This window comes from Arachis hypogaea, chromosome 16, assembly GCF_003086295.3.
Source record: "Arachis hypogaea cultivar Tifrunner chromosome 16, arahy.Tifrunner.gnm2.J5K5, whole genome shotgun sequence".
NCBI classification, from domain to species: Eukaryota; Viridiplantae; Streptophyta; class Magnoliopsida; order Fabales; family Fabaceae; genus Arachis; species Arachis hypogaea.
The window spans coordinates 114,393,014-114,465,102 of NC_092051.1; the positions used below are offsets into that span (position 1 = coordinate 114,393,014).

The 72,089-nt window shown below is 36.9% G+C and overlaps 1 protein-coding gene, 2 long non-coding RNA genes and 2 other non-coding genes across 5 annotated transcripts; 1 reads left to right on the forward strand and 4 right to left on the reverse strand.

Annotated features, from left to right (window-relative positions):
• Positions 1-6,464: 6,464 nt before the first annotated feature.
• Positions 6,465-9,289, reverse strand: LOC112754689 (UBP1-associated protein 2A). The gene is made up of 2 exons (XM_025802406.3): positions 7,531-9,289; positions 6,465-6,805 (listed from the first exon to the last, which is right to left on the reverse strand). Exon 1 carries the CDS (start codon positions 8,957-8,959, stop codon positions 7,544-7,546), a length of 1,416 nt encoding a protein of 471 aa, XP_025658191.1. The 5' UTR covers positions 8,960-9,289; the 3' UTR covers positions 6,465-6,805; positions 7,531-7,543.
• Positions 9,290-12,787: 3,498 nt separating this feature from the next.
• On the forward strand, positions 12,788-13,989 carry LOC112754690 (uncharacterized). The gene is made up of 3 exons (XR_003178665.3): positions 12,788-13,213; positions 13,330-13,543; positions 13,653-13,989. It is a non-coding gene; the product is annotated as an uncharacterized lncRNA (long non-coding RNA).
• A 1,028-nt stretch (positions 13,990-15,017) lies between these two features.
• Positions 15,018-16,380, reverse strand: LOC112758882 (uncharacterized). The gene is made up of 4 exons (XR_003179844.3): positions 16,254-16,380; positions 16,050-16,152; positions 15,838-15,966; positions 15,018-15,737 (listed from the first exon to the last, which is right to left on the reverse strand). It is a non-coding gene; the product is annotated as an uncharacterized lncRNA (long non-coding RNA).
• Positions 16,381-41,212: 24,832 nt separating this feature from the next.
• Positions 41,213-41,320, reverse strand: LOC112760383 (small nucleolar RNA R71). The gene has a single exon (XR_003180826.1). It is a non-coding gene; the product is annotated as a small nucleolar RNA R71 (small nucleolar RNA).
• Positions 41,321-64,704: 23,384 nt separating this feature from the next.
• LOC112760765 (small nucleolar RNA R71) lies at positions 64,705-64,812 on the reverse strand. Its single transcript, XR_003181189.1, has one exon. It is a non-coding gene; the product is annotated as a small nucleolar RNA R71 (small nucleolar RNA).
• Between the last annotated feature and the right edge of the window lie 7,277 nt (positions 64,813-72,089).

Below are 72,089 nucleotides of genomic sequence, written 5' to 3' on the forward strand. Positions count from 1 at the left end.
TCATCCCTCCGGACGTTCTGTTCCAACCAACCGCTCCTTTAAAGGTCCACGAAGATCCATACTTCACAATACCAGGGAGCCTCCACACCTTGACTCTCTAGATTTCAAACTCAAGTATGGTAAATCATCCCACTCCCATTATGATCCTCATCGTTTCTCTTGTTGTTCTGACTATGAATTCCATAAGCAAGTCATTTCAAACTGCACACTATGTTCTTTCTTTGTTGTTGATATTGATGCATTATCTGACAAAGGAATTGATTTCAAAAGAAATTTTCATGATCTGAAATGAGATAACATTTTCAAAATTAGAAAGCCAGTGTATCCGAACTTTGTGCGGGAGTTTTATGCAAGCCTGCTCTTTCATGAAGGAGAACTTCATTCTTTTGTCAAAAATACTCAGTTTGTTTTGAATCCGAGCACCATTGGTGAAGCCCTTGACTATCAAGACACAGGGTGCGTGTCTATATGTTTGGTAAATGGGATGACCATGTTGGTATCTCTCACCAAGAAGATCTGGTCAGAATATGTACAAATTTCTCATCTATGGATGCCACAACTCTCACTCACATGACCCTAGGTCCTGTTAGGACTCAGTTGCATCGCATTATAACTCACATAATTATGCCTCAAAGCGGGTCATATCAAAGGGTAATAGTTTGTGACACTCTTGTGCTTTATGCTATTCTGAACTCTATTTCTATATCTTTTGCAGACCTCATGATTTGCCATATGTGGGATTGTGTCAAAAGTGAGAAAAAGAGTTCTCTTCCCTATGGAATATTTTTTACCTGTCTGTTTGAATATTTTTCTATTGATTTGAGTAATGAGCCAGTTGAAAATAAAGTATCTACTCTCAAAGGCGATGGTATAACTAAACAAGCTAAAAGCAAAGGCACCAAAGGTACCAAGGTTTTGGTAATGTCTGAAAGTGAGGATGAAAGCTTACCCTCTCCCTTAGTTGTTGGTACCTCCGATTCACACAAATACTTGATCACTGGGATTGTTAAAGACGTTCTTCAAGAATTCGTCTATATGACCAAACAGATGGTCAGATCAAGTAAAAGAACAGCAAAAAATTGCACTACAAAATGAAAAATCCTTGATGAATTCTCATGATAGGATCGAGGTGTTTCTGAAACATCTTGATTCGCTTGATGAGGACCAAGTTATGTCAGACAAAGATGAAGATGCCTTGGACACTGAGGAAGATGATTCTGATGCCTAGTCTTGCTCTCTGCTGCCTATGAACTTATATTTTGCTGCTTCTAATTTTGGAACTTTGATACACTTCTAATTTCATTTGAACTCTGTTCTACTTGCATGATTGTAATAACTTTAACTGCGTTACACTCTATTTGGTATGCATGATTTGCTATTTTGGCTTTGTTTATTGTTGTTTTGTGCTTGCAGGTTTCCTCCTTGATAACAAAAGGGGGAGAAAGGATGAAAATGAATTGAATTAAAAACAGAATATTATGCTCTGTTTTGTACTCTATTTTGTGGCTCTGATTTGGTTTTAAGTTCTGTTTCAGTTTTGTTTTTAGTTTGTTGGAATATTCTGCTCTGATTTGTTTTATTATGTCTCTTGTTTAAGCCTTGGATCTGAGTGAGAACATGGGGTACATGTTCCCCTATCATGATTGGCTTTATGAGCTTTTAATTGTTAAAATCTTGCTCTGTTTAAGGATCTACAATTCTTGGAAACCTTGCCTTGATCCTTTTAAATCGGGTTACTTATTGCCTGATCAAAGGAGCACTTTATTGCTTGAATATAGGCATTATTTCTATGAATAAATATTCAAATCAGGTTTATCAAAGTACACAATAAGGGGGAGCACGGTGATAAAAAAAGAGGGGAGATTAATGACAAAGCAAGTATTTAAAAACTCCTCTCATTTCCTTTCAATTCATTTTATAATGTTTGTCATCAAGGGAGAGATTGTTGAGTTTGGAAACTAATTTCTGTAATGAACAAACATTATAAGCTATTTATCAATTATTTGTGTAATTTATTTGGTTAAGTATGCAGAAAAATAAACTAAACATCTTGGCCCAAGGAACAAATGATTGAGCCCATACTAACAGATACATTGGTCCACCATAACTAAGCCAAGCCCTATCACAAATCAATGAACCAAAAGAAAGATAGATGGCCCAAATCCTTCAAGCCCACTCGGTGACCTGTGCTTCCCACTTTCAGATACTTGAACCCCAAATTCATTTCAATTAATTTTCTTGAAGCTTTCACCGAAAGCCAAATCCTTTCTTCTCTCTCCTCTCTCCTTTCACTTCGATCACGTCATTCTAAGGAAGAAAGAAAGAAAAGGAAAGAGTAGAAGCTATGGTGGGTTGAAGAACAAAAAGCTTGTTTCCAAAATCAAGCAAGAAGAAAGGGCTACAACTAAGTATCCAGTTTCATACGGTCAGAGCACATCAAAAGTATATTTCCTCATTTGTGCTATACCGAAAAACCAAGAAGAAATCAACAAAATCTCAAGCATGAATCAAGCAACCATGGAGAAATCAAAGTCAAATCTGGATAGCAAAAGATCTACGGTCCAAATCAAAACTTGGAGCCAAAGCAAAGCTCTACGGTCAAGATTGAGGAAGCTTGAAGAAAAGGGATGAGAGAGAGTGCGAAAGTTGCATGCAACTGATTCGGCCTTCTCTCTCATCACTGATGAAGCCGCAGCGAATTCAGAGGAAGGAGAAGAAGACAGAATGGACCGTAAACTAACTTCAACCTTGGAAGCTTCACTATTCTATTATAACGGTGAACGGCCAAGGGTTGAAGGCAAGAGAGTAAGAACTAAGCATAGAGTTTGGTTCTCATAGCTTCCTAAGCTTGTTGAGTTCTTCTCCTTCATGATTCTCATTTAGTAGTTTCTTTTTCTCAGTTTAGTCTGTCTGAGTCTCATTGAAAAAGAAAAACATGGTGAGGTTTGTAAGAAAAAGCCAATGGGAGGTAAAAGGCAGTGAGGTAAACTTGGAGAAAAAGCCTTAAGATGTCTCAATTTTCTTTGTACATCTTTCTATTTTGTTTCATGATCCTGTAGGGATTTCCTTGCAAGTTGGGTTAGCACTTGGCTGTTGAAAGCTAGATTGAGGTCTAGTCAAATTCAGATTGGGTTAGAATCTGGATTTGTCCTAGATAGGATTGGGTAGATCCTAGGGAAAGATTGGTGTATGTACCTTGTGAAAAAGATAGTGAAATTCCATCATAATTGTGATGGAGATTGGATGTAGGCTACATTGCACTGAGTAGCTGAACCAAGATACTTCTGGGTGTCACTCTCTCTTCTCTGCTCTTTTATTATTTCTGTAATTCATGAGACAAAAAGGAAAGTATCTTCTAACTCGATAGGAGACAAAAACAAAATATCTCCTAAGTTCTCTTAATTAAAAGCGAAAGTTTAACTCAGCAGAAAAGAAGGCCAACATTCAACCCCCCTTCTCTTAGCCACTAATAACCATCAGTCTTTTATGGTGTGACTGAGTTGTTCTCTAGCACTTATCTAACCACAAATTTACATTTTTTCAAGGTGTGTGAAATGAGATTGACATGGAATGAATGGATGCTTAGTCCTAATGTCATGATTCATGAAATGGCAATAAATATAACTAGCAAGTTTGAAAAGTATTGGGATCAAATTAATGTAACCATGGCTATGGGAGCTATTTTAGATCCTATATATAAGATGAAGTTGTTGAACTTTTTTTCCCTAAAATATATAGATTTCAAAGCGAGAATCAATTGAGTAAGGTCAAGAAAATGATGGAAGAATGAGTGTAAATATCAACTTAAGACTAGGGTTAGAAGAAGAGCTCCAAATGATGATGGTTTAGCTTCTGAACTTTGAATGTTGGATATGAAGTGTCTTTAAAGAGAAATTTTAGTTCTATCTACTTGAAAGAGAGTGTTTGGTAGATAAAACAAATTTAAAAATTTTGATATTTTTGACTACTGAAAAAATATTGGAGTAAAATATCCAACCTTTCAATAAAATTTTTAGTCATTTTCATTTCTACTATTGTCTCAAAATCTGCTTTTAATACCAGTGGTGGAATTGAATACACTCAAGTAAAAGTACTAATAACTCAAGTTTTTATTTGGTATCAAAATTTAATTTCATGTCAAATTTAACTCGTGAATTATTAATTGATATAACATATAAATCAGGATGAAAAATTCCAAATCTTTGAGATTATGAGATGGATATGAAAAATTTAAAAATTTTGGTAATTATTTTTTAATTATGTCAAATTTTTATTTAATATATGATATTCTTGTTTATGATGTATGTTAACATATTTATATATTATGTTGTTTTAACAAAAAACATAAAGTTGCTTGTTGGAAATTATACTCTAGTAAAAAATATTAAGTGTTAAAAACTTTGTTTTACAGCCTTTTTCAGATTGAAGGTTGTATTTTAAAATTGTTTTATGAACTATGAGTATAATATGTTATTTTATATTTTTGAATTTGTAATCTTAAGACTATATACATTTTTATGTTGTAATAATGGTGTTTTCTTTTTATTTTTCATTAGAATTTCCATATAAATTATTAATATAGAGATGAAGAATGGTGCCCGGAAAATGGGGATGGGACAATTATTCTCCCATGGCAAAAAAATTCGAATAACAAAGAATAAAAGAAAATCACAGTTACACTTCATAAACTCTTTCCTTCTCCTTTACATGGACATTGTCCCATTTGGGATTTCAAACATGCCCACGAGCCAAAGAATGATAAATTTTTGCATAAACACAGCTAACAACTCGCAGTTAGATAAACTCAAACAAGAGTTTCAGCAGAGTACATATTGTAATCTTGTATCCACAAACTTCAACTGTGAGTGTGCCTGATGTTTGTGCTTATCCAAAGGATTTTTCATGTAGGTAACCAATATACCTAACACAACTCTCAGTCTCCATGTTGACAAAGCTTCCGGAGCATACATGTTTTCTCAGTTCTCACTATTTTCTTAGGTCTCTGTTGGAACCCGTACTCCTCCAGAAACTTAACATCAACATGCACAACGTGAATTGCAAAATCTAACAATTATGAAACCAACCAACTTTAAGCTGCAAAACTCGGGGCAGTTAACAGGCCACGTATTAATCCAGCTTATGAGATCTAGACATCAACCTCGCATTTTCCTTGAAGTATCAATTGCACTTTGTACCACACAGCATACCAATATCACGTGTTATATTAGAACCTTATGGACATGAGAGCCAATCTCAGTCATCTCAAGCTATGAATGTATCAGAATTTTGGTCATCCCTAAAAGAAATGAAGAGAGAAACAACATAGAAACCAGTTTTAAAATCCCAAGGAATCCAGACTTCAGTAACCTTACTCCTTTCTAAGGGCAACTGTTTCCCGTTGGTAATTGATCACATTATTTAGACTGCAAATTTCTCCATTCGAAGACTATACTGACCACTTATCACTTTAAAACTAACCCTAAAAGCAAAGATAATAAACTAGAAATATAAACTATGGCTTACCTTCCACAGCACATGAAAGCCACCAACTTATGAGGACAACCAGCAAGCATCAACTCCATTATCACAATGGCTTACCTCATACTTTGGAAAACTATTTGTATTGAAAATTAAACCCCCCACAAAACACATCTTAGATTTTGGGACAAAACTTGGATTTGTTTAAAGTGAACATCACCATTCGCCAAGAATCAATCAATAAGTTGTGAATTTTAAAAGAACGAAACATAATTTATTTATCAAAAGAAGATAAGTAATTTCACATTCCTTTCAGCATATTTTTTTTTTGTTTATTAACTGCAAAAATTCCACCATTAGAAATGGGTACCAAGAGATATCTTTATAATTCTTTTAAAAGCTATATTTCCAAGAAAGTATCTTTTATTAACATGAAATAATAATAATAATAATAATAATAATAATAATAATAATAATAATAATTTTTAATACTGAATCTAACATTAGACAATAGATTTCTAAAACCCTGGTCTTTTTTGGGGAAAAAATAAAAACATCACTAGAATCTTTTTCAAACAAGCCCTACAAAAGATTTCACCAAATGTAGAAAAATATCAGGCAGGTCCAAATCAAGATAGTGTTATATATATAAAATTTCCCCCTTCAAAACAATATATAGACTGGTTTCATTATTGGCAGATATTTACGTTAGTATGGCTGTCAAACCTGCAAGATAACTGCACAAAATTAGGCACACACTTCCAGCAGAAGTAAACCACTACATGTTTGTAGCCAATGTTTTCAAGGAGGTGATATTAATGACAAAGGCACTTAAAATATCATGTAGGGATCACTTCAATCATTCTGAATAAGAAAAAGGCGTGTCAAATATGTAAGAGATAAAAATAATAACAATAACAACACTAAAAGAGGAAGGGTACCAGAAAACCAGACAAAACACTATCAAACAACTATTAACTGGAAAATTGAAGCATGATAATCCACACAATTATATATTTCAAAGTATGTTTGGCTCAGAATCTGAAAATCCAAATACTACAAATAAAACTAAAATTCATTGCACTAAAATAGTTCCATCGTTTTTTTTTTTTTAAAGATTAAATAAAAGGCAAAATACTACACTATTTTGAAATGGAAGCAAATACGAAAAAGCAGGTAGCGAAAACAGAACTCCATTTGAAAATTTAAACATTCTGATCATTGTAGAAAGTAACATTTCTTTATAAATACGCCAATTGCATCAGCTCCTTACACTTCAGAACAATCACCAGGCCAGTAATAAAATACTGATTCACTTAGGTGTAATCTGCAAAACGAATAAAGAAGCATGAAAAACAATTTCAAAGCAAACGGAAAAGAAAGGAAGGGTCCCAAATCAAAGTTTTAGCAAAATTGGTTTAGAGCATTTTATAGTCAAGCACAAAGCAAAAAACAATTTTGATTAGGCATTACAGCAGAAGGGAAAATCATATAGCTGTCTTGCAAACTAGAAGTTTATTATACTAAAAAGATTTTGTTGTAAATCTGAGAAGACCACTGATAAACTAAATATAAGGCAATAAATAGTGAGCTGCAGTTTGAAAAACAATAATTCCAGGAAAGAATTAAAGAGACCATGGACACGACTTGTTCATCGATGGACAGCCATATTAGAACATATGATTATTAATGTTAGTCCAAATCTGGGCAGAAATAATGCAAAAGAAGCTTCGAACAATAGTTCACAAATCATTCCTAAAAGGCAACTAACCTTTATCTATCACGGTTCACACACCAATTCAAAAGATTTAGCAAAAGCCTCCAATGCAGAGATCAACATTCCACATGGTTCAACTTTTACTGTGTTTGCAGCTACCTCAACTCCTAATTACATCCTAAAGAAGCTAGCTAGATAATTCTCACTTATTGTGAAACCTTCCCTATTTCTCTTCAACAACCAAGCAACACAGCACCCAATAAACAGCCAAAACAACAAGCTCAATCAAAAAGAAACTACCAGCGAATCAAAGAATATCAGCACAAACACCATACCTGCAACACAAACCTAGTGCCCCATGTAAGGAGCAACACCACCATACTGCCCAACGCCAGGTTGCGCTCTTCCAGAGCTGCCACCCTGCCCGACCTGCTGGTTCGGATAAGCCGCCTGCAGCCCTACCTGACTCCCGTACGCGCTCATAACACCAGGGCTTATATTCTGCTGAGTACTGTAACCACCCTGCATCGTGTGTGCTGCTGCTGCTGCCGCTGGAACGCCTGAATTAACAGCCCCTGCAGTTGATCCCAAACCTCCCAACAAATTGGTGAGCCCCAACGAAGCACCCTGCTGAGTAAGCAGGGCCGTCAATGCCTGCCCAAGTGCCGGATTCAGCGGCGGCACAGCTGCTTGGTTCACCCCTAAAGGGGTGGCTGCGGCAGCCGCGGGCGCCATCAAATGCCCCTGCACATTGTTACCAATGCCACCACCAACACCAGCACCAAACCCTGCGTTGTCGTTTCTCTGAAACTGCGTCCTTGGAACGTTGTGCTGCAGCTGCATCCTCCCTTGCTTGGGTCCATCAATGGCCTTCTGGCAATGCAACACGTGTCCCTCAAATTCCTTGTGAGGCTCCTCCAACGCCCTCTTCGCACTCTCAACGCTCTTGTAAACGAACAAACAGAACCCCTTTGGCTTCCCAGTGACCTTGTCGAGCCCCAATGGCCCTTCCTCGATCTCACCGAACCTCGAGAAGAACGCCATCAGCTTCTGCGGGTCCAATTCGGACCCAACGTTGCTCACATAGATCTTTCTCTGCGTGTATTCGGAGACTGCCGACCCTGACGAGGCGGCCGCGGCAGCAGGCTGCTGTGCCGGCTGCTGGACGGGGCCTATGGATGCCAGCTGGCACGCTGTCATGCGGTTACCGATCTTCTTCTGCGGCTGCTTGAGGGCATTGCGGGCGCCGCGGCGGGTCTTGAAGAGGATAAATCCGTAGCCCTTGGACTTGCCGGAGATCTTATCGGTGACGGCCTTGCAGTCCTCGATCTCGCCGTACTGGCGGAACGCACTGATGAGGGTCTCGGCGGTGGTGTCCCAACCAAGGCCGTGGACGAAGATCTTCCGGTGGACAGCGTCCTCGTCGGCCACCCGACGGATTCGATCGGCCACGTCACGGTGCTTGGCGGCCGCTTCGCAGAGAAGACTCAAGATCTGGTCCTTACCAAAAGGTTCTAGAAGCTTCGGTATGGGCTCGTCGTCTTCGTCCTCTTGTTGTTGCTTTTGTTCGTTACCTCCTTCTTGTTCTTCTTCTTCCTCCTCCTCCTCTTCCTCTTCTTCCTCTACCTCCTCCTCTTCTTCGACCTCTTCTTCTACCTCTTCCTCAACCTCTTCGTATTCCTGTTGAGGTTCAGGTTGGTGCTGCTTGGGCGGGGGCTCAACGGTTTGAGATGATTTGGGTGCAACCTTCCGCTTCTTGCCCATGATGGTGGTGCTGGTGGTGGATCGACTTTGAAAGAGAGGTGAAGACAGAAGACTGAAGAGTGCGAAGAAAGGTGCAAATTGGGGACTAGGGTTTTAAGATTTGGAATCACACCAAACTTGTGTTGTCAGATATTTTTATTCTTTTATCCATAGTTGTCAGAACCGAACCGGTCAAGTTATTGGGTCACTGGATTATTGGTTCAATCAGTGGGTCATTGGTTAAACCGATAGAACCGGTCGTACGTAAATAAAAAATATAAAATAGAAAAAAATTGAATAAAGTGACAATTAGGTCTATCCTTAAAATTTTTTACTTCAAATTCATTAGCCCTTGAAAAAAATAAAATATTAATTTAGTCCTTCAAGATAGTAAACGATGAACACATTACGTCCCTCCATTAATTTTTCATGTGAAATTTAGTGGTGATGCTTAGATGTCCCTACTAATTAGTCTTAAGTAGAAATCTTCGAAGATCTACTAACTTAATACTCTAAAAAATTTAAAATAAATATCTTTACTAACATTTTATATTGTAAATGTAAATATTAAAATATTTGATACTTATTTTAATAATTCTATAAATTCTAAAGAATTAAAAAAATGAGTATAAAACAAAAATTAAATTAAATAAATATAAAATAATTTAGCTGTGTATGTATATAATATATAGAATAATTAGCACATAAATTTTCAAATGAACACACTAGCTTGGTAGCATTCCTTACAATTATGCCTTTTTGGTCGAACCGGACCGTCCGGTTCTTACAACTATGCCTTTATCCCATCATTTCTTTCATATTCCTCCTTATTTTATTTATGTAAATTACACCAAAAAAAAATTAATTTGTTTGAATGGATGGATTATTTTGAGAGATTTCCATTTTTCCCATTGCAAACGGCAAGTGCGAAAGTACCCCTATGAAACAAGGATTTAATAAATTTTAAATAATTTATTTTTTATTTTTTATTTTAAAAAATAAGTTTGGCAATTTAATTTAGACATCACAACAAAGACATCATAGAATTTACCAATTAAATAATTCAATTGCTCTAAACTAAAGTTTGTTATAGGTTTGTCTTTTCAAATTATTTAATTGAAAAGAAGAATGTATTCATTAGTTAGTGAGGACTTATGAAATACGGTCACTATTTTTATTTGTCGTGTCTTATAAATTTTAGACATAATATTTATTGAGATGTATGTCTTTTGTGTTTAGTTGTGTTTTAATAAAAAATAAATTTTTTTTTTCAAACATGCTTGAACACACTTAAATACCATCACGTCAGCATATCTAACCTTATTCTTAACATATATTCTTGAAATAAATTTAGAAATAGTATATATTATTAATTATTAAAACAAAAAATATTTTAAATACTTTATATAATTAAAAAATATTAAACATAATTGAAAAATTAATTTATATTTTAATATTAATAAAATTTTAAAATATTATTATAATTTATTTAAAAATACTTTATATTTTATATATATTTCGTGTCATGTTATCTTATAAGAATTTTAAATTCATGTATCCTTGTGTCCCATGAATGTGTCAATCTCCGAGTATCATAGGTGAAGACAAGTGTCTAGAGTAAAATTTTAAAAATTACTGAGTAGCTTTTAATTTGAAAGGTTAATTGCTCTTGTTACATCATTAATTTTGACCGCACTCTTCATATCCTTAACCCTTCTTCATCTTTTCAATTTTTTTCTCTACTCTCCAGACTCGAGTTACTGTTGCCGCCCACCTATCTCGCGTCATTGAATCCAAGCAATGCAGCCTTTCTCCTTGCGTCGCTGCTCGGCTGCTCCATTATCCGCGTCTGACCATTTGTTATGCATTCCTCTTTGCCGATTTCTGTCTCCATTTCATCATTGTCTCTCACCAGTTTGCCACTCCATCATCGTTTCTGTGTTTCTGACTCTCTCACCACTTGACCACTTTGTCATCGTCTCTCGCCACTCTGTCATTGTCTCTTGAGTCTCGAGTCTCGCCTCTCCAATTTTCAACCGTTTCGTGCACCGACCACACCTCAACTTCTCAAGTCTTTTCGTCCCTACTATATGTTGGGCGTTGTACCGCTGTTGGCTGTTGCTTTCTAAGAAACTGGAGTCATGGACTTTGGTAGTTGGTACATTCACTAATCCACTTGCTTTATTGCTTGGATTTGGTATTTTGTTTAGTAAAATTTGATTTTATCTTATTTAATAATAAGAATTTGATTTCGACAAAGATTGTGTGAATTGTGATATTATTTTTTGTTGCTGATGTTTGAATAATTGAATGATTTATATTTGTGTATATTGATGCATAATTGAATTAGGATATTGCTCTTTGTTACTGTTGAAAAAAAATTTAAATAATTTTTACTATGGGTCTTCTTATTGAAGATGCTATAAGATGAGTAATAATAATAATGTGGGTAAGTCATTCTTGAGATTCACTTGCAATTAATTGGTGGCTTGCGCCTTGGTGTCTCACGGTCACTGCAGTTATATTATGCAGCATCTAGATTCTTAAATTTTGTTTTTACTATCTATATTTTTAATTTGATACTATATTATTGTGTATTTTTTTCTACTTGTTTGGTTTATGTTTTGCACGCCGAATGCCACCTCTTTTGTGGGATGAGTTTGTTGAGATCTTTTTGAAAAGATTCCTTCCTACTAGTATAAAGAAAAAAAATGCTGTTGATTTTGAGAAGTTAAGGCAAATTCTTTGTATGTCTATGATGCAGTATGGTAATCGTTTCACTGAGCATTTTAGATATGCTGAGCACTTAGTGACTCTGGATATCATGAGAGTCAAGAGATTTGTTCGAGGACTAGTGATATGGAATTTTTCGCAAAACTACCGGCAAGTACACTGGATCGCATCAAATAATACTACGATGAGTGGGTTATCATACCCACAAAGATTAAGGAGTTAGGAAAGCAATGATTGATTGAGTATTCTAGTTAGACAATTCACAATTTGATGGAGAAAATTGACAATAGAAACATGTAATTTAAATGACTTAAGAAAGAAGTAAATAAAAGTTATAAAATGACAAGAATGTAATGATAGAAATATAAATAACTTGGAATTTAAATTACTGGAATATAAAGTTGTAAGAATGTAAATTGCTAGAAAGTAAAGTGTAAGAATAGTAAAGTGCAAGGAAGTAAATTAAGCAGAAGAGATGAACATTAATTGAAAGAAATTAATAAAGCAAGAGGATAAGAGAAGAATGGGAGGATCATTGGGGTACAGAGATATTGAATTCTCTGGATCAAATAGTTTTCATCTTAACTTCAATCATGCAATCATTGATCTCTTGGCAAATCATAAGTGATTGAATTTGAATTTCTTGGTAGTTCAATCTCTCTTGACTTGATCAATTGCCAATTTCTTAATCCAATTACTCATGAGAAGAGATGAAACATGTTCTCTAATTTAGAGCCACACAATCTAGATGTTGGTTGATTAAATGTCACGTTATCAAATCCAACTCTAGAATCACAAGAATCGGGAGAAAGAGTTTTCAAGCTTGATTTCGTGAATTCATTTTTTCAAGTGATCATAAAACCCTGGTTAGATTCAAATTCTTTTCCAAGAGACTTAAATCCTTGAAATGAAGTACGAAGACTCTTTCTAAAGAAGCAAATGAAAGAAGACTCTTCTCTAAACTTCTAATCACTAATTATGGGTCTATCTTTAGTAAGCTCAAGTCTTTTGAGCTTTTCAAATATGCACAATAAATTATTTATGAATATGACCCATATAGGGGTTTAATAATAATTATTATTTTTTTATATTTTACCACACATATTTTTAAAATTCAATAAAACCCTAATTTCTTTTCCTGTAAACTCACTACACTCCCCTCTCTATCCACAGGACCACCACCACCTACTCCACTCTTCTCTGATCTTCGCCGTCGCTGTCACCGTCCAGCCCAGCACTCGCTACCAATCTCCGCCCATCTCCCGACATCGTTCTTAGCCTCTCTCTCCTCGTCGTTCATTCGTAGTATCCCTCTTCTCTCTTCGAGTCGTTCGTTATTAGCCTTAGTACACCATCGTTCTCTCTACCGTCGTCGTGGCACCCGCGGGCGTCGTCGTTCTCACTCCTCAGCGGCGTCATCCTTAGCAGGCATCGAGCTGTGGCGTGGATCTCAGCGAGTTGAGCGTCGACGTCAGCGCCGTGGTGCTCAGTCTTCCCCCTTTATCCTCCACTTCCAAAGTTCCAATGGAGTCTCAGCCTCAAGTATAAATTTTCTTCATTGATTTCTTTTTTTTTTTTCCTTTTATGTTCTTCTTGTATGAATCTGCTTCATTGATTTCATTTTTTTGTTCCTTTTATGTTATTTGGAACCTTCCCAGTGGCACCAAAATGGTGTTGCCACTTAATGATTGGAAACAACCAGTTGGTGAGGCAGCTGGCCTCTTAGGACAAGCTCTTGGACAATTGGGTGCCAATTTCGCTCCTGATCTCCATTTCAAACCTTGTGAATTTGAAGCATTGATTAGAGTGGTTCCAGATGCTGCAAGGGAATCTCATGATCAGTTATACATTGCCATGGATATTTTTCTAAAGGTACTTTAGTTTTTGCTTGAATTGTGTTCATTAAGATGTTGTTCCTGGTTGAATTCACTTTGATGCTTAATTAAAGACTTTTGCTGATACAATCCATAAGTTCATGTAGGAATAAGTGATCATGAAAACATGAGAATATGTTCCACATTGAAGCATGAAAAGTTGTCAGCTGAAGCTGTGAGACATCTTAGTAGGAAAACTTAACTTATTGCTTGAGATTAGTTTACTTGTCAAGCAGATCAAGTTCTGTCAGTTAAGCATTGGAGAAATTTCATAATTGCAGTGTTGATAATATGATCTGGAAGATGAAAATCTAACAATGCGGTTAGAAACATCATCAATTCAGACCAATTATTAATAGCAGTTACTAGTTTTTTTTTACTATTAACGTCTAGAATTTGATGTACCCATCATATCTTTTCTAATATATATGAATTTCATTTGTATTTTGATGCTGTTTATTATTACTTCTCAAAAAATGAAATGTACACACTCCATTGATTGTCTATTCAAGAAGTTTATGCATTGTTCACAATAATCATAAATGACTTGCTTACAAGCCCATATGGTATTAGCATATTGCCGGAATTTTTGTTTAGTTAATTTTATAGAAAGATGAAACTACAGAAAATTGAAAACTCTCAATTGGACATGCATGCATTTTTAATAATATAATTACGAAAATTGAAATTATGCACATTGTAATGTGCATAAGAATTAAGACTAAGATGAGGTACTCATACATCTTGTGATATAATAAGTTCTTAGTCTCTGAAATTTAGGAAGTGTACAACACATACTTTATATTTATCTATTTGGTCATGACTACTGCATGTGTGGAAGCTTCTCTTTTTTTTCCCATGGTCATGGTCAAAATAAGCAAAGCACTGGAAAACAGGGAACTAATGAAGGAATAATACTTTAATGGAGTGAATGGAAGCCAGAGGGAATTATAACGAAGAACATCATTTTCAAAATTTTTAACTGTTATTTTCAATATCTTATGACAGATTTGGTTGTAGACAATAATGAAGAATCAAATTTTGTGTAAAAGAGTGTTGTTTCTTTTTAGTGATTACTGAGGTAGAAGATGTCCTAAGGAAACTGGGAATTGATAATCCATTGAAGTGTTAAACCAATAAGGGGCTAAATAGGCATCTTGATTTTGAAAACCAACAATTTCAATATCTTGGTTATCTTTGCATCGGTGATATAACTAATATTATTTGCGAAGTGTAGAACTACTATGACCATGAATAAAAAGGCTTTTCTTTTTTAATGAAGTGCATAGGAATAAAATAATACACTTGGGTGGAGTGATACTGATAAGTTGAAAACATATAATAGTGGCTCTTTTCAAAAATGCTTCCCCAAGACAAGCATTCTTGTTTAAAAATTAGTTTCAATAGATTAAGTATACATCAGAAATTTATCTATGGTAAATCTAATCATTCTGCAGAATATATTCTCAATATTCGATCCAAAAAACCACATATATAATGAAAAGAGTACTAAAAATGAAAGATCAATGATTTGATTGTTGTCCTACAAATTAAATATATACACACAATTATTTTGATATTAGAAACACAACACATAACAGCAATAAATAAATAAATTAACTACATGTCTTGCCTATTGGCGACTGCACCTATACAACAATAAAACCAAAACCTTCCACTAAGTAGATACGGCCATCACATGACACCATATTATCCTATTGTGAATCATGTCTATAGAATATTCATGACCTCTACATATACCTCAATTAACTTTGTATAAATTATCTCTTAATTAATTGGATCAGTTAAAACTTTAAATAATACTAAGTTAAGAGCATCATCTAAATGCATAGAAAGTTTTCTCATTGGGTGTGAATCCTGATAATGAAGCACATACTCTAAAGCTACCAAAACACTAATGAGAACATTCAGCAATAAATTCTGAAGAAAACTTTGTTCTTTCGCATTATGGTAAAACATCCTATCCTTAGTTGCCAGAGGGGGAACTTTTATTTCATAATCACTTGAAAGAACAAGCGCTCTAGTCTCTTACTGGTGTTTGAAACTTTGAAGAACTGACATCTTCTGTTGTTTCCTATAACAAGTGCCTCACATTAGTTCTTCATTTGGTCATAAGGTACTGGAGCTGAAGAAATGGAGAGACTTGCCACTTGCCGTACAGTTTCCAAAACCTGCCCATACGATAATTCTCTTAGCATATCTTTAACAGTAGAAAAAACAATCAAATAGCCAATCATCTAGCCCTAAATATAAAAGTGTATAAACTTTTACCAATTCTAAAAGTTTATTAACACTTAGGATGTCAGGGTTCTGCATAGATAATGATGACATGCGATCCGACTGACTTCCACCTCGTTCAAGGCTAATCTCTTCATCAGCCAGAGTTACTGGAGCCACAATCTAGAAAACAAAATCATTATAAAACTAATAACAGAAAATATTAAACAACCACATAAATGTAGATACTATTTGAACAATTTTACCTCATTAAAATCTGGAAATTCGATCTGAGCTAGTGGAGAGTAGACGTGCAGGGAGAATCATGGCGCAGAGGAGGATCTCGGAAGAACTGAAGAGGCACTGCGTCTGAAATGAATTCAAAGGAATTCGATGGAATCAGAAGAAAAAAGCAGAGAATCAGGAGAATTTAGATGAAAACGAGAAATTGGGTTTAAACAGGAAGGCACCTGGTGCAGAAGAGCGTAGAGCAAGAAACACCAGGGTCACGAAGGTCTTCCGGCAGCAAGCAGCAGAATTGCAGAAACGAGAGTTTGGGTCTCAAATTTTATATGGGACAATTTTAAAATATCAAAAAACTTGTTATCTTTTAGTGTAATTCTTAATAAGTTATTTATAAATTAAATTCTAACCATCAGATTGCTTATCAATCTAATCTAATGGTTCAGATTTCATGGTGCATCAAATAAGCTCAAAACGCTTTGGCTGATTTTAGACAGACCCACTAATTATTCTAACATTTATACTTATAAATCTTAACAAAATCTCTAATCACTGCTCTAATTAAAATTTATAATCACTACTCTAAATTTCGTTTGTAATTTCAAAATTTTAACAAACTACTAAATCACTCCTCTAACTAATATTTGTAGTTTAAAAATTCTAACTAACGTTTATAATCAAATACTCTAAGTGTTTTAATATTGCTAACATTTCTAAACTATCTTAAAGAAAAGAAATTTTATCACTAACCTCTTCATTGATGCGAATCGATCTAGGTCATCTTCTATGTCTACAGTTTTAAATCTTGTCGTATTGTGGCCTCACTTTTCTCTCTTGCGTGGGTTTTGGAGGGAGAAGAAATTATTACAATTTGAAGCAAGTGAATTCGATTTGTATATATAAGTATACGAATAGTAAATTAAATCTACCTCATTTGATTTACCTTTGTCTCTTTTTTCTATAAATCGAATTCAATTAATTCGATTTACTATGAACTGATAAATCGAATTTAATCGTTTTAATTTATTATGGGTCTTAAATCGAATCTCTTTGTTTCGATTTACTATAAACAAATCAAATTCAATGCATTTTTTTACTAAATTAAAATTAGTTAATTCGATTTATCACTATCCATATTATAATAAAATTAGGTAGCTTATACGCTAAACCAAAGGACTGTATATAGTTTAAGTTTTTAATACAGTAAATAGATAATTGTTAATATTAATTTGCATTTATTTATTTTGATTTGTTAATGTTTATTTTGACAGAGTAATTTATGTGTATTCTTATGTTTATGTCAAATGATTTTTCCAAATTTCAATTATGAAAATTTTTTTATTTTGATTAGAGTAATAAAAGTCGCAAAAGTTTGGATTATTTTGTTAGTTTGTGATCCAAATTTTTTTTAAACTATTATGCAATAGTACATGCAGAGTGATATTCTTATTGTTGGGAAAGAAAATTAATTAAAAATCTTTTTTCCATTAGATTTTATTTTTAATTACAAGAGGATAATGATAGTTTTTTTTGTTGGTTGCACACGGTATCTCTTAGCCCGACAGGCCAATAACTAATCCGTCGTGGACTGGAGCTCTATTTAAAGGTTTGTCGCTGGCCAATGAGTTGCTGCATGCACAAGCCGAGATTCGAACCCTGACATTTGTTTAAGCGGACGAGCGAGTTGACCACTCGACCAACCCAAGTTGGTTAGGATAATGATAGATAGGTGCTAAATCAACCAGCATACTTTTAACATGGTTCATGTCTGATGGTTTTGAATTTCTTTGTTTTATATATTCTTTTAAGGTAAATAGATAATAAACGGATACATATGAATGATATGATGACTTTAATTTAGAGACATTAAAATTTGATTACTGTGTGAAAATAAATTTTTTATTAGTATCCAACTAATTAAAAGTATCATATGTGAACCTTTTTTTTTTCAAGATAGTGGAGGTGAGAATAAAAAAACATTTCATCTTCACATGATTCATTCTAAATTAGATCTTTATGTAATTAATAAGTGTCAGGAAAAAAAATTATCATATGTGAAATTGTATTTGTTTAGATTAATTTTTATATATAATTAATTATATGCGATACTTTTAAGAGTTAAGAATTAGAATAATTTAAAAATTTTACTCATAAATTACGTATAAATATCTATAAATTCAACTATCAACAGTGACGGATTCAAAAAAGTTTAGTAGTAGGGACAAAATTTATATAACATGATAATAATTTTTATAATAAAAATAATATATGTGTATAAAAAATTAAATATTAAACTATCTATTAACCACTATATATCTGTGTATAAATACATATATTGTTTAATTTATTTTTAATATATATTTTATATTTTAATATATATTTTATATAGATAATTATTTTTTATGTACATATAACATGATTATTGTTATGATTATATTTTGTTATTGTAAAATATTATTAGCCTTCAAAATATCTAATATATAAATTAAAACACTAAAATAGTAATTTAAATAATAATATATAATTTAAAATTCTATTCTTTTAGGTTTTATAATTTTAAAAAATTAAGTAATTTTTCTCTTAACACTACTATCAAAATTTCTCTCTTTCCATATATATTACTAAATAATTATTTAAAAATTCACTTCCCAATACAATTAGAAGCAGATTCTTATTGATATTCATAGTTAAAAAAGTTCTTTCAATTAATATAGTTGTTAGGCAAAAGTTAAAGCTAATTTAAAAAGAAGATAAATAATATTTTTTTGAGTTGATTTTTAAAAAAGAACACTAATTTCGTTTAAATCTGAGAATTGATCATTCTAACGAATACCTAATATAAAAATTTTAAATTGACAATTAAGTACCAAAAGTTAAGTAAAAAATTATTGTGGGGTCAAATTTAATAATCTAATAGGGGCAAATAAATATTATTATCATATACTACTAAAAAAAATTCCAAATTGTAGTGGGGGTACTTGCCCCCACATCAATGCACTTGAAATCGTCCCTGACTATCAATATTATTTATAGAAAAATTTTTGAAAAGATAGAATTTTAATGTAAATATTTTAATTTAATTTTAAATTGTATATTGAAATTAATAAATAATTATTTCAGTTCAAAAAAGTGTAAAATAGTGACTACTCACTAATCTCAAGTTAAACTTTGATTTTAATAGTGATCTGTAAAATTTTTAGCAAATAGTAATTATTTTGTGTGTTTTTTAATATTAAAAAATATAAATACTTTATGTTTTTTTTACAATTTTTTGTGCAGAACATAGATACATACACTAATTATTTAAAAAAAAAGTCAAATAAGTCATTGAATTTTCTTTGCAGAAATAAATTAGTCTCTCACAATTGAAAAATATAAATTCATTTCTCACGTATTCAAACGCTTGACAAAAAGGTCCTTTTGTCTAATTGCTAGTAGAAAACATAACAAAAGAGTTAACATGGAAATCAGACTATCCACGTATCTGTTACAACACTAAGTTGGACAGTTGAAAAAAAATTCGAGAATAAATAGGTCCCCAAAAAATAATAAGACATGTAGGTTCCTATGATAAAATAAAAAAAAAAAAAAAAGAAACGAGGAAGAGAAGACACAGTAAAAACAAAAAGATAATGATAAAAGATAAAGTTGGATAATTTTTTTGCTAAACTTCTATGAAATCTATTCTTAGCAATTTAGATTACCAAAAGGTTTTTCATACTAGATTTTTAAAGAATTTGTACTTGACAACTTATATCAAAAGAACGAAAATAAAAGAATTAAAACTAAGAGTTATCTTTGACTAAATTCTTCAATTTTGTTATACATTAAGTAAAGTAAATCACTCATTTTACTTAAATACACATAGAAATTCGTGCATCATAAGTCCTAAAAAGTTTATTCATAAAAAGTTATATAACAGATGTCTTATAAACGTGTTTAAATAGACCTCTAATTGAGCATTTTAAAAGTGGGTCAAATCATATTAGAATAAAACTATAAAATCTGAAATTAAATAAAAGATACGACTCCAAAATTAAATCTAATTAATTTAAATCATATTTGATCTTTATGGATTAGATCATATATATTTGATTTAAATATTAAATACCTAATTAAAGATATAATAATCAATTTAAATTAGATTTGATTTTAATAGATTGGATTAGATTAAATTTAGATTTTAAACACCAAAAGATACTAATAAATAAATAATCAAAATAAAATCAAATCTTTTGACAAATCCTTACAACAAATTAAATTTAATTCTAATGAAATAAATTCGAATTTTGTACCTCTTAATAAACTTAAAAAGAATGGTTAAGTATGATTTTGCTCTCCAACGTAGAGGCCGAAAATCAATTTCGTCCCTGGCCTTTTTTTTGCTACAAAATGGTCCCCAAAGTTTCAGTTTATTTTAAAATCGTCTTTCGAACGAAAATACCCCTCCCTCCCCTCTTCTTCTTCAACACCCCTCTTCTTCCTCAACATTAACCAGAAGCAGAAGCAGAAGCAGATGCACAAATGCATAAACAAAAACAGGCAACAATGGATAACAATCAGCAGAACAACAACAACAGTAACAATGGATAATGGAATTAGAGCGACAACAAAAACAAAATCAGAAATAGAAACAAAAATAAAAGCAGCAGAAACAGAAGCAACCAAAGCATCAACAACAACAATGGAATAAAAAGAATAAACAGAAGCTATCATAAGCATCAACAACAACAACAATAGAATCCTTTAAATCTGAAAAATTAAAGAAAAAAGAATAAAAAATTGAAATAGAGAGAAAGGGTTGCAGCGGCGGTGGTGGAGGAGGGGCTGCAGCAGTGAATGACGATGTGGAGGAGGAGGGGTTGCAGCGGTGGTGGAGGAGGAGGGGTTGCGGCGCTGTGGAGGGCTTCGTTCCTCTCTTCTTTTTCTCTCTCCCTCTGCTCTCTCCTCTCTTGCCATTAGTATAGGGAGCAGTGACGGATCACAGGTGGCAGGACGGCGGTGCGGTGGTGCGGTGGTATGGCGATGCGGCGGTGTGGCTTCCCTTCCCTTCCCTCCCCCTTCCCCCCTCCCTTTCTCGCGCCCCAACCCCCTTCTCTGTATCCCTTTCTTTCTTTCTTTTTATTTATTTTATATTTATTTTATTTTATAATTATTTTAATGAGGGATGATTTGGTAATAAAAAAATAAAATTGGTAAAAAAGATAATTTTAAAACAAACTGAAACTTTGAGGACCATTTTGTAGCAAAAAAAAAAAAAAGATTGAAAACAAAATCGATTTTCGGCTTCTAAGTTGGGGACCGAAATCATACTTAACCCTAAAAAGAATTATTGGGCTTTTCGATGTCTTCACTTAGGTCAATGAACCTTATCTTCTCTTCCTTGACTAACAATTGGTGCATTACTTTATATATGAGTGCTGCCAAGTCAACACCATTGTTTTTGAGATGAAATTTTGTTCTCCTTGATATTCAATGCTAATATAGTGTAATTCTTTAAATATTTAGATAATTGAACATTACAAGATTACCATTCTGTACCTTATCTCTAAAATGACGAAAATATTCTCGTGATCACGTATCATCATACCTCTTTCGTCTACCTCTTCTCATTCACAACCATTTCCATTTCTTTTAGAAATTTTAGAACCTCCTCCTCCTTTTTATTTCTGGCCAACAAAAAATGTGCATATTTTTTTGTAAATATTGTTGTAATCAACCACCGAAGAATCTAACTTCAAAGGATGCCTTTAAAAATGGTATGGGCATCGCACAGAACATAATTCGTATATTGATAGCGTTCAAATTTGATTTTCCGTTGTGTTAATGTCCCCTCTCTTTGGGTATATTAAACTCTAATTAGGCTCAACAGAAAAGAAAGTCATATTTTATGTGTACAACTTTAATCTTTATGTCGTGTAAACATTGCTAATTAATCTTCAAGCACCAAATATGTTTGTAAACAGCTTATATACTTAAATGAAAATTTGATTTTCTACAATATATGCATCATAAGAAGGTATAACTTGCTTAACCTAAATGTTTACAAACCTTGTATGCAACTGAAAAAACCAAAAGTCGTCCTACACTTTCAGCTTACTTATTCAACTTAGTCCAGCTCAACAGCAACCTCAAAGCCAGAAGCAATTCATGGACAAATCCAACGTTTGGAGATTGGACAAGTTTCAAATCTCATCAAGAAGAGTACCATTGAATAGACAATCTTGCATTTCCAACACTGAAAGGAATGTCACCAGTGAAATTGGAATAACTAAGGTTAAGGTACTTTAAATTGGATAAAGTATCAATATCATGAGGTATTTCACCAATATAATAGTTCATAGAAAGATTAAGATACCAAGCTTAGAACAATTATATAGAGATAATTTGAGAACACCCCAGAAATTGAATTGTTGATGAAATCAACAAGTGTGAGATTGTTGACATCACAATGAAAGGTGACACTATTTGATTGATGTTAAGATTAACCAAAGTTAGTCCTTTGACAGAACCATTGGTGCAAGAAATCTCAGGCCAAGATCAATGAGAGGAGTTTGATAGAGTCCAATGATTGAGAAAAGAAGGGTCTTCAAAGTAATGCTTGATCCTCATTAGGACTTGATGTTCCTCATCATGAAGAAGTTGAGACTCAAGAGTTTGCATGATTCAAGAATATGATGAACAAACCATAAGAATGAAACACGAAAAACTCTTAAAAAATTGAAAGGGCAACCAATATAACCGCCCCATGACAAACAACATTGCAATCTTTATGGATCAGTAGTTATCCTCGATCATATGTCACTACTAAACTCTCTTACATAGTTGAACAAATCCAAAATTATTAAACAAATTCATAAGGAGGGGAAGGTTTTGAAATTTCCAAAAGAAATAAAAATGGTGGTAGGTGAGAAGAAGCAGAAAGCAAAGAGGACTTAATACTCAATTTGATCCCTAATCTTACAAGCAAATTTTAATTTAGTTCTTGAGGTTTTAATTGACTTTTTTTAGTCTCCAAATTTTATAAACATGACTTGCATTAGTCTTTAAAATAATTTTTGACACAAAAATATTAATAAAGTATTGATATGGACAACTAAATATTATGTTAAAATTTGTTTGTTTTTAAATTTTTTGCTAATGGTCTAATTTAACATGGTAACAGACACATAAAGAGTTTGACTTCTACATCAGTTTTTCTGTAATGTTTTTTTATATAAACGGGTTTTTCTGTAGGGAGCCACTCAGATAAAGATGTCTAAAACGTCTTTTTTTAAAGATATCTTCTAATAATTAAAATTTAACATATATAATCAATTAAATCATGTTATTTTTGTTAAAATTAGACCAGACAAATTATTTTGATCGAAAAAATGGTAAATCAAATCTTGAACCAGTCTAAATTAATATTATTTTTTATAAAAAATGACTACAATACTCTTATTATAGAAAATGACTAAAATACTCCTATTATATATATATATATATATATATTGAAAACTCTAAATTCTAATCCTATGATGGCAAAGAAATAAAGGGTTAGATTTTAGAATTTTCAAAATTAATATATATAATAGAAGTATTTTAATCATTTTTATAATAAAGATATTATAGTAATTTTTTATAAAAAAATAATATTAATTTAGATCATTTCAAAATTTGATTCATTATTTTTTTGGTCAAATTAATTTGTCTGACCTAAGTTTGATAAAAATAATGCGATTTAATCAATTGTATATATTAAATTTTAATTATTAAAAAATATCTTTAAAAAAAACGTTTTAACCGTTTTTATCTAAGTGACTCAAAAAAAAAAAAAAAAACATGTCTGGCTCCGCTCCGCAAGCTTTTCACCACTCTGCTGCTCCTATAGGGGATGTGAATGTATTATGTGTATAATTTTGACAAACTTCAGGGAACGTGAGTGTAATTTATCCATAGTTTATTTTAACTCTTATGGACCAATACACTTGAAATTATGTGACTGCCCCATCTTATTTTGTACTATACTACTATTTTATCATAACCTCAATTTGACTTTGTATTTTGAGTTTTATAGGTGGGAGCATTGCAGATATTCCATTAACACCATCAAAAGGTGTTGCCATACTTTGTTACTTGTTTTTTATTGCTCGTTGATCAAGTACAATAGCGATCAATATAGAGGGGTGTGAACACAAGTATAATTCTATTTTAAACTCCGGCTGGTATTGTAAACTCCGAGTTGGATTAAGCTGATTGTTTTTATAAAACAGTCACTTGTTAAACCCTCTACCCTCACCCAATGTAAAAGGTCATTTGTTAATTTTTAGAATCAAAATTATGAAACAGCATAACGTTGATGGGAGTAAATATCAATTAAACTAAATGAACAAGGCAAAGGAAATATGCAGTTGAACATCACTTGTTCACATAACAATATTTGTAGGGGATGAGAATTGCCTCTTTAAAAGTTTCCTCTGAAGCGTCTCATAGTTCCATAATATTTTGGCACACATGTGAAATATGCTTATATTAATGTCTGATTTTCTTGGCTGGCCCAGGAAAATAGAGAGGTGACCGATTAACCGCCAGGAAAATAGAGAGGTGACCAATTAACCGCCAGTGTCTGAAATTTGCCCAGCCCAGGATCATGATCAAACCCAATCATTTTTTAATGTGATAGATATTGTACTCACTTTGGGATTTTGGCTCCGTTACATATAAAAAGAATTTACTCATTTTGTAAAAAGGACTCTTGATACTTGAACCGAAAAAATCTTGAGAAGAGAAAATAAAGGCAGCAAGACCTAAATACCAAAAAAATAAAAAGCAGCATGACCTTAGTCTAATAGTGATGATATCTATCTTACAACAAGTACATTCGAGTTTAAAACTTAGTGAGGCTCTGACCAAAAAAGAAAAAAAAAGAAAAAAAACTTAGTGAGGCCACTAATGGATGAAAAGTTGAAACCAATTTGGATTGGTTGAGTAATCAGTTTACTCGTTCGCTGAAATAAATATCGGGAGTTTGAATCCCATCTTGTGCATGTAGCAACCCATCTTATTTCTAATAAAAGGACATAAATGATCAAATGTCAATTGATTAATTACAATAAAAAAAATTGTGAATACCACAAAGGGCAAAGAGACGCATCTAGCTAGCCCAAATTTGGAAATAGAAAAAGAAAAAAAAATATAATCCTTCAAATTAGATATGTACCCACAAATTGATTTATATTTTTCACACTAGAGTCAGTATAAATTAATTTTATTAAAGTTAGTATTTGTTAATTGTATGATTACAATATAAATTATTTTTAATAAAATTTTAATTTTTAAGAATTGTGTAATAGTAATAAAGTGTAACAACATTCATTTAAATACACAAATATAACAGATTTTATATTTAAGTAAATCCATTTATATAGGTTAGAAAAATGATAAGATTATTTGGCATCTCAAATACAGATAATAGAACAGTAATAATTATTAGTATTAATAGATAAATAATTAAATACCAACAAATTTTTACAATGAATCAACATGCACGGGTTTTACACTAGTTAAATATATAAATTACAACTATTCATACAATTAAAGCAAAAAATTATCAGTAAAACTAATACTTTAAAAATCTAATTTCCTTCTTTTTTTATATAACGATAGTAAAAATGATACTAAAAATATTATAAAACTCATCATTAGAGCTATCCCAATACCTACTAAGGTTGTAAACCATAATAATAGTATTGCATATGAATATAATTTTACAGCCGGTGACGGACCTAGAAAAATTTTGCAATGGGGGCAAAAAAATAATAAAATTTAGGTGTATATATATATTTTTTTGGCTTTCCACAATACTCAACAAGTTAAGGACTAATCCGTTATGAATTTGATATTTAAGAGTATGTAATTGGCTAATGAGTTGCTACACATACAAGATGGAATTCGAATTCCTAACACTTGTTTAAGAGGACGACGATCACTCGACCAATCCAAATTGGTTTAGATATATTTAAAATTTTAAATTATAACTATCAAAACATATAGATAAAAACTAAAAATATACACACAATAGTAATTGGCTTTTTTTTTTTATTTTTAACATGACAATATTATTTTTCTATCTATATTCTTAAAAACTTAGTTTATTTTTTATTATCTCGTATTTAACTGTTAAGTCTATTTATTATAGTCTTTATAGTATAAATAAAATTTTTTAACTAAAGTAATTACTATAATCAAAATTATTTTAATAATAAATATTAATACAATATATTAATATATAGATAATATATTTTTTATTTTAAATCATCTTTTAAAAAAATTACTAATAATTTAAGTTATATTTAATTAGAAAACTAAGTTTTAATTTAATTATTAACTAATTAACTAATATAATGAAGTTAATTATCACTATTTTTTGAGTTTATTTATTTATTTTTTTATTATTATACTAACTCAAATTTAATAATATAATAATTATTATTATTATATGTTAAGTTTAACAAAAATTTTTTTAACATAAAACACAATAAATTATTTATATTTTATTTTGGGTAAACATATATATATATATATATAAGTATTTTTTTTTAAAATTTTGTGGGGGCAAATGACCCTCTTTAATGTATGTAGGTCCATATATATATATATATATATATATAAGTATTTTTTTTTAAAATTTTGTGGGGGCAAATGCCCCTCTTTAATGTATGTAGGTCCGTCCCTAGATGACGGTTAGAATTTAAAAATAGGAGAAAACTAAATTTGATTAGGTTAACTAATAGTTAAAATGATAGAAAAATAAAATGAATTTAAAACTTTAAATAATTGGACTAAGTTTATTTGTAGTGGGATCATTTAAAATTTAAAATGGAGGCATATTATATATGTATGTTTAAAAAAAATAAAATAAGAGTGGGGCAAGTGCCCCCTCATTATACTAGGTAGTAGATCCGTCCCTGTTTACAGCACTGCCTGCTGCTTTACATCGTTAATAAAAAAAATAGCACAATATATAGGAACCCACGATAAACTTGTAATAGTAAAATTAAATTTAAAATAAGGCTGCAAAACATTGTAGCAATACATATTATAGAAGTAAAACCTATGATAAAAACATTCTCAAAATTCAATTCTTTATTTTTCTCAATTTGAACAGAGCTAAAAAAGTTCGTCAGTTCCACAATTAAAGCGTCTCCAGAACCCTTGGTATTATCCCCCTTATGTAAGACTAAATTTTCCAAACGAATAATGTAATGTAACACCCTAATTAGCCTAAGCTTTACCTCGCGTCGTAAAGCAAAGGTTAATCAGAGATTACGACAGATCTAAGCTCATACATAATATATTTATAGGAAGAATAGTATCAACTAGAAGCCCGATGAAGGATATAGCTCAAAGATAGGATTTCAAAGCGCAAAACATATTAATGAAGCTACTATCGTAAGGTGCAAGAAACAGATAAGATATAACAAAAGATAAGTATATAATATCATAGGAAACTAGCCACGACTCGTGGAGCTTAAGCCGGCTAGTCATATATAGATATACAGAGTCAGACAGTAAAAAAACAGCTTATACAATTTTGTTCTCTCAAATACAAGCCTCTAGGCAAAGCAAAAATACAAAAGTGAGAGACGGTTACAAAATAAACCACAAAGACTCAAAAGAAGTCCAGATCCTCCGCTTCTGTCACCAACCAGACAACTCACCGTGGTGGGTTGCGACCTGCATCTGAAAACACAACAGAAATATGGTATGAGAACCAGAAATTCTCAGTATGGTAACAGCGCCCAGTGATGCAGGATATAAGACCCCGGGACGCCAAAAGTAATCCTAAGCTCCATATCCATCACAAGATTTCAAACTTAACGCATCCTAAAACAATTAGGCATAGTTATATAAACCTTAACATAAATAAACCGGGTAATCTATCTTAGGGAATTTCTATTCTAACCAACACCGCTGTCCCACAGCCTTCACCAACCGATCCTCCATGCGATCCCATTGCCACCGCCTTCCGAGCCTCCTCAATCCCATTAGAAAACACAAGTTGAAGCATATAAGGGAAATAATTCAAATAGCAAGTAAGCATGTTATACAAATAGGCAAGCCATTTCAAGTAGTCAAAGCATACAAATAGATAGAAGATGCATATGATGAATGCCTGTCCTACTGGCTGTGATATCACATTGTCGGTTCAACTGCTAACCCGACACATCTCTATGGAGACGTCGCCCTTTGGAATTATCATATGGGAACCCCCGAGGTATAGTGCTCAGATCACTGTCCAGGTACCGGCGCCTGCACGCTCTATTGTTCCGAAGGGATGCGAGCGGGATACTCTTACCACAGACCTCACATCTCAACGCAAGCGGGACGAACCACCGCCCCTACGCTGCCGCCGCTACCTCGACAGGCGGGATCCAACCACCGTCCCTGCCAGGCGCATAGCGTCTCATAATCTCAGTAAAAACAATATTTCAGTGGTTTTCAGAAAATATTTTCAGCATAAAGTAGATCCATCAATCTCATTCAGAGTCCTCGACTCATCTCAACCACCATGAATCCACAATTCAATTTCCGGACATCAACAATCACCCTTCACATGACATCAAACCATCCTCAACTCGCCAGAAACCTAGGACTCCGTTTTCTAAGTTTTCCAAATAATCACCAACTAAAACCCTTAGGTTATATCCCATGTTCTCATACTCAAGACCAAGCCCAAAAATCTTAAAATGGTGTCATATAGGCTTACAACCTTGTTGGGAAGGTAGAATAGTTGAAAACAAAGCAAAATTTGAGAAACAGGGCGTGTGCGGCCGCACAAAGGTGTGTGCGTGCACACGCCTGGGAGATTTTAAAAGTGAGCGTGCGCACAGGGGTGTGCTTACACACAGATACTGAATTTTATAAAGTCTGTTCACTTGCACAGGGTGTGCTAGCACCCCCAACAGACTCCTCTTCCCGACTTGTGCGTGCGCACAGCGGTGTGCGTCCGCACAGGTTGCAATTCTCCATTGATGTGTGCGCGCACCAGCTGTGCTAGCGCTGCAACCAGTAGGCACTTCCCTGCCTGTGCGTGCGCACAGGTGTGTGCGTCCGCACAGAATAAGATTTTTGCAGAGTTGTGCACGCGCACAAGGCTGTGCGTGCGCACACATCAGAAATCATAAAATTCTGTAACTTAGCAGAATTTTAGATTTTCAACACCAACTTTGAATGATCATAACTTCCTCTACAAAATTTCACTTTTCACGAACTTTATATCGATTTAAAGGGTTTTCAAAGATCTTTAGATTTAAACAAATTTCAATCAATTTCAAAAATCGAGGCAAAAGTTATGATCGAGCAAAGTTCAGTAAAAATCCAATTTTTACCAAAAGCCAAAATTTACCAAATATTCCAAATCCTCAAACTACCTCCAACCAAAACAACACCAACCTCCCATTTACAGCACCCACTACCTTCTTGGGTCAAAATTCACCATTTACCAAATCTTTCTATCACATTTTACCATTCTTCAACTATCAATACTAATCATGCAATACTACATAAATCCTCATTCAACTTTTCAAACCACATATCCATATCATTAACATCAATTTCACATTTATCTTAACATTATCAATCATCGTAATTAGTCTTAGTAATCATTATCCCACCATAAATCATCATACATCAACATTCAAACGACTCATCAACCATTATAATTCATACCTATCCTATAAGTCACTAGCCTAAGTGTCCATAAATATTATATACTACATAGAGAAAACCAAAACCATACCTTGGCCAATTTTCAATATGCCCTTAAACCAAAGTTGAGCACAAGCTAGGCTTTTCCAACACAATCCAAGCCACCAACAATCACCAACAATCTCCAACAAGTTCAAATACTCACCACTTCAAGCTGTAACACACATAATTCACAATAATTCAACCTAGGGCTTATCAAACTTAAAATTTCACTAGGGTTTAATGGCTCTTAACTTCTCCAACAGATTTGATAGCAAAAATCCAATGCTAAGCAAGGATTAGAGCTAACCTAAACATCCAAAATCACAAAAACTCATTTAACCCAAAGCTTTAAGAACCGAAATTTTGGAGAGAATAATACAAAAGATTTCGTGGTTCCCTCTCCAGTTTTTTGTATGGACTTTGTAGAGCTCTTCACAAGGAACGCGTAGTCGCAAACGGTGCGGTGATCGGAGCTCTATAGCTCAAGATATGAGCTTGGGAAGGAGATGGTGAATAGTGTTAATGGAGTCTCTCTTCTCCTTCTGTTCTCAGCTGGGTGTGTTGTGTAGGGGTGTGCATGGCCCGGCTCAGCCTGAAGACCCGATCCGATCCCAAACACTTTAGGAGCTATTTTGGTGTGATTTCACCGGGTTTAGGGTCGGGTAAGGGTCTCAAAAATAGACCTGGTCATTATTTCGGGTTGGGTCCGGGCCATGGCTCGGGTCACCCAAAGTCGGCCCGGTGGCCCGGTCATCATACACAATTAATATTTTGTGTTATTAGTGATGGATGATGGCTATTCTTATGTGAAATTTAAGTATTGTAAACCTTAATATTGTGTTATTAGTTATTATAAGACTATAAGTTAATGTTTTATATTTAAAATGCATAAGATTTTAGACTAATACATAATATTGTGTTATTTGTATTGAATCAAATATTTGGTGTTATTAGACAATATTAGTATTGATTATGATTATGGTTTAATTTTAGAGAAGAGTTGGTTATTGTTATATTTTTCTAATTGAATTTTACCATGTCAAATAATGGTTGGAGTCTTGGAAATTTGGATATTTTCACATGCTAGCTTATAAGAAGGTATCAAGGTAATGTAATGTTAATGGCCCGATTTTTACCCGGCATAACCGTGGCCCGAAAGTGTATAGGTTTCATCGGGTCTAGGACCGGGTTCGGGTCTAATAAATAGGCCCGGTATATATTTCGGGCCGGGTCTGGGTCACATCAAACCCGGTTTCACCCGTCCCATGCACACCCCTAGTGTTGTGTTTGTTAGGGTGTTTGGCTGAATGGTTCATTAAATGAGCCTTTTATATGTTGGGTTTGGGTCCAACTTGGGTCCGGTCCAACTCGTTAGCGTTTTTAGCCCGTTTGGCCCAACTTCGGGCCAAACCATTAAAATTAACGCCCGGTTTTCTGTTTCTAATATTTTTCTAAGGTTCTGGACTGCTTTCACTTTTTCTCGTGCGGTACCGGGCAGACTTGAACTGGTTCAACCGGTTCAATTGCCGGTTCGCAGTTTTTCATGGTTTTTTGCAGAAAACACATTTTCTGACTCAGAAAGACCCACTGAGTCCAAATATTACCTTTAAATCCTCAAATTCTCTCTCTAACTTTTCGGAGTCTAATTAGGGCAATATTATCACTTAATTAACCGGTTGATTAGTTGCGGTTCTTACATTCTCCCTACCAAATAAGAAATTTTGCCCTCAAAATTTGAATTACCTGAGAATAGCTCGGGATAATCCTTTCGCATCTCGGACTCCAATTCCCAAGTATTCTCTTCAACTCCGGCTCGCTCCCAAGCAACCTTAACCAATAAAACTTCCTTTCCTCGTAGCTTCTTCACGCTGGTGTCATCGATTCTCACTGGCGTTACTTGGAAAGTCAATTTCTCCCTCAACTCAACCGACTCAGGCTCCAACACATGAGCCACATCCGATGTGTACTTACGAAGCTGTGACACGTAGAATACGTCATGCAGGTTAGACAGATGAGGTGGCAAAGCTACTTGATACGCCACCGGTCTGAATCTCTTCAGAATCTCAAATGGTCCTATATATCTTGGGTTCAACTTCTTAGTTTTGATAGCTCTCCCGATCCCAGTTGTCGGTGTAACCTTGAGGAATACGTGCTCTCTCACTTCGAATTCTAATGGTTTCCTCCTCTGATCTGCATAACTCTTCTGTCGACTCTGAGCAGTTAGAATCCTTGCACGAATCTTCTTAATGTTCTCAGTAGTCTCTGCTATCAAATCAGGACCCAAAATGCTTGCTTCACTGGATTCATACTAACAGAGTAGAGATTGGCACTTCCGTCCATACAAGGCCTCATACGGAGCCATCCCAATGCTCGCATGAAAGCTGTTGTTGTACGCAAACTCCACCAATGGCATGTAACGATCCCAACTTCCGGGTTGATCTAAAACACATGCTCTCAGCATATCTTCTAATATCTGAATAGTCCTTTCCGACTGCCCATCAGTTTGCAGATGATATGCAGTGCTGAGACATAGCTTCGTACTGAAAGCTCTTTGGAAAGCTCCCCAAAACCTTGATGTGAATCGGTATCACGGTCCAACACTATGCTCGATGGCACACCATGCAACCTTACTATCTCTTTGATATACAATCTTGCCAACTCCTCCATAGAACAGTTTACTCGGATAGGCAGAAAATGAGCGAATTTGGTTAAGCGATCTATGATCACCCAAACCACATCAAATCCCGACCTAGTCCTCGGTAAACCGGTCACAAAATCGATTACAATTCCTTCCCACTTCCACTGAGGAATCTTGAGTGGCTGCAAGATTCCCGACGGCTTCTGATGCTCTATCTTTACTTTCTAACACGTTAGGCACTTGGATCCCACCGTTGCTACATCACCTTTCATTCCAGGCCACCATAACATCTTCTTCAAGTCATAATACATCTTCGTGCTTCCAGGTTGTGAGCTTCCGACAACAAATTCTATCTCAAACTTCCGACATCCGGTATACAAATTCTTCCTTTGTATCTCCATAATCCTTCACCATCCTTAGTGAATTATTCACGCCTCTTATCACCAACTGGTTGAAACAATTGCTGAAGCTTCTGCTCATCTTGCTGAGCCCTTTGAATTACTGTCTTAAACGTGCTTGAGATCTATAGTTGGTTCAAACAAACCCTTCCTGCAACTTCACCGATATCCAGCTTAAGATCCACGAACTTATCCACTAACTCCTCTTCCTTGATTCTCATCCAAGCAATCGTTAAGGACTTCCGACTCAAAGCGTCTACTACCACATTCGCTTTTCCAGAGTGATAACTCAACTTGAAATCATAATCTTTAAGCAACTCCATCCACCTTCTCTGGCGCATATTTAGCTCTTTTCTGATCAAAGATGTACTTGAGACTCTTATGATCAGAAAAGACGCTAAAATTTACTCTGAACAAGTGGTGTCTCCAAATCTTCAATGCAAACATAATTCCCGCTAATACCACGTCATGAGTGGGGTAATTCACCTCATGCGGTCTTAGCTGATGCGATGGGTAAGCCACCACACTCTGACGTCCACACAAATGGCACTTCTTTCCTTGTTAACTTCGTCATCGGCAGCTGATGAGTCCATATTTGACGATATATTTTAGCTTGAATTGGATGGATTCTATCATATAAACTCACACTTATTCATTAAAATAGCATACTTTTGTGTTTGATCCCTAGATTGTGCCTAAATGTGAAAACATGCTCTTTTGTGCTTATTTTGACTAATTTTATTCCATTGACCTTCCATTCGATACCTTAATGATATTTGTGAGTGATTTCAGATGACTAGGGTAGGAATGGCTTGGTGAGAATGGAAGAGGAGCATGCAATTGGGAGAAAGCATGAAGAAAACAAAGGAGGAGAGCTCAGCCATGCGTGCGTACGCACAAGGATGTGTGCGTATGCACAAAATGGAAATCAGCATGCGTGCGTGCGCACAGCTACCTGTGCGTACGCACAAGAACCCAAGCAGAGTGAATCCAGAGCATCGCGGAGTGTGCGTGCGTACAACAATCTGTGCGTACGCATAAGAGGAATTTCAGCGAAGTGTGCGGACGCACACGTCTGTGCATCCGCACAGGTCCCAGTGCGTGCCTTCATTAAAAATGCACGTGCACTCGCGATTTTGGGGCTTCCTTGGCCCATTTCTGAAGGCTTGAGGCTGAAATCAAGGGCTATATGAAGGGAGCAACACCACATATGAAGGCATTAGGACTTAGATTTTATTTTCCATAGTTTTACATAATAGGAGTAGGAGTAGTGTAGATTAGGTAGTTCCTTCTTAGGGTTTTAATTATGATTTGTAGAATTTTATACTTCAAGTTTGATTTTGGATTCTAGCAATCGCATTGTAAGTATTTCTTTAATTTCCCTTTCAATTACATTACTTGTTCTATACTTTCATATATTTTACTCTCTCTTGTCAATATTCACATAGTTTTGCAATTTTGAATTCCTAGTTGTTTAATTTGATGTTTGATGGCTTTTATATGTTTGTTTGAGTTACTTTTATTGATTTTGGTCATTTATAGTTCATAGCTTTTACCATTTTCCCAATTTTGCCATGTTTTATGTTTATGCCCTCTATGTGTTTGATGAAATTCCAAGCTTAGTTATGGGATAGATTTCCACTCCTTGGCTTGGAGAAAATGAGTCTATGGATTACTAGAGCCCTAATGTCAAACATTTAGTGGTAATTCTTGGGGAGTTAGTTGATTCTTGTTTCCATTAAAGCTAGCCCTTTACCAACTAGTTTGGTAAGTTAGTTAGAACTTATGGATTAAGGTCAGTTATGCTTGCCTGACTTACTCCTCGATGTTAGGGGTTAATTAAGCGAGATTAACTCATGATAATTATCATAGTTGTGGTTATGGCAAGGAAGGGATTTCATAATTCATCCCAAGTTAAGGTTTCATTTATGTTTTGAACCACTCTTTAATCGCTTTATAGTTTTACTTGTTTATATTACATACGTAGTTCTTTTATTCCTTTATTGCTTTATTAATTACAATTTTGTCTTGTTCTTTTATTTCTTTATTGATTTCTTCTTTATTATTGAAAACACCCTTTGCTTTCCACAACCAAAATTGTATGCACTTGTGGTCACTAATTCCTAGGGAGAACGACCCGGGAGTCTAAATACTCTCGGTTTATATTTGGTTTGAATTGTGACATTATCTTGAATTAAATTTTGATTGAGAAGATCCATTGCCAGTTTGGACTATACTCACAACGGAATTACTTTATCTAGTTTTCCGAATTGGCATAAATTCTCTCTTATCAAATTGGCGCCGTTGCCGGGGAGCTAGCGTCATGAGTGTGATATTTTGGTTGTTGTAAATATGTCCATAGTGTGAATAGATACTTTTTGGTATCTTGTTTGCTTTTGTTGGTAATTAGGATTTTGTTTATTTTGTTAATTGATGTCTTTAGTTGTTATTTTCAATTTTTTCTATGAGTTATCACCCTCTTGGTTTGGAGTTTGGTTGTGCTTATTTTGTAGGGCTTGATAACCTCAATTTTCGATTGCATCATGGGATTGGAGCATCAATTTTGGAAGGAGCCACCTTCTTTATATTACAATGAGCCATACCCTTCCCAATGCACATACCCAACCCAAGGATATGGTGGATTTCACTTTGATTATACACCTCTACCACCATATGCCTATGACCCATACCCCCAACATAACCTTCAATCACCACATTTTCAAATACCACACCACCACCACCATCACCTTCTTACATGCCACCTCAAAACACTTACCAATATGAGCCACCTCCCACATATACAACCTTTCTCCCAAACTATGAACCTCAATTTTCACCACAATATGAAGTTTTCCAACCCTTGGCCCAAGACCAACAAGACCTTCAAGCCTTTCTCCAAGAGCAAGAAGGATTCCGAAGCACACGAAGGCAATTCATGGCTACCATAGCCGAAGCGGTGAACCGCTTGGTTTCGCTACGCTCATCCGATCAAGGCACTCCTCTTGAAGAGTGTGAAGGAGCAATTAAAGGGTGTAGTGAAGAGGAGAGCATGGAGCCACAAGGGAAGAACAAGAGATAGAGCATGAAGTGAAACAAGAGGGGGAAAGTGGAGTATGTGAACCGGAGGAGAGAAAGAGAGATGTGAGGGAGATTGATCAAGATGAGGATTCAATCATTCATGATTTTTTGTCCTCCTTGGTCAATCCCCTTAATGATCCTAATGAGCCCCTTCCCATTGAGTTTGAGAGAGACATGGAGGTAGACTTCTCACATCCTCTTTGTTATGATTTGAGTGATGGGGAAGAGGAAGTTGGTGAGGAAGCAATTCCGGTCCAAGAACATATTAAGTGGGTGGCAGGTTCACCTATGAGCTTCATTGGCCCCATCAATATGCTATCTTGGAAACGGATTACCAACTCAAGGTCCTTCTTGGGTTGGTACGTGGTGGAGGAAGGGGTATTGGTCGCCAAGAGAATCCAAGGCCCTTCAAGAAGAACAATTCAAGAATTGGAGTTCAAGTGGTGTGTAGAGCACAATTGGGTGATTTTCGGAGAATGTTGGGGTACTTCAAGGGTAGAATGAGAGCTTGTCCATCCGGCTTGGAGCATAGAAATCAACAAGAAGGTGACCGGATGCCTAGAATATGGGATTCCGGAGGAGCCTCAAAGTGCAAGCTTGGATGGAGATTCAAGGAGGAGTGGAAACACAAGCCACCCTAGCAAGAGTCTCCTCAACAAGTCCAACTTAAGGACTATAAACCAAAGTGCTAGGTGGGAGACACTCCACCATGGTAACATCTTTCTTATCCTTTCTCTTTGTTTATAGTCTTAGTTTATTGCATATTTGGTTGCCTCAGTTAGCTTAGGATTAGTTTAAATTTGAGTTTAGATAAGTTAAAGTACTTGTGGACCATAAAAGTGTGTTTGTTTGAATGATTTAGGGTTGATATGTTGATATGCTAAGGGTAGGAACCATAGTTTTGAAGAGAAAAGAATTTTCTGAGACAGGACATCTGTGCGTACGCACCAACCTGTGCGTGCGCACAAAACTGTGTTTTTCGCTACCTGTGCGGCCGGACGCACCTGTGCGTCCACACACGACTTAATATGTCCTCTAGTCGCAGCGCCAGAACAGCTTGTGCGTGCGCGCTGCCTTGCTTTCTCTGATCTGTGCGTTCACACAACTGCGTGCGTACGCACACATCCCCTCTCATACTTCATCTGTGCGACCGCACAGACGTGTGCGCCCGCACACAACTTGATAGCCCCTCTGGTGGGAGCGAGGGAACAGCTTGTGCGCGTGCTCAATCTCCCCCATTTTTGGCCTCTGTGCGTGCGCACACACGCATGATTTTTGTCCTCAAGTTAAAAAAAAAAAACTACTGTGCGTGCGTGATGAGCGGTAATTTATACGCTTTTTGGCATTGTTTTTAGTATGTTTTTAGTAGAATCTAGTTACTTTTAGGGATATTTTTATTAGTTTTTATGCTAAATTCATATTTCTGGACTTTACTATGAGTTTGTGTGTTTTTCTGTGATTTCAGGTATTTTCTGGCTGAAATTGAGGGACTTGAGCAAAAATCAGATTCAGAGGTTGAAGAAGGACTGTTGATGCTGTTGGATTCTGACCTCCCTACACTCAAAGTGAATTTTCTGAAGCTACAGAACTTAAAATGGCACGCTTCCAATTGCGTTGGAAAGTAGACATCCAGGGCTTTCCAGCAATATATAATAGTCCATATTTTGAACGAGTTTAGACGACATAAAAGGGTGTTGAACGCCAGTTCTACGCTGCTGTCTGGAGTTAAACGCCAGAAACAAGTCACAAACCAGAGTTGAACGCCAGAAATACGTTACAACCTGGCGTTCAACTCCAGAAAGAGCCTCTGCACGTGTAACATTCAAGCTCAGCCCAAGCACACACTAAGTGGGCCCCGGAAGTAGATTTATGCATCAATTACTTACTTCTGTAAACCCTAGTAACTAGTTTAGTATAAATAGGACTTTTTACTATTGTATTAGACATCTTTGGATTATATTTTGATCTATTGATCACGTTTTGGGGGCTGGCCATTCGGCCATGCCTGGACCTTTCACTTATGTATTTTCAACGGTAGAATTTCTACACTCCATAGATTAAGGTGTGGAGCTCTACTGTTCCTCAAAGATTAATGCAAAGTACTACTGTTTTTCTATTCAATTCAACTTATTCCGCTTCTAAGATATTCATTCGCACTTCAACATGAAAGTGATGAACGTGACAGTCATCATCATTCCCTATGAACGCGTGCCTGACAACCACCTCCGTTCTATCTTAGATTGAATGAGTATCCCTTGGATCTCTTAATAAGAATCTTCGTGGTGTAAGCTAGATTGATGGCGGCATTCATGAGAATCCGGAAAGTCTAAACCTTGTCTGTGGTATTCCGAGTAGGATTCAGGGATTGAATGACTGTGACGAGCTTCAAACTCGCGAGTGCTGGGCGTAGTGATAGACGCAAAAGGAGGGTGAATCCTATTCCAGTATGATCGAGAACCTCAGATGATTAGCCGTGCTGTGACAGAGCATTTGGACCATTTTCACAAGAGGATGGGATGTAGCCATTGACAACGGTGATGCCCTTACATAAAGCCAGCCATGGAAAGGAGTAAGACTGATTGGATGAAGACAGCAGGAAAGCAGAGGTTCAGAGGAACGAAAGCATCTCTATACACTTATCTGAAATTCTCACCAATGATATACATAAGTGTTTCTATCATTATCTTCTATCTATTTATTAATTATGTTCGAAAACTCCATAACTATTTTATATCCGCCTGACTGAGATTTACAAGGTGACCATAGCTTGCTTCAAGCCAACAATCTCCGTGGGATCGACCCTTACTCACGTAAGGTTTATTACTTGGACGACCCAGTGCACTTGCTGGTTAGTTGTATCGAAGTTGTGAATGAAAAACGATTATTTAAGACGTGCGTACAGAGTTACTGGCACCGTTACCTGAGATCACAATTTCGTGCACCAAGTTTTTGGCGCCGTTGCCGGGGATTGTTTGAGTTTGAACAACTGACAGTTCATCTTGTTGCTCAGATTAGGTAATTTTCTTTTTGTTTTATTTTCAAAAATTTTTCAAAAATCTTTCAAAAAAATTTCTCCTTTGTTTTCGAAAAAATTTTCTTTTTTTAAAATAAAAATGTTTTCAAAAATATATTTTTCTTCAGAATTTTTAAGAATGAATTCTAGTGTTTCATGAAGCATGGCTGGCTATAAAACCATGTCTAAATTCTTTTAGACTGAGGTTTTGGCCTAAAATTGAATGAATTACACTCATATTCATGCTAAAGCTTGGCTGGCTATTAAGCCATGCCTGACCCTTTGATTGGAGCTTTAGACTAAAGAGCATAAGATTCCTGGAATTCATATTAAAAATTTTGGAATCCTTATTTTTCTTTTTCAAAATGATTTTCGAAAAAAAATTAAAAGAAAATACAAAAAAATCATAAAATCATAAAAATAAAAAAATATTTTGTATTTCTTGTTTGAGTCTTGAGTCAAGTTGAAAGTTTGGTGTCAATTGCATATTCATCTTGCATTTTTCGAAAAAAATTCATGCATTCATGGTGTTCTTCATGATCTTCAAGTTGTTCTTGGTAAGTCTTCTTGTTTGATCTTGATGTTTTCTTGTTTTTCATATGCATTCTTGCATTCATAGTGTCTATACATGAAAAATTTTTAAGTTTGGTGTCTTGCATGTTTTCTTTGCATTAAAAATTTTTCAAAAATAAGTTCTTGATGTTCATCTTGACATTCAAAGTGTTCTTGGTGTTCATCTTGACATTCATAGCATTCTTGCATGCATTCATTGTTTTGATCTAAAAATTCCATGCATTGAGCATTTTTAGTGTTTTTCTTTCTCATCATAAAAATTCAAAAAAATCAAAAAAATATCTTTCCCTTTTTCTCTCTTAAAATTTCGAAAATTAGATTTGACATTTTCAAAAATTTTTAAAATCTAGTTGTTTTTATGAGTCAAATCAAAATTTCAATTTAAAAATCTTATCTTTTTCTAAATCTTTTTCAAAAATCAAATCTTTTTCAATTTTCTTAGTTATTTTCAAAAATTTCAAAAATCTTTTTCAAAAATCTTTTTTTTATCTTTATCACATGATTTTCGAAAATAACATCATCAATTAATGTTTTGATTCAAAAAATTTCAAGTTTGTTACTTGCTTGTTAAGAAAGATTCAAACTTTAAGTTCTAGAATCATATCTTGTGATTTCTTGTGAATCAAGTCATTAATTATGATTTTAAAAATCAAATATTTTCAAAACTAATTTCAATCATATCTTTTCAAAAATATCTTCTTATCTTATCTTGTTCAAAAATTTGATTTTCAAAATATCCTTTCTAACTTCTTATCTTCTTATCTTTTCAAAATTGATTTTCAAAATTTGTTTCAACTAACTAACTAACTTTTTGTTTGTTTCTTATCTTTTTCAAAACTACCTAACTAACTCTCTCTCTCTAATTTTCGAAAATATCTCCCTCTTTTTCAAAAATTCTTTTTAATTAACTAATTATTTTAATTTTTGATTTTAATTTTCGAAAACTACTAACCTTTTTCAAAAACTATTTTCGAAAATCATTAACCCTTTTTCAAAAATAATTTTCGAAAATCCTTCTCCCTCATCTCCTTCTAATTATTTATTCATCTACTAACACTTCTCTTCATCTCACATCACTGCTCCTATCCTTACCCTTGTGTTTGGATTCTTCATTCTTCTTTACCCCTATTCCTTTTCTTCTTCTACTAACAATAAGGAACCTCTTTACTGTGACATAGAGGATTCCTCTTCTTTTTTTGTTCTCTTCTCTTTCTTATGAACAGGAACAAGGAAAAAGGCATTCCTGTTGAAGCTACTCCAGAACCTGAAAGGACTCTGAAGAGGAAACTAAGAGAAGCTAAATTACAACAATCCAGAGACAACCTTATTGAAAATTTCGAACAAGTAAAGGAGATGGTAGCCGAACCCAACAACAATAATGCAAGGAGAATGCTTGGTGACTTTACTGCACCTAATTCCAATTTACATGGAAGAAGCATCTCCATTCTTGCCATTGGAGCAAACAATTTTGAGCTGAAACCTCAGCTAGTTTCTCTGATGCAGCAGAACTGCAAGTTCCATGGACTTCCATCTGAAGATCCTTTTCAGTTCTTAACTGAATTCTTGCAGATATGTGATACTGTTAAGACTAATGGAGTAGATCCTGAAGTCTACAGGCTCATGCTTTTCCCTTTTGCTGTGAGAGACAGAGCTAGAATATGGTTGGACTCTCAACCTAAGGATAGCCTGAACTCTTGGGATAAGCTGGTCAAGACTTTCTTAGCCAAGTTCTTTCCTCCTCAAAAGCTGAGTAAGCTTAGAGTGGATGTTCAGACCTTCAGACAGAAAGAAGGTGAATCCCTCTATGAAGCTTGGGAGAGATACAAAGAACTGACCAAAAAGTGTCCTTCTGACATGCTTTCAGAATGGACCATCCTGGACATATTCTATGATGGTCTGTCTGAATTAGCTAAAATGTCATTGGATACCTCTGCAGGTGGATCCATTCACCTAAAGAAAATGCCTGCAGAAGCTCAAGAACTCATTGACATGGTTGCTAATAACCAGTTCATGTACACTTCTGAGAGGAATCCTGTGAGTAATGGGACGCCTATGAAGAAGGGAGTTCTTGAAGTTGATACTCTGAATGCCATATTGGCTCAGAACAAAATATTGACTCAGCAAGTCAATATGATTTCTCAGAGTCTGAATGGAATGCAAGCTGCATCCAACAGTACTCAAGAGGCATCTTCTGAAGAAGAAGCTTATGATCCTGAAAACCCTGCAATAGCAGAGGTAAATTATATGGGTGAACCTTATGGAAACACCTATAACCCATCATGGAGAAATCATCCAAATTTCTCATGGAAGGATCAAAAGCCTCAACAAGGCTTTAATAATGGTGGAAGAAATAGGTTTAACAATAGTAAACCTTTTCCATCATCCACTCAGCAACAGACAGAGAACTCTGAACAAAATACCTCTAATTTAGCAAACTTAGTCTCTGATCTATCTAAGGCCACTGTGAGTTTCATGAATGAAACAAGGTCATCCATTAGAAATTTGGAGGCACAAGTGGGCCAGCTAAGTAAAAAGATTACTGAAATCCCTCCTAGTACTCTCCCAAGCAATACAGAAGAAAATCTAAAAGGAGAGTGCAAGGCCATTGAATTAATCACCATGGCCGAACCTGTGAAGGAAGGAGAGGACGTGAATCCCAAGGAGGAAGACCTCCTGGGACGTCCAGTGATCAATAAGGAGCTTCCCTCTGAGGAACCAAAGGAATCTGAGACTCATCTAGAGACCATAGAACCTCCTTATGCCATTCATGAGCTCTGATGAGTATTCCTCTTCTGAAGAGAATGAGGATGTTACTGAAGAGCAAGCTGCCAAGTTTCTTGGTGCAATCATGAAGCTGAATGCCAAATTATTTGGTATTGAAACTTGGGAAGATGAACCTCCCTTGTTCACCAATGAACTAAGTGATCTGGATCAACTGAGATTACCTCAGAAGAAACAGGACCCTGGAAAGTTCTTAATACCTTGTACCATAGGCACCATGACCTTTGAGAAGGCTCTGTGTGACCTTGGTTCAGGAATAAACCTCATGCCCCTCTCTGTAATAGAGAAACTGGGAATCTATGGGGTGCAAGCTGCTAAAATCTCATTAGAGATGGCAGACAATTCAAGAAAACAGGCTTATGGACAAGTAGAGGACGTGTTAGTAAAGGTTGAAGGCCTTTACATCCCTGCTGATTTCATAGTCCTGGATACTGGGAAGAATGATGATGAATACATCATCCTTGGAAGACCCTTCCTAGCCACAGCAAGAGCTGTGATTGATGTTAACAGAGGTGAACTAGTCCTTCAATTGAATAAGGACTCCCTTGAGTTTAAAACTCAAGGACACCCTTCTGTAAACATGGAGAGGAAGCATAAAAAGCTTCTCTCAAAACAGAGTCAACCAGAGCCCCCACAGTCAAACTCTAAGTTTGGTGTTGGGAGGCCACAACCAAACTCTAAGTTTGGTGTTGGAAAGTCTCAACAAAGCTCTGAACATCTGTGAGGCTCCATGAGAGCCCACTGTCAAGCTATTGACATTAAAGAAGCGCTTGTTGGAAGGCAACCCAATTTTTATTTATCTAATTTTATTTTTCTTGTTCTTTCATGTTTTATTAGGTTCATGATCATGTGGAGTCACAAAATAAATATAAAAATTGAAAACGAAATCAAAAACAATAGAAGAAAAATCACACCCTGGAGGAAGACCTTACTGGCGTTTAAACGCCAGTAAGAAGCATCTGGCTGGCGTTCAACGCCAGAACAGAGCATGGTTCTGGCGCTGAACGCCAGAATTGCACCCTGGAGAAGAGCTGGCACTGAACGCCCAGAACAAGCATGGTTCTGGTGTTCAACGCCAGAAATGGGCAACAAATGGGCATTCAACGCCCAGAACAAGCACCAATCTGGCGCTGAACGCCCAGAGTTGTGTGCAAGAGCATTTTGCATGCCTAATTTGGTGCAAGGTTGTAAATCTTTGAACACCTCAGGATCTGTGGACCCCACAGGATCCCCACCTACCTCCACTCGCTTCTTCTCACCCTTCTTTCACACAATCCCATAAACACTCTTCCCCAAAACTCTTCACCAATCACCTCAATCTCTCTTCCCTATAACCACTTTACCACTCACATCCATCCACTCTTCCCCATAAACCTACCTCATAAAACCCACCTACCTTCAAAATTTAAAATCAATTTCCCATCCAAAACCCACCCTATATGGCCGAAACCTTACCCCCTCTCTTCCCTATATAAAGCCCTCCATTCTTCTTCATTTTCACATAACACAACCCTCTCTTCCCCTTCTTGGCCGAATACACCACTCCCTCTTCTCCTCCATATTTTCTTCTTCTTCATCTATTCTTTCTTCTCTTGCTCGAGGGCGAGCAATATTCTAAGTTTGGTGTGGTAAAAGCATAAGCTTTTTGTTTTTCCATTACCATTGATGGCACCCAAGACCGGAGAATCCTCTAGAAAAGGGAAAGGGAAGACAAAAGCTTCCACCTCCGAGTCATGGGAGATGGAAAGATTCATCTCCAAAGCTCATCAAGACCACTTCTATGATGTTGTGGTCAAGAAGAAGGTGATCCCCGAGGTCCCTTTCAAGCTCAAGAAGAATGAGTATCCAGAGATCCGACATGAAATCCAAAGAAGAGGTTGGGAAGTTCTAACAAACCCCATCCAACAAGTCGGCATCCTAATGGTTCAAAAGTTCTATGCCAATGCATGGATCACTAGGAACCATGATCAAAGTAAGAACCCAAACCCAAAGAATTATATTACAATGGTTCGGGGGAAATACTTAGATTTTCATCTGGAAAATGTGAGGTTGGCGTTTAACTTGCCTATGATGCAAGGAGATGCACGCCCCTACACTAGAAGGGTCAACTTTAATCAAAGGTTGGACCAAGTCCTCATGGACATATGTGTGGAAGGAGCTTAATGGAAGATTGACTCCAAAGGCAAGCCGGTTCAATTAAGAAGACTGGACCTCAAGCCTGTGGCTAGAGGATGGTTGGAGTTCATCCAACGCTCCATCATCCCCACTAGCAACCGATCTGAAGTTACCGTGGATCGGGCCATCATGATTCATAGCATCATGATTGGAGAGGAAGTAGAAGTTCATGAAGTCATCTCCCTTGAATTCTACAAAATAGCCGAAAAGCCCTCTCCTGGGGCAAGGCTAGCTTTTCCTCATCTTATTTGCCATCTATGTTACTCAGCTGGAGCTTCCATAGAAGGAGACATTCCCATTGAGGAAGAGAAACCCATCACTAAGAAAAGGATGGAGCAAGCAAGAGAGCCCATTCATGGATCTCAAGAGACACATGAAGCTCATCACCATGAGATCTCGGAGATGCCTCAAATGCATTTTCTTCCACAAAACTATTGGGAGCAAATCAACGCCTCCCTAGGAGAATTAAGTTCCAACATGGGACAATTAAGGGTGGAACATCAAGAGCACTCCATCATCCTTCATGAAATTAGAGAAGATCAAAAAGCAATGAGGGAGGAGCAACAAAGACAAGGAAGAGACATAGAAGAGCTCAAGGACATCATTGGTTCCTCAAGAAGGAAACGCCACCATCACTAAGGTGGACTCATTCCTTGTTCTTATTCTCTGTTTTTCGTTTTCTCTATGTTAAGTGCTTATCCATGTTTGTGTCTTCATTACATGATCATTAGTATTTAGTAACTATGTCTTAAAGTTATGAATGTCCTATGAATCCATCACCTCTCTTAAAATGAAAAATGTTTTAATTCAAAAGAACAAGAAGTACATGAGTTTCGAACTTATCCTTGAACTTAGTTTAATTATATTGATGTGGTGACAATGCTTCTTGTTTTCTGAATGAATGCTTGAACAGTGCATATGTCTTTTGAAGTTGTTGATTAAGAATGTTAAATATGTTGGCTCTTGAAAGAATGATGATAAGGAGACATGTTATTTGATAATCTGAAAAATCATAAAAATGATTCTTGAAGCAAGAAAAAGCAGCAAAGAACAAAGCTTACAGAAAAAAAAAGAGAGAAAAAAAATAAAAAGAAAAAGCAAGCAGAAAAAGCCAAAAGCTCTTAAAACCAAGAGGCAAGAGCAAAAAGCCAATAACTCTTAAAACCAAAAGACAAGGGTAAATAAAAAGGATCCCAAGGCTTTGAGCATCAGTGGATAGGAGGGCCTAAAGGAATAAAATCCTGGTCTAAGCGGCTAAACCAAGCTGTCCCTAACCATGTGCTTGTGGCGTGAATGTGTCAAGTGAAAACTTGAGACTGAGCGGTTAAAGTCAAGGTCCAAAGCAAAAAAAGAGTGTGCTTAAGAACCCTGGACACCTCTAATTGGGGACTTTAGCAAAGCTAAGTCACAATCTGAAAAGGTTCACCCAATTATGTGTCTGTGGCATTTATGTATCCGGTGGTAATACTGGAAAACAAAGTGATTAGGGCCACGGCCAAGACTCATAAAATAGCTGTGTTCAAGAATCATCATACTGAACTAGGAGAATCAATAACACTATCTGAACTCTGAGTTCCTATAGAAGCCAATCATTCTGAACTTCAATGGATAAAGTGAGATGCCAAAACTATTCAAGAGGCAAAAAGCTACAAGTCCCGCTCATCTGATTGGAGCTATGTTTCATTGATAGTTTGGAATTTATAGTATATTCTCTTGTTTTTATCCTATTTGACTTTCAGTTGCTTGGGGACAGGCAACAATTTAAGTTTGGTGTTGTGATGAGCGGATAATTTATACGCTTTTTGGCATTGTTTTTAGTATGTTTTTAGTAGAATCTAGTTACTTTTAGGGATGTTTTTATTAGTTTTTATGCTAAATTCACATTTCTGGACTTTACTATGAGTTTGTGTGTTTTTTTGTGATTTCAGGTATTTTCTGGCTGAAATTGAGGGACTTGAGCAAAAATCAGATTCAGAGGTTGAAGAAGGACTGTTGATGCTGTTGGATTCTGACCTCCCTTCACTCAAAGTGAATTTTCTGGAGCTACAGAACTCAAAATGGCACGCTTCTAATTGCGTTGGAAAGTAGACATCCAGGGCTTTCCAGAAATGTATAATAGTCTATACTTTGAATGAGTTTAGATGACATAAAAGGGCGTTGAACGCCAGTTCTACACTGCTGTCTGGAGTTAAACGCCAGAAACAAGTCACAAACCAGAGTTGAACGCCAGAAATACGTTACAACCTGGCGTTCAACTCCAGAAAGAGCCTCTGCACGTGTAACATTCAAGCTCAGCCCAAGCACACACCAAGTGGGCCCCGAAAGTGAATTTATGCATCAATTACTTACTTCTGTAAACCCTAGTAACTAGTTTAGTATAAATAGGACTTTTTACTATTGTATTAGACATCTTTGGATTATATTTTGATCTATTGATCACGTTTTGGGGGCTGGCCATTCGGCCATGCCTGGACCTTTCACTTATGTATTTTCAACGGTAGAATTTCTACACTCCATAGATTAAGGTGTGGAGCTCTGCTGTTCCTTAAAGATTAATGCAAAGTACTACTGTTTTTCTATTCAATTCAACTTATTCTGCTTCTAAGATATTCATTCGCACTTCAACCTGAATGTGATGAATGTGACAATCATCATCATTTCCTATGAACGTGTGCCTGACAACCACCTCCGTTCTACCTTAGATTGAATGAGTATCCCTTGGATCTCTTAATAAGAATCTTCGTGGTGTAAGCTAGATTGATGGCGGCATTCATGAGAATCCGGAAAGTCTAAACCTTGTTTGTGGTATTCCGAGTAGGATTCAGGGATTGAATGACTGTGACGAGCTTCAAACTCGCGAGTGCTGGGCGTAGTGACAGACGCAAAAGGAGGGTGAATCCTATTCCAGTATGATCGAGAACCTCAGATGATTAGCTGTGCTGTGACAGAGCATTTGGACCATTTTCACAAGAGGATGGGATGTAGCCATTGACAACGGTGATGCCCTTACATAAAGCCAGCCATGGAAAGGAGTAAGACTGATTGGATGAAGACAGCAGGAAAGCAGAGGTTCAGAGGAACGAAAGCATCTCTATACACTTATCTGAAATTCTCACCAATGATATACATAAGTGTTTCTATCCTTATCTTCTATCTATTTATTAATTATGTTCGAAAACTCCATAACTATTTTATATCCGCCTGACTGAGATTTACAAGGTGACCATAGCTTGCTTCAAGCCAACAATCTCTGTGGGATCGACCCTTACTCACGTAAGGTTTATTACTTGGACGACCAAGTGCACTTGCTGGTTAGTTGTATCGAAGTTGTGAATGAAAAATGATTATTTAAGACGTGCGTACAGAGTTACTGGCGCCGTTACCTGAGATCACAATTTCGTGCACCAGTGCGCATGACTCTGTGCGTACGCACACGTCTCCATACCTCTTCTGCCAGGAGCGCTCGCATAGAGTGTGCGCTCGCACACCTTCCCTATTCCGCCTTGTGTGTGTACGCACGCCTCTGCTTCCTCTCACTTTTATTCTTTTCTTCTCTTCTATCTACTTCTTCTCTTCTTTTCCCCTCCACCCCTCTATTCTCTTGCTTTTTCTCTGTTTTTCTACTTGTTTTACTTAGTTTTCATTGCATCTCGTTTTTTTGTTTTAGTAATTATATTAGTTTTTCTTTAGTTATTTGTTAATAAAATAAGTTGCAAGTGTTTGTTTATTAGCGATATGGTTGCCTCTTGACACAATGCACTTATACTTTGCTTTAATACGCAAGTACCTAGTGTATTTGAATACTCATGTTTTGATTGTACCACTAGGGCAAATTATATAAGTGCATTGGATTAAGTCATTTAAGTTGAAATTACTTGTTCATCATGATTTTCATATTAAAAAAAAATCATCACATGTCCAGTCCTTGTTCCTTGTTAATGCTTCGCATTTGTTTGAGTGACCTAACTTGATTCTTATCAAGCTTATCACTTTTTGTAACAAGTACCTTTCCATTTGACCTTTTCATTATGTTTCATGATGAATAAGGAGTTTCTGTTCATTATGGGGTTGGTTGTTGTTTATTGTGCTATTTTATATCAATCTTGCGCTTTTATGTGCACAACTTCAATAACCAATATCAAATACTCAATTCACTTTTGTGCTTACCTAGGGTTGCTTGTACCTTAAGTTTTGCTTATTCTTTACTTGCACCCTAGGCAATTTAATTGAGGAACGTATGCTATTTCTTTCGATGGTGTGAATACCGCTTTACCCAGCTAATGTGTCTGTTCTAAAGTGTGCGCACACTTAGAACACACACATCATCTTTCATCATACCACACTCATATGATCTTTTCCTTAATTGTTGTTTACTTGTGTATACAGCAACCCGGAGCCCCGCATTCACTAGCTGAAGGTGGACGAACTTAGAGACATTCTCCCCGAATCGTGTTCCTGTATGGAGGACCGTGCAATGCTTAAGTGTGGGGGAGGAGTCGTCACTTTGGGGGTGTAAACTCTCTTTTCCAAACACTTTGCACTGTATTTTTGTTTTCTTTTATTATGTTTTTGGTAGATATTTAGATTGCTTTTGATTGTTGCATTGCATCTTTCTTCTAGTATATATATCTTAGCTTATGCATAGTTTATTTCTAGCTATTGCATGTTACATTTTTGCATCTTTTTCTTGGTATATACTTTATAGATAAAAGTTGTGATTGGATGATGTGAATAGTATAGCACCTAGTTCGATTTTGTCCTAATTGTTCATGTTACTTTTTGCTTGTTAAAAATTAGGAAAAGAACTAGGAAAGGTTTTGAAATTGCATCCATCACGTCATACATACATATAGGAAATAATTTTGGTGAAAAATAACAAGAATCTTCCAAGAATTTTGTTTTTAGGGCATTCTATTGAATTGATTTGGAAAATTGTTTTTAAAACTTGCTTGAATGAATTTTTGTGGAACATAGAAGAGAGATAGAACAAAATACCTTGTGAGTCTTTGAGCTTTAATGAGTGGTTACACATTATAACCACAATTTTTGTTCATTGTGTGCTATATCTCTTCCATGATTGTAATATTGGTTTTTCTTGATTCTTTATTTCCAATATTTGATGTTGTGATTACATTTAGCATGATTAATGCCATATTTGAACTAAACTCACTCACCCATATAACCTTACCCTTGCATCTACCTTTGTTAACCCCTTTGAGCTTTTTAATTCCCTTTGTTCTAATTATTAGCACATTGACAAATGAATTTTTGCCGGTATAGAAATTATCAAATGATCAATCGTAGTATAGTCTAAACCGGCGCAAAATCCTTTATCAAACAAATCTACAATCTATATCCGAGAGTACTAGTCTTCCGAGTCGTTCTCCCTTGGAGTTGCCAAAGTGTGCATCTTATTGATTTAGTAAGCCTTGTTGGGATTCTTTGAAGGTTTTAGCAAAGTAATGAGAAACAAACAATCAATTATCAAAAGACTTGGCTTAGGGTTGGCATTAGAAATTCTATCCTTATAGTCCATTCAATGTTGACAACAATTAGGCCTTGCTTCATTTAGTTATCCCCTAGGTATAGAGGGAGGTCAAATGAAAGCAATCAACTTGAGTCACAAGTCCTAGCTTCACCTTGTGGGAATCTAGATTTAGTGCACTCCAAGCCAACTAGCAATCCCTAATTCCAAATCAACTATTGATACAACTATTCAACTTCTTCCAAGGACCAAACCCTATGCCAAGTGTGAAAATTCTACTCCATAGCTAGTGTTGTCATTTTATCAAACATGTGATGAGCAAGAAGGAAAGTCATAGTAAAATGAGAAGAAAAGTCGAATTGAAAGTATTGCAACACAAGGATCTAACAACAAGTCTCAAAGAGTAGCAATGAAAATCGAATTCTCAAAATAGAGACGAAATCCAAAATCACAAAGTTGAATTCTAGATCTATGAGAGTTGATCAATTGCATCTACTACTTGAAATTGGAGAAGAAAATCTATGACATGAACAATGTGGAGTGAGAATTATAATGGATCTCACCAAAAAGTCATTGAAAATTCAGAAATTAGATGAGGATGAACCCTAGTGAAAAGCTTGGAATCTCCCTCTTCTTCTCCCCAAAGTGTAACTAACTCTCCTCTCCCCAAAAAATATCTAGATCTAAAAAAATGAACTAAAAAGTGTCCTTAACCCTTGCTCCTTTGGTCTTCTTAAGCTTTTCCCGCTAAGGTGTTTTCCCAAAAGTGGGATCCTTAACTGCCTCCACGCCTAAGTCACGTGACTTCTTAAAAAATCATATTCGCAAATCGGCGCGCACGCGCAAGGTACGCGCACGCGCCGTTGAAACGTCTTGTAATGTGCGCGGAGGCGTGATGTACACGTGCGCACCCATGAAGATCCTGGCTTAGCCGCTTCTCAAGCCGGCTCTTGGGTTTGGCTTCACGTTGCCCTACCCGCGCGGGCGCGCCAAGTGCGCGCACGCGCCCATGCGGAAATTTCCAAAGCTTAATCCTCATGCTTCCTTCCTTTGTACCCGTCTTCCTTCTCTCTTTCGGTCCATTCCTACTCTATATCCTGAAACCACTTAACACACAAGTCACAGCATCGAATGGCATCAAGAGAAGATTAGAAATGTATCTATTTTAGTGCGAAATAAGCATGTTTTCATTCATGAGGCGAAACTAGGAAAGGAATGCAAAATCTTGTATTTTCATATAGAAAGTGTGTGGAATCATTGATAAAACCCCTGAAATCAGCACAAGATAAACCCTCAAATTGGGGTTTGTCACACATCACAACCCTAAGCGAAAAACCATGAATTACCTTGAATTGCATCTTTGATTAGCTTAGGTTAAGGTGTGTGTGTCATTTAAGTGTGAGGGAAATTTTGGGAAGCATTGGTAGAGAAATATTTTTTTTTTGGGTAATTATTGAAAATTTGAGAAAAATGGGTGCACATTCATGTTTCAATTTGCTTTAACCATATGCATTTGTCACAGAAAAAGAAAAAGGAATAGAAAAGAAAAGAAAAGAAAAAAATGAAATGAAAAAAAATAATATATAGTAATAAGAAGGGACAAAGGTTGCCCCAAAGAAAAGAAAAAAATGAACAACAAATGCATATGTGTTTGAATAGAAACTAAAGCATGAATATGTGTGTGAAAAGAAGTAATGAGTGGCTGGAATGCATTTTTTGTGGGTTGAGTGATATAGGTTGAGTTGGATACTTGAGCTAATCAAAGATTCAATCCTTTAGTCCACTTAGCCATATACTCATCCTACCCTTACCCCAACCCCATTACAACCTTCTAAAGACCTCATGATACTTGCATACATGCATCAAATACTTGTTGATTGTTAGATGAAAAGCAAATCCTTGAAAGCATGATTAGAGGAGACTTGAGTGATTAAACCCTAAACACCGAGCGTTGAGAGTGTATACACACCTAGTGAGGGTTCGATAACTCAATTCTATATTTCCACCTCTCTTGTCATGCATTCTTGCAAGTTGCTTCATTTTGAAACTTGAATCAATTCTCTAGATTTTGCTTGCATTGAGCTACTTCTTTGCTTAGCCCTATATGTCTATATACTTGCTTGGGAATTCTCTTGTTTGTTTTCACCAATGTCAGATAGACACTATAGATAGATATATAGGTATAGATAGTGTTCCTAGGGTTACTTGAAACTGGAGGTCGATCTCGGTTGAGATCTTCTGTGCTGGTCGGAGCTGTTGTGTCCGACTTGTTGAGGGTGGCCGAAGTCGCCGCGCCCGACTCGTTGGACAGGCTGCACTGCTGATCCTTGGTCACCGGAGGGTGGGGGGTACCTGCAAGAGACTCCGATGCTTAAGTTAGGTTTTATGTAGAATCAGAGTATGAGTTATACCTGGGTGCTCCAGTGTATTTATAGTAGTGTGGGCTGACCTTTCTGATAAGATAAGTTAGTTATCTTATCTTATCTTTATCTTATTTTGGGTGAAGTCAGCTTATCTTCAAGGGAACCGCCTTTATCTCTATAGGCTTGGATTGCCTTTGGATTCGGGTCGTGTTCCTCTATTTGGGCCCTCTGTTGGGCTCTCCTGTCGGTTTGGTTGATCTCTTTAAGAAGAGGTCGGCTAGTCGGACCTGAAGAGGTCGGTCGCTATGTCGCTAAACATCCCGGGTCGGACAGCTTGACCCAGGGTATGAACAGTGCCCCTGCTTGAGCTCGGTCTTCTTCTTTGAGGTCGAGTCCTTGACTTCGGTCCTTCTATAGTGGAGCCGAACTCAAGCATTTCGTCGATTTTTCCCTTTTTGTAGAATCTTTTGAATGTAGAACGTTTTTCTCTAAAAGCGTGCGCTTTCACATCAGTGCTTTGGAAACATGTGAGGGTTTAATACTTTCATTAATTAGCATTAATTGCCCCGTTTTTCCTTTGAAGCTTTTGATTTTTGAAAACCCATAAACGGTTTCTCTTCTTCGCTCCTTTGTAACTTCTTCACATTTTCTTCCTTTTTTCTCTCGCTCTCTGTTTTTTGTCCTCATTTCTGCTTTTTCTCTCATTACTGCGTCGCTCGGCGAATTTTCTGGGCAGCTTCCATTTTTACGCCTCCTTCTTTCCTCCGAAGCTTCTTCCTTCTCCAGATGAGTTCCATTCATATTTTCTTTCTCTTTCGTTGCTTTTGTGATTAAGTTTTGATTTTTCTTTAGAGAAAGTTTGGATCTTTCTATTTTCCGCTGTGCCTGATCACTGTGTGTTTCATAATTTCTTCGTCTTTTGCATGGTCTTTGTTGCTTGATGCCTTTAGGGTTTTTGCATGTTGCGAAATGATTTTGATTTTGAAGCTTTGGAATGATAGTTTTGTTTGATTCTGAAAAAAAGGTCGTATTTTTGCCTGGTATATTTGCTGTTGTTTCTTGCTGATAGACTGTAGGAAGATGATTTTCTGTTTTGTTTGTGTTTTGTCTTTCTCCTGTGAAAAATGCTTGCTGTTTGAGGTCTTCTATTCTTGTTTGCGAGACGCCGGGACGTAAGTAGATTTTCCTTGATACCTTGCTTTGTTACTGCCTTCAAAGGATGCCCCAGGAGTTTTAGTTTGAGTCTTGGGGTTTCCTTTTTTGTGTATTCGTCTGCCGAGATGTTTTTGAGTAATCCGTTCTTCTTTTCTTTTGTAGGGTTTAGTTGGCCTCATGTCTTCCCGAAATAACGTTGTAGAGATGCCTTCCCGGGTTCCTGAGGGTATAGCCGATTGGGTGGACTCGATGGTTCTTATGTGTGTCTCTTTGGTTGATTCTGAGTTTTGTGCATAGCTTAGACAGTTTCATAGTGTTTGTAGTAATTCCAGTGATGAGAAGAACTATGAGCTTGTCCCTCCCTCTTCTAATGAGAGAGTCTGCTTTTCTACCCGGGTTGTTGATGATCGCCCTTTCTTTTATGTTTATGATTTTTTCTTCGGTCCACTGGGTATCACCCTTCCTTTTACTCAATTTGAAACCGATCTGTTATGGTCCTATAATGTTGCCCCCTTTCAACTTCACCCCAATTCCTGGGGTTTCATAAAAATTTTCCAATTGTTGTGCAATGGTTTCGGTATTCCTGCTTCCCAATCTCTCTTTTTCTATCTGTTTGTCTTGACTAAGCCCAGTATGGTAAAAAAGAAGTCGGCTTGGGTCTCCTTCCGTTCCACCCAGGGAAAGAAGGTCTTTTCCATGTTTGATGAGTCGTTCCGTGATTTTAAAAACTACTTTTTCAAAGTCCGAGCTGTTGAAGGAGCTCGGCCCTTTTTTCTGGACGAAAATGACGAACCTGCTTTTCCCTTGGAATGGCAAAAAGATGTGAGGGTCTCCAGATATGCGTGGGAAATGTTGGATGAGGCTGAACGAGCCTTTGTGACTGTTTTGGAAGAACGCTGGGGTCATCCTCCCTATCTCGACACAAAGAAATTTCTAACCAATCCTTCTCTTCTTCAAACTGAACTGGGTATTTTGTGTTTATCTGTTTATGTTGCTTGTAGCTGTCTTTCCGACTTATCCGACTTGTATCTTAATTTCTATTTTATCTGCAGAGGCAATGAAGAATAATGAAGCTATGAAAGCTTTTAAGAGGGCACAGAGGGCGACTTCTGCCAGGAATATTGCGGCCAAGGCGGCTGGGGAGGGGTCCTCTCAAATGCGCGAGAAGCCATCAGTGCCGAGCTCTCCTGGGGTGAAGAAGGTGGTCCCTACACCCCGAGTCCGTTTGGTGGATCATCACCCTACTTCTACCGCTCCATCTGTTGCTCCTCCCAATAAAAAACAAAAAACAGCCGAGCCCTTTGACCTCGATGCTCCTGATTTCAATGCCATTGAGTTTGTGGATCAGCAAATCGGTCCCTATGGCTCCCTCTCTACGGATGATGTGTCCATCCTCCATCACTTGGAATTTATGGCCCGAAATCACGTAAAGATGGCGTATATGGCGGCTGCCATATATCGGACTGCTCAGAATCTCCCTCTCCATGCCACTAAAGCGTTTATGGAGGAGGCAAAACAAGAGTTTGATCGGATGAGAGAGTTGAAGGAGGAGCTTGAGATAAAGGTAGCCAAGTTGGAGAAGGACTTAGAGAATGAGAAGGCGAGTTCTCAATCACTGGCAGCTTCTTTGAGGTTGGCTGAGGACACAGCCATGATGCACAAGGATAGTTACGTTACATCCTACCGGGAGATGTTGCGTTTGAGGGAGGAGCTTGACAATGTCCGGGAAGATTATTCTGAGCTTCAAAGTCATATCGTTGGCAGTGTGACTGCTGCTTACGAGAACTTGAAGGAGCAAGTTCGGGTTATTACTCCCGAGGCCGATCTCACTCCCTTTAGCCTGGACAACATTGTCAGGGATGGCAAGATTGTCCCTGATGATGGGGATGATGATGATGAGGTCGATCCCCTCTCTGTGTCTTCTTCCAAGGTGTCAACGCCTACTGTTTCTCCTGCCAAGGTCGACCCTCCCGCTTCTGATCCTGACTGTCAGATTTTAAACCGGGACGATGGTACTGTGGATGCTGTTCCTCTCTAGGCTCGCCCTCCTTCTCCTCAGACTGATGCTGCTAAGAAGCCTTCTGACCTTTAGCTGATTTACTTTGGATATTTTTGTAGTTGGCCTGGCTTGTGGGCTTTAAAACTCTTTGGTTTATTTTGTTGACACTCTTTCTGGTTGCTTGTTTAGCAACATTATTTAAAAACACAATCGAATAGCTTCTGAGCTTTTGGTCTGACCCTGAGGCTTTTATGTCACACTTGCTTGCGCCTGTCTTAGCTTCTTTGAGGGCTTGTTTGCTTAGCTTCTTTGAACTGGTTTGTTGTCGATGCGTGGATCCGATTTAGCAATCCATGCCCGACTTCTTTGCCCTTTTCCAAGTAGTTGACCGATGTCGATCTTTTCCAATTATTTAAAGTAATCTTCTTTTTTGGACCTTGGTCAGGTCTCTTTTAGAGATTACTTTTATAACCGGTTTGTGGGAGACCGACCTCTTTACGTCGATTCCTTCTAAGTTACTTCGTAATCCTCTTTCTTGGACCTTCGTCAGGTCTTTTTCAGGGATTACTTTTATAACTTTCCGTTGTAGGAGACCGACTTCTTTATGTCGATCTCTTCTAAGTTACTTCGTAATCCTCTTTTTTGGACCTTGGTCAGGTCTCTTTCAGGGATTACTTTTATAACTTTTCGTATTTTGTAGGAGACCGACTTCGTTAGGTCGATCTCTTTCTAGGTTATTTTTGTAATCCTCTTTCTTGGACCTTTGTCAGGTCTCTTTCAGGGATTACTTTTATAACCTTTTTATTTTGGGCTGACTTTGTTAGGTCGAGCCCTTCTAAGTTAAAGTAATCCTCTTTAATAGGGTTGGCCAGACCTCTTTCCAGGGTTTACTTATAACTTGGGTTGACTTGGTCCGACTTCTGGACGTCGGCCAGTCTTTAAGTTATTATTTTAGCTATCCGTAAGATCTCGTCAGGTTCTTTTTTGGATTGCTTTCGATAACTTCTTACATTATTCTGTGTTCATCTTTGCCGATTTGTAGAAAGTGGTTGGCATCTTTGGATCGTCCTTTGGGTGAATCGCGCTTTCACCTTTATCGGACGGTTTATCTTTATCGTGGTCGTGCAGTGAAATTGTTTTTCACTTTCTGCCGACCTGTCGCTTTATAATCGGACGATGAATTCTTCAGATTAATGCGTCTTGAATTCTTTGTAGATTATCTAAATAAACTTTATTCAAAGTAAAGGTGCAAATATATACATGTGGGAATTTTTTCATCCCTTTAAGTCGGATAGTGTCTGGGTCTCAACTTGGTGCCTTATTAAAAAACCTTTTCAGGAAAAAGAGTGCATCCAATAATGAGATTTGTTACCTTCCTAACTGTAGTACCTTCTTAGGTTGCAAGCGTGCCATGATCTGGGAAGCTCTCGTCCATTGAGATTGGACAGTCTGTAGTAGCCCTTCCCGAGTACTTCTACAACTCGGTAGGGTCCCTTCCAGTTTGCTGCCAGCTTTCCTTCTCCTGGTCGAGTTGTTCCAATATCATTTCGGATTAGGATGAGATCGTTTTCTGCGAAACTTCTCGACACTACCCTTTGATTATATCTGGAAGCCATTCGGCACTTTAGAGCTTCTTCCCTGATCTGAGCTCTTTCTTGGATTTCAGGTAGTAGGTCGAGCTCTTCCCTCTGAAGTTGGGAGTTTGCTCCCTCATTGTAATGAACTACTCTAGGCGATCCTTCCTCAATTTCTACTGGAATCATTGCCTTTATTCCGTATGCTAACCGGAAGGGGGATTCCTTCGTGGTGGAGTGTGGCGTCGTTCGATATGCCCATAGGACCTGTGGAAGCTCTTCTGCCCAAGCTCCCTTTGTATCTTATAATCTCCGTTTTAATCCGGCCAATATGACTTTGTTGGCAGCTTCGGCCTGTCCATTGGATTGTGGATGTTCCACGGAGGTGTATTGATGCTTTATATTTAAGTCGGCTACTAGTTTTCTGAAGCCTGCATCTGTGAATTGAGTGCCATTGTCTGTGGTTATTGAATATGGAACCCCGAACCTTGTGACGATGTTTCTATATAGGAATTTCCGGCTTCTTTGAGCGGTGGCATTGGCTAGGGGCTCTGCCTCGATCCACTTTGTGAAATAGTCTACCCCTACTATGAGAAATTTAACTTGTTCTGATCCCTGGGGGAAGGGGCCAAGAAGGTCGAGCCCCCACCTTGCAAACGGCCAAGGCGAAGTTACGCTGATGAGCTCTTCTGGCGGGGCGATGTGAAAGTTGGCATGTTTCTGACATGGTGGGGGTTGAGAGTGTATACACACCTAGTGAGGGTTCGATCACTCAATTCTATATTTCCACCTCTCTTGTCATGCATTCTTGCAAGTTGCTTCATTTTGAAACTTGAATCAATTCTCTAGATTTTGCTTGCATTGAGCTACTTCTTTGCTTAGCCCTATATGTCTATATACTTGCTTGGGAATTCTCTTGTTTGTTTTCACCAATGTCAGATAGACACTATAGATAGATATATAGGTATAGATAGTGTTCCGAGGGTTACCCGAAACTGGAGGTCGATCTCGGTTGAGATCTTCTGTGCTGGTTGGAGCTGTTGTGTCCGACTTGTTGAGGGTGGCCGAAGTCGCCGCGCCCGACTTGTTGGACAGGCTGCACTGCTGATCCTTGGTCACCGGAGGGTGGGGGGACCTGCAAGAGACTCCGGTGCTTAAGTTAGCACGGGTATTAAGCAGGTTTTATGTAGAATCAGAGTATGAGTTATACCTGGGTGCTCCAGTGTATTTATAGTAGTGTGGGCTGACCTTTCTGATAAGATAAGTTAGTTATCTTATCTTATCTTTATCTTATTTTGGGTGAAGTCAGCTTATCTTCAAGGGAACCGCCTTTATCTCTATAGGCTTGGATTGCCTTTGGATTCGGGTCGTGTTCCTCTATTTGGGCCCTCTGTTGGGCTCTCCTGTCGGTTTGGCCGATCTCTTTAAGAAGAGGTCAGCTAGTCGGACCTGAAGAGGTCAGTCGCCATGTCGCTAAACCTCCCGGGTCGGACAGCTTGACCCAGGGTATGAACAGATAGTATATACATACTTGCATGCATATAGATAGTTGCATTGAATAAGTTGTTTGCCCCTTTATCCTTCTCCTTTGTATGTGTTTAGCATGAGGACATGCTATTGTTTAAGTGTGGGAGAATTGATGAGTCCATATTTGACGATATATTTTGGCTTCAATTGGATGGATTCTATCATATAAACTCACACTTATTCATTAAAATAGCATACTTTTGTGCTTGATCCCTAGATTGTGCCTAAATGTGAAAACATGCTCTTTTGTGCTTATTTTGACTAATTTTATTCCATTGACCTTCCATTCGATACTTGATGTTATTTGTGAGTAATTTCCGATGAATAGGGTAGAAATGGCTTGGTGGGAATGGAAGAGGAGCATGCAATTGGGAGAAAGCATGAAGAAAACAAAGGAGGAGAGCTCAGCCATGCGTGCGTACGCACAAAATGGAAATCAGCATGCGTGCGTGCGCACAGCTACCTGTGCGTACGCACAAGAACCCAAGCAGAGCGAATCCAGAGCATCGCGGAGTGTGCGTGCGCACAACAATCTGTGCGTACGCACAAGAGGAATTTCAGCAAAGTGTGCGGACGCACACGTCTGTGCATCCGCACAGGTCCCAGTGCGTGCCTTCATTAAAAATGCACGTGCACTCGGAATTTTGGGGCTTCCTTGGCCCATTTCTGAAGGCTTGAGGCTGAAATCAAGGGCTATATGAAGGGAGCAACACCACATATGAAGGCTTTAGGACTTAGATTTTATTTTCCATAGTTTTACATAATAGGAGTAGTAGTAGTGTAGATTAGGTTGTTCCTTCTTAGGGTTTTAATTAGGGTTTGTAGAATTTTATACTTCAAGTTTGATTTTGGATTCTAGCAATTGCATTGTAAGTATTTCTTTAATTTCCCTTTCAATTACATTACTTGTTCTACACTTTCATATATTTTACTCTCTCTTGTCAATATTCACATAGTTTTGCAATTTTGAATTCCTAGTTGTTTCATTTGATGTTTGATGGCTTTTATATGTTTGTTTGAGTTGCTTTTATTGATTTTGGTCATTTATGGTTCATAGCTTTTACCATTTTCCCAATTTTGCCATGTTTTATGTTTATGCCCTCGATGTGTTTGATGAAATGCCAAGCTTAGTTATGGGGTAGATTTCCACCCCTTGGCTTCGGGAAAATGAGTCTATAGATTACTAGAGCCCTAATGTCCAACATTTAGTAGTAATTCTTGGGGAGTTAGTTGATTCTTGTTTCCATTAAAACTAGCCTTTTACTAACTAGTTTGGTAAGTTGGTTAGAACTTATGGATTAAGGTCAATTATGCTTGCTTGACTTACTCCACGATGTTAGGGGTTAACTAAGCGAGATTAACTCATGATAATTATCATAGTTGTGGTTATGGCAAGGAAGGGATTCCATAATTCATCCCAAGTCAAGGTCTCATTTATGTTTTGAACCACTCTTTAATCGCTTTATAGTTTTACTTGTTTATATTACATACGTAGTTCTTTTATTCCTTTATTGCTTTATTAATTGCAATTTTGTCTTGTTCTTTTATTTCTTTATTGCTTGCTTCTTTATTATTGAAAACACCCTTTGCTTTCCACAACCAAAATTGTATGCACTTATGGTCACTAGTTCCTAGGGAGAACGACCCGAGAGTCTAAATACTCTCGGTTTATATTTGGTTTGAATTGTGACATTATCTTAAATTAAATTTTGATTGAGAGGATCCATTTCCGGTTTGGACTATACTCACAACGGAATTACTTTATCTAGTTTGCCAAATTGGCATAAATTCTCTCTTATCAGCAGCGCAATCCGGGAAAATCCTTCGATAAACCTCCGGTAATATCCAGCTAAACCTAAGAAGCTTCTCACTTCCATCACCGTCGTTGGTCTTTCCCATTCCATCACTGCTTCTACCTTTGAAGGATCCACGGCTATCCCTCCTTTGTTCACCACGTGACCTAGGAACTTCACTTCCTCCTTCCAGAACTCGCACTTTGACAACTTAGCATACAATTTCTGCTCCTTTAAGATTTGCAACACAATCCTTAAATGCTCCTCATGCTCCTTCGCCGTCTTAGAGTGAACTAAGATATAATCTATGAAAATCACAACAAAATTGTCTAAAAAGGGACGAAATACTCGGTTCATGTAATTCATGAAAACAGCAGGTGCATTCGTTAACGCAAAGGACATTACCGCAAACACGTAGTGTCCATAGCGAGTCCTAAATGAAGTCTTAGGGATGTCATCCTCCTTCACCCTTATTTGATTGTAACCAGATCTCAAATCAATCTTGGAAAACACTCCGGCTCCTTGCAATTGATCCATCAAGTCATCTATCCTTGTGATGAGTGAATAATTTATATGTTTTTTGGCATTGTTTTTAGATTGTTTTTAGTATGATTTAGTTAGCTTTTAGTATATTTTTATTAGTTTTTAAGCAAAATTCACATTTCTGAACTTTACTATGAGTTTGTGTATTTTTTTGTGATTTCAGGTATTTTCTGGCTGAAATTGAGGGACCTGAGCAAAAATCTAATTCAGAGGCTGACAAAGGACTGCTGATGCTGTTAGATTCTGACCTCCCTACACTCGAAATGGAATTTTTGGAGCTACAGAAGTCCAAATGGCGCGCTCTCAACTGCGTTGGAAAGTAGACATCCAGGGCTTTCCAGCAATATATAATAGTCTATACTTTTCCCAATTTTAAACGACGCAAACTGGCGTTTAACGCCAGCTTTCTGCCCTATTCTGGCGTTAAACGCCAGAAACAAGTTGCAAAGCAGAGTTAAACGCCAGAAACAAGTTACAAACTGGCATTTAACTCCAACGAAGACCTCTACATGTGAAAACTTCAATACAAAGCCCAAACACACATCAAGTGGGCCCGGAAGTGGATTTCTGCATCATTTACTTAATTCTGTAACCCTAGTAACTAGTTTAGTATAAATAGAACTTTTTACTATTGTACTAGGGGTCTTTTTCCCTATTTTTGAATTCATATGCCATTTGGGGAGGCTGGCCATTTGGCCATGCCTAGACCTTGTTCTTATGTATTTTCAACGGTGGAGTTTCTACACACCATAGATTAAGGTGTGGAGCTCTGCTGTTCCTCGAGTATTAATGCAAAGTACTATTGTTCTTCTATTCAATTCATGCTTATTCTTATTCTAAGATATTCATTCGCACACAAGAACATGATGAATGTGATGATTATGTGACACTCATCACCATTCTCACTTATGAACGCGTGATTGACAACCACTTCCGTTCTACATGAAAATAAGCTAGAGTGTGTACCTCTTGGATTCCTGGTCCACGACGCATGGTTGCCTCTCCTGACAACAGAGCCTTCCATTCCGTGAGATCAGAGTCTTCGTGGTATAAGCTAGAATCAATTGGCAGCATTCTTGAGATCCGGAAAGTCTAAACCTTGTCTGTGGTATTCTGAGTAGGATCTGGGATGGGATGACTGTGACGAGCTTCAAACTCGCGACTGTAGGGCGTAGTGACAGACGCAAAAGGATAGTAAATCCTATTCCTACACGATCGAGAACCAACAGCTGATTAGCCATGCGGAAAACCATAGAGGACCATTTTCACTGAGAGGACGGGAAGTAGCCATTGACAACAGTGACACCCAACATACAGCTTGCCATAGAAAGGAGTATGAAGGATTGGATGAAGGCAGTAGGAAAGTAGAGATTCAGAAGGAACAACGCATCTCCATACGCTTATCTGAAATTCTCACCAATGAATTACATAAGTATCTTTATCTTTATTTTATGTTCTATTTATCTTTTAATTATTAAAACTCTATAACCATTTGAATCCTCTTGACTGAGATTTACAAGGTGACCATATGTTGCTTCAAGCCGACAATCTCCGTGGGATCGACCCTTACTCACGTAAGGTTGATTACTTGGACGATCCAGTGCACTTGCTGGTTAGTTGTGCGAAGTTGTGAAGAAGAGTGATATTACAATTGTGCGTACCAAGTTGTTGGCGCCATTGAGATCACAATTTCGTGCACCAAGTTTTTGGCGCCGTTGCCGGGGATTGTTCGAGTTTGGACAACTGACGGTTCATCTTGTTGCTCAGATTAGGTAATTTTCTTCTTGTTTCAACTTTTATTTTGTTTTCAAAAAGTTTTCAAAAATTTTTCAAAAATTTTTTCTTTGTTTTCGTTTTTATAAAAATAAATTTTTGAAAATCCAAAAAAATTATAAAATCATAAAATAAAAAATATTTTTGTGTTTCTTGTTTGAGCCTAAAGTCAATTTTTAAGTTTAGTGTCAATTGCATCTTTTTAATTTTCTAAAAAAAAATTTTGAAAATTCATGCATTGCATTCTTCATGATCTTCAAGTTGTTCTTGACAAGTCTTCTTGTTTGATCTTTATATTTTCTTGTTTTGTATCTTTTGTTGTTTTTTATATGCATTTTTGCATTGATAGTGTCTAAACATGAAAAATCTCTAAGTTTGGTGTCTTGCATGTTTTTCTTTTCTTGAAAATTTTTCAAAATAAGTTCTTGATGTTCATCATGATCTTCAAAGTGTTCTTGGTGTTCATCTTGACATTCATAGTGTTCTTGCATGCATTAGTTGTTTTGATTCATGATCTTTATGTTTTGCTTCAAATTGGTGTTTTTCTCTCTCCTCATTAAAAATTCAAAAATAAAAAAATATCTTTTCCTTATTTCTCTCATAAATTTCGAAATCTTTGGGTTGACTGAGTCAAATTTTTTTTAAAATAAGTTGTTTCTTGTTAGTCAAGTCAAGATTTCAATTTCAAAAATTTATCTTTTCAAAAATCTTTTTCAAAATCAAATCTTTTTTATTTTTTTCTTTTGTTTTTCAAAAATTAAAAAAAAAATTTCAAAATCTTTTTCTTAATTTTATTTCATAATTTTCGAAAACTTTACTAACAATTAATGTGATTGATTAAAAAATTTGAAGTTTGTTACTTTCTTGTTAAGAAAGGTTCAATCTTTAAATTCTAGAATCATATCTTTTAGTTTCTTGTTAGTCAAGTAATCAATTTTAATTTTAAAAATCAAATCTTTTTAATTTCCTTTTCAAATCTTTTTCAAAATAACTTTTAATCATATCTTTTCCAATCATATCTTTTTCAAAAATTTGATTTCAAAAATCTTTTCTAACTTCCTATCCTTTCAAAATTGATTTTCAAATCTTTTTCAACTAACTAATTGACTTTTTGTTTGTTTTGAAATTCTTATCTTTTTCAAAACCACCTAACTAATTTTCTCTCTAATTTTCGAAAATCACCTTCCTCTTTTTCAAAATTCTTTTAATTAACTAATTGTTTCAAATTTTAATTTTAATTTTATTTCTTCTCTTAATTTTTGAATTTTAAATAATAATTAAAATAAAAAAATATTTTTCTTCTCTTTTAGTTAGTATTCTCTCTCTCTCTCTCTCTCTCTCTCTCTCATCTTTTTCTATTTATTTATTCATTTACTAACACTTCTCTTCATCTCAAAATTCGAACCCTCTCTTCTCCTTTGTGTTCGAATTTTTCTCTTCTCATTCTTCTATTCTTTTCTTCTTCTACTCACATAAAAGAATCTCTATACTGTGACATAGAGGATTCCTCTTCTTTTCTGTTCTCTTCTTTTTCACATGAGCAGGAGCAAGGATAAGAACATTCTTGTTGAAGCTGATCTGGAACCTGAAAGGACTCTGAAGAGGAAGCTGAGAGAAGCTAAAACACAACACTCTGAAGAGGACTTTACTGAAATTTTCGAAAAAGAAGTAGAGATGGCCGAAACCAATAACAATGGTGGAGGTGCAAGGAAGACGCTTGGTGACTTTACTGCACCAAATTCCAACTTCCATGGAAGAAGCATCTCAATCCCTGCCATTGGAGCAAACAATTTTGAGCTAAAGCCTCAATTAGTTTCTCTGATGCAACAGAATTGCAAGTTTCATGGACTTCCATCAAAAGATCCTTTTCAGTTCTTAACTGAATTCTTGCAGATCTGTGATACTGTTAAGACCAATGGGGTTGATCCCGAGGTCTACAGGCTTATGCTTTTCCTGTTTGCTGTAAGAGACAAAGCTAGAGTATGGTTGGACTCTCAACCTAAAGATAGCCTGAACTCTTGGGATAAGCTGGTCACGGCATTCTTAGCCAAGCTCTTTCCTCCTCAAAAGATGAGTAAGCTTAGAGTGGATGTTCAAACCTTCAGACAGAAAGAAGGTGAATCCCTCTATGAAGCTTGGGAGAGATACAAGCAACTAACCAAAAAGTGTCCTTCTGACATGCTTTCAAAATGGACCATCCTGGGTATATTCTATGATGGTCTGTCTGAATTGTCTAAGATATCATTGGACCATTCTGCAGGTGGATGTGGACAGAGGAGAGTTGTTCCTTCAATTGAATAAGGACTACCTTGTGTTTAAAACTCAAGGATCTCCCTCTGTAACCATGGAGAGGAAGCAAGAAAAGATTCTCTCAATACATAGTCAACCAAAGCCCCCACAGTCAAACTCTAAGTTTAGTGTTGGGAGGTCCCAACAAAGCTCTGAACATCTGTGAGGCTCCATGAGAGCTCACTGTCAAGCTATTGACATTAAAGAAGCGCTTATTGGGAGGCAACCCAATTCTATTTATCTATGTTATTTTCTTTTTTTTAGGTTGATGATCATGTGGAGTCACAAAAACAATTGCAAAAAAAATAAAGAAAAATAAAAAACAGCATTAAAAATAGCACACCTTGGAGGAGCAACTTACTGGCGGTTAAACGCCAGTAAGGGTAGCAGAATGGGCATTTAACGCCCAGTCTGGCACCTTTCTGGGCGTTAAACGCCAGAAAGAAGCACCAGACTGGCGTTAAACGCCAGAAAGAAGTAACAATCTGGCGTTAAACGCCAGAAACATGTTGCAGCCTGGCGTTTAACGCCAGAAACAAGCAGCAATCTGGCGTTAAACGCCAGGATTGCACTGCAAGGGCATTTACACGCCTAATAGGAGAAGGGATGATACATCCTTGACCCCTCAGGATCTGTGGACCCCACAGGATTCCCACCTATTCCACCTCTCTCTCTCCCCCTCCATCTCCTCCATTTTCTTCTTTTTCCCCTTCTTTCTTTCTTCTTTTGCTCGAGGACGAGCAAACCTTTTAAGTTTGGTGTGGTAAAAGCATTGCTTTTTGTTTTTTCATAACTATTTATGGCACCTAAGGCCGGAAAAACCTCTAGAAAGAGGAAAGGGAAGACAAAAGCTTCCACCTCCGAGTCATGGGAGATGGAGAGATTCATCTCAAGGGTCCATAGCTCAGTAGTAAAGCATTTGACTGCACAACAAGAGAGCCCACTCATGGACCTCAACAAGAGCATGAGGAATTCCCTCACCAAGAAATCCCTGAGATGCCTTAAGGGATACATTTTTCTCCACACAACTATTGGGAGCAACTAAGGATAGGAGCACCAAAATCACTAGGGATGAAGCAACAAAGGCAAGAAAGAGACATAGAGGAGCTCAAAAGCACCATTGGTTCTTCAAGAGGAAGACGCCACCCTCACTAAGGTGGACTCATTCCTTAATCTCCTTGTCTATCTATTTTTCTATTTTCGGTTTTTGAGCTTCATGTTTGTCTATGTTTGTGTCTTCATTACATGATCATTAGTGTCTAGTGTCTATATCTTAAAGCTATGAATAATTCCATGAACCCTTCACCTCTCTTAAATGAAAAATGTGCTTAATTACAAAAGAACAAGAAGTACTTGGATTTCAAAGTTTATCTTGAAATTAGTTTAATTATTTTGATGTGGTGGCAATACTTTTTGTTTTCTGAATGAATGCTTGAACAGTGCATATTTTTGATAGTGAAGTTTATGAATGTTAAAATTGATTGGCTCTTGAAAGAATGATGAACAAAGAGAAATGTTATTGATAATCTGAAAAATCATGAAATTGATTCTTGAAGCAAGAAAAAGCAAAAAAAAAAAGAAAGAAAGAAAAAGAAAAAGCAAGCAGAAAAAGCCAATAGCCCTTTAAACCAAAAGGCAAGGGTAAAAAGGATCCAAGGCTTTGAGCATTAATGGATAGGAGGGCCCAAGGAATAAAATCCATGCCTAAGCGGCTAAATCAAGCTGTCCCTAACCATGTGCTTGTGTCATGAAGGTCCAAGTGAAAAGCTTGAGACTGAGTGGTTAAAGTCGTGATCCAAAGCAAAAGAGTGTGCTTAAGAACTTTGGACACCTCTAATTGAGGACTTTAGCAAAGCTAAGTCACAATCTGAAAAAGGTTCACCCAGTTATGTGTTTGTGACATTTATGTATCCGGTGGTAATACTAGAAAACAAAGTGCTTAGGGCCACGGCCAAGACCCATAAAGTAGCTGTATTCAAGAATCAACATACTAAACTAGGAGAATCAATAACACTATCTAAAATTCTGAGTTTCTATAGATGCCAATCATTCTGAATTTCAAAGGATAAAGTGAGATGCCAAAACTGTTCAGAAGCAAAAAGCTACTAGCCCCGCTCATCTAATTAGGACTAAGTTTCATTGATATTGTGAGATTCATTGTATATTCTCTTATTTTTATCCTATTTTGTTTTCAGTTGCTTGGGGACAAGCAACAATTTAAGTTTGGTGTTGTGATGAGCGGATAATTTATACGCTTTTTGGCATTGTTTTTAGATTGTTTTTAGTATGATTTAGTTAGTTTTTATTATATTTTTATTAGTTTTTAAGCAAAATTCACATCTCTGGACTTTACTATGAGTTTGTGTGTTTTTCTATGATTTCAGGTATTTTCTGGCTAAAATTGAGAGACCTGAGCAAAAATCTTATTCAGAGGCTGACAAAGGACTGCTGATGCTGTTAGATTTTGACCTCCCTGCACTCGAAATAGAATTTTTGGAGCTACAGAAGTCCAAATGGTGCGCTCTTAACTGCTTTGAAAAGTAGACATCCAGGGCTTTCCAGCAATATATAATAGTCCATACTTTGCCCGAGTTTAGATGACACAAACTGGCGTTTAACGCCAGCTTTCTCCCCTATTCTGGCGTTAAACGCCAGAAACAAGTTGCAAAGCAGAGTCAAACGCCAGAAACAAGTTACAAACTGGCGTTTAACTCCAACGAAGACCTCTACACATGAAAGCTTCAATGCTCATCCCAAACACACATCAAGTGAGCCCAGAAGTAGATTTCTGCATCATTTACTTAATTCTGTAACCCTAGTAACTAGTTTATTATAAATAGAACTTTTTATTATTGTATTAGGGGTCTTTTTCCCTATTTTTGAATTCATATGCCATTTGGGGAGGCTGGCCATTCGGCCATGCCTAGACCTTGTTCTTATGTATTTTCAACGGTGGACTTTCTACACACCATAGATTAAGGTGTGGAGCTATGCTGTTCCTCGAGTATTAATGTAAGGTACTATTGTTCTTCTATTCAATTCATACTTATTCTTATTCTAAGATATTCATTCGTACACAAGAACATGATGAATGTGATGATTATGTGACACTCATCACCATTCTCACTTATGAATGCGTGATTGACAACCACTTCCGTTCTACATGAAAACAAGCTAAAGTGTGTATCTCTTGGATTCTTGGTCCACGACGCATGGTTGCTTCTCCTGACAACAAAGCCTTCCATTCCGTGAGATCAGAGTCTTCGTGGTATAAGCTAGAATCAATTGGCAACATTCTTGAGATCCGAAAAGTCTAAACCTTGTCTGTGGTATTCCGAGTAGGATCTGGGATGGGATGACTGTGACGAGCTTCAAACTCGCGACTGTAGGGCGTAGTGACAGACGCAAAAGGATAGTAAATCCTATTCCTACACGATCGAGAACCAACAGCTGATTAGCCATGCGGGAAACCGTAGAGGACCATTTTCACTGAGAGGATGGGAAGTAGCCATTGACAATGGTGACACCCAACATACAGCTTGCCATAGAAAGGAGTATGAAGGATTGGATGAAGGCGGTAGGAAAGCAGAGATTCAGAAGGAACAACGCATCTCCATACGCTAATCTGAAATTCTCACCAATGAATTACATAAGTATCTCTATTTTTATTTTACGTGTTATTTATCTTTTAATTATTAAAACTCTATAACCATTTGAATCCGCCTGACTGAGATTTACAAGGTGACCATAGCTTGCTTCAAGCCGATAATCTCCGTGGGATCGATCCTTACTCACGTAAGGTTTATTACTTGGACGACCCAGTGCACTTGCTCGTTAGTTGTGCGAAGTTGTGAAGAAGAGTGATATTACAATTGTACGTACCAAGTTGTTGGCGCCCTTAAGATCACAATTTCGTGCACCACCTTGGCAGCGGGTACTTATTTTTCACCGTCACTTTACTTAACTATCGGTAATCCACGCACAAACACATTCCTCCATCCTTCTTCTTCACCAATAAAACTGGCGCTCCCTACGGTGATACACTCGGTCGAATGAACCTCTTGTTCGAAGTTCTTCCAACTGAGTCTTTAATTATGCCAGCTCTATCGGAGCCATTCTATACGGTGTAATCGACATTGGTCCGGCTCTCAGCACCATTTCAATCGCAAACTCAATCTCCCTTTGAGGTGGGAACTCCGGGATATCTTCTGGGAATACCTCCGGAAAATCTCTCACCACCGGAATCTGACCTAAGTTCTGGGCATCACCCAAAGTATTAGCAGCCAACAGAGTATAACCCTGACACTCCTTCCCACTACAATGCACCATTACAGAGTTCAGGTAATACCCCGTAGCTCCCACTGCTCTATTCTCTCCTTCCGGCATAAATTGAATTGTCCGTTCGAAGCAATCCAACAAAACCCAATTCTTTGATAACCAATCAAACCCCAAAATCATCTCTAGCTCCACCATCGGTAAACAGATCAAATCATGCGTAAAGTATCTACCCTCAAGCTTGAAACCTACTTGTCTACAACCTGACCTAGTCATAACTGTCTGATGTAGAGTATGTACATGCAGATCAAAAGGTAACTTTGACACTTTCAAGCATAATTCCTCAACTTTAGCAAATGAAATAAATGAATGCGAAGCTCCAGTATCATATAATGCAACTAAAGATTTATCAGCAATTAGACATATACCTCTCATCAACGGATCCACCTTGGAAGCATCCTTGGCATTCACAGCAAAAACTCACCCCTGGTGCTGACTCTGACCCACACTTAGGTTCTTTCCACATGTGCAATCCCTCGCAAAATGACCAGGTAAGCCACAGTTGAAGCACCCACCTATACTAATCTTGCAAGAGTCATAAGGATGAAAACATCCACAACGATCACAAGCTAAATCCGAAGAACTCTTACTCTGATTTCCTCTCCCTTTGCCACGCTGAATCTGATCATTGGTATTCTTTCTAAAGCCTCCTTGCCCTTGAGGCGCATATCCCCCTCTCTTGAAGCTTTGTCCCCTTGGATGAAAATACTTGCCACGCCCCCGAATAGAGCTCCCTCCATGAGTGTCTTTGGATGCCGCCACGGCCTTGGCATATTCCTCCACCACTCTTGCCTTATTCACTAAGTCAGAGAAGACACGGATCTGCATAGGAGCCACAACAGTCATAATGTTGTCCTTCATCCTCCTTTGGTATTTGATACACTTCTAGCTCTCGTAGGTCTCTGGGGCACCCTGAAATACCCTAGAAAACCTACAAAGCTCCTCAAACTTGTTGGTGTAATCTGCCACAGACATGGAACCTTGCATCAGCTGCATCAGTTCCATCTCCTTTGCTTCCCTTGCAGACTCAGAGAAGTATTTCTTGTAGAAGGCCGTTTAAAACACCTCCCATGGAATGTCAGCGTTCTGAAGCTATAGCAAGCGACACTCTGCTTGCCACCAGGGCTGGGCCTCTCCCGCTAGCTGATAAGCGGCGAACTCGACATATTGATTGATGGGAACATGCTGCACCTGTAAAGCACGCTCCATAGCCTGGAACCAGTGGTCCGCTTCAGTAGGATTAGTTGATCCTCGGAAAGTTGGTGGATGAACCTTGAGAAACGTCGCCAAGGTCATCGGAACTCCTCTGGCATTATTGCCGTTTCCCTCGGCATTATCATTAGCATTCCCTTCGCCATTCCCATTGTCATTTCCATTCCCAGCCGGTTGGCCCAACCTCTGCACAACTTGTAGAGTCGCAGCAGCATTAGCTTCCATGGTATTAGCGAGATTCGCCATTGCCGCCATGAATTCGGCATGATTGTTAGCTGGTTGCTCATTCCTACTTTCTCGTGTACATGTTCGACCTCGCTCGCGAGTAGCCATGTAGGGTTCCTGTTTGCACCTAACAATCGATATCAAGATGATCAGTCTCAATATCAAAAGCCTAGTGCTTTAATTATCCCAAACAGGCACTCACAAACAAGCATGCTATGCATATATCAAGTAGATAACCTAATAGCATCAAAGAAAAGACACAGAGTATGCAATGAAGCACAATCAGTCCATCCCTCACGCTCACAAGGATGAACCGCTCTGATACCACTAAATGTAACACCCTAATTAGCCTAAGCTTTACCTCGCGTCGTAAAGCAAAGGTTAATCAGAGATTACGACAGATCTAAGCTCATACATAATATATTTATAGGAAGAATAGTATCAACTAGAAGCCCGATGAGGGATATAGCTCAAAGATAGGATTTCAAAGCACAAAACATACTAACGAAGCTACTATCGTAAGGTGCAAGAAACAGATAAGATATAACAAAAGATAAGTATATAATATCATAGGAAACTAGCCACGAATCGCAGAGTTTAAACCGGCTAGTCATATACAGATATACAGAATCAGACAGAAAAAAAATAGTTTATACAATTTTGTTTTCTCAAATATAAGCCTCTAGGCAAAGTAAAAATACAAAAGTGAGAGACAGTTATGAAAATAAACCACAAAGACTCAAAAGAAATCCGGATCCTCCGCTTCTGTTACCAACTAGACAACTCACCGTGGTGGGTTGCGACCTGCATCTGAAAAACACAATAGAAATATGGTATGAGAACCGGAGGTTCTCAGTATGGTAACAGTACCCAGTGATGTACGCCAAAGGCAATCCTAAGCTCCATATCCATCACAAGATTTCAAACTTAACACATTCTAAAATAATTAGGCATAGTTATATAAACCTTAACATAAATAAACTGGGTAATCTATCTTAGGGAATTTCTATTCTAACCAACACCGCTGTCCCACAGCCTTCACCAACCGATCCTCCATGCGATCCCATTGCCACCGCCTTCCGAGCCTCCTCAATCCCATTAGAAAACACAAGTTGAAGCATATAAGACAAATAATTCAAATAGCAAGTAAGCATGTTATAGAAATAGGCAAGCCATTTCAAGTAGTCAAAGCATACAAACAGATAGAAAATGCATATGATGAATGCCTGTCCTACTGGCTGTGATATCACATTATCGGTTCAACTGTCAACCCGACACATTTTCATGGAGACATCGCCCTTCGGAATTCTCATATGGGAACCCCCGAGGTATAGTGCTCGGATCACTGTCCAGGTACCAACGCCTGCACGCTCTATTGATCCGAAGGGATGCGAGCGGGA

What these genes read in the sequence shown, in the direction of transcription:
- LOC112754689 (XM_025802406.3), bottom strand. Translation starts at nt 8,959, where the DNA reads ATGGGCAAGAAGCGGAAGGTTGCACCCAAATCATCTCAAACCGTTGAG.